The 68790-nt window shown below is 51.7% G+C and overlaps 2 protein-coding genes across 2 annotated transcripts; both read right to left on the reverse strand.

Moving 5' to 3' along the window:
* Positions 1 to 3561: 3561 nt before the first annotated feature.
* On the reverse strand, positions 3562 to 8503 carry GNAT1 (guanine nucleotide binding protein (G protein), alpha transducing activity polypeptide 1). The gene is made up of 8 exons (XM_006873581.1): positions 8276 to 8503; positions 5398 to 5440; positions 5151 to 5292; positions 4892 to 5049; positions 4679 to 4807; positions 4305 to 4434; positions 3879 to 4032; positions 3562 to 3754 (listed from the first exon to the last, which is right to left on the reverse strand). The coding sequence occupies exons 1-8, from the start codon at positions 8379 to 8381 to the stop codon at positions 3564 to 3566; spliced, it is 1053 nt and encodes a 350-aa protein (XP_006873643.1). The 5' UTR covers positions 8382 to 8503; the 3' UTR covers positions 3562 to 3563.
* A 2381-nt stretch (positions 8504 to 10884) lies between these two features.
* On the reverse strand, positions 10885 to 45281 carry SEMA3F (sema domain, immunoglobulin domain (Ig), short basic domain, secreted, (semaphorin) 3F). Its single transcript, XM_006873582.1, has 19 exons — positions 45126 to 45281; positions 41094 to 41264; positions 27044 to 27204; positions 26877 to 26939; positions 26641 to 26760; positions 25842 to 25934; positions 24067 to 24160; positions 17358 to 17477; positions 16992 to 17131; positions 16758 to 16872; positions 16525 to 16594; positions 16210 to 16354; positions 14895 to 15117; positions 14204 to 14292; positions 14076 to 14117; positions 13736 to 13893; positions 13452 to 13519; positions 13045 to 13178; positions 10885 to 12239 (listed from the first exon to the last, which is right to left on the reverse strand). The coding sequence occupies exons 2-19, from the start codon at positions 41203 to 41205 to the stop codon at positions 11829 to 11831; spliced, it is 2358 nt and encodes a 785-aa protein (XP_006873644.1). The 5' UTR covers positions 41206 to 41264; positions 45126 to 45281; the 3' UTR covers positions 10885 to 11828.
* Between the last annotated feature and the right edge of the window lie 23509 nt (positions 45282 to 68790).

A 68790-nucleotide genomic window follows, 5' to 3' on the forward strand; every position in this document is an offset into this window, starting at 1 on the left:
GGCTTACAAGTTTTCTCTAATCATGTTTCCCAACATTCCTTTCTATACCACTCAAGTGTCTATTTTACAATAGTAGGCAAGGGAAACTAATATTCATTAGGCAGTCAAGGATGTTCCCCTAAACTTTTGTGGCCTACAACTTTATGCTCCTGTTTTTTTTATTTTTTACACCCACTGCCCCCGCTGAATGAGCCTCCTCCTCAAAACTCTCCCTTGATTCAAGACTGTCTCTGTAAACATTTCCCGGTGTCTCCTCTCCTTCTATGAACCACTCTCAAGAAGAACAATTTGTTGCCTGAGGTGGGAAATTTTCACTGGAAAGGAAGAGTAGACCAGCCTGGAGCGGCTAGAAGAACAGAATATACTTTGTGAAGAAAGACCAGCAGGAAAAATCCAAAACAATAACGGCAGTCTGATTGATTACTACAAGAACAAGTAAGCTGTTCGCCTGGGAGCCATCAAGGCAAGTGGTCAGGTCCCCTCAGAGCAAACTGCCTTCCAAGACAAAGACTCAAGGGGAATACACGAGCAGGCATGTGGTCTGGCTGGTGACCACATTAGTCACCGATATGGGGAAGAGGGGGAAAAAACAGCATTCAAGTTGGGATTTAAGTGGGACCACATTCAATAGACTCCTGTGAACCCAGGCAGAGACCTGGATGGCCAGCAGTTATGGCATGACCTGGGAACTCCTGGGCCCAGAGGCAGTGGCATGGCCACAGAGGACTAGAGCAGAGAGTGAAATGTCCAGCTGATATGAAGTGAGGGAGATGCACAAAGCCACTTGACTTGGCTTTGATGGCTGGATGATCAGAACTCAACTAGAAGAAGAAACAAGAGGGAAGAAGAAAAAGAAGAGTAATCCACTACAATTTCATGAACTTTACCTATATGTAGTAGCTCAAAAAATGGAACAAATCTTTACAGCAAGGGAACACTCCCACACCCTTGGTACACAGGGTTGACAAGGATGGACAAGTTAGACATTGGCTACTCAAAATGTGGGGGAGGGCTATGAAGGCAAGAAGTGACTGGCTTACAAGCTTTCAAGAGGGAGCCTAGTTCCATACGGGCAGGGATAGGTAGAACCTCCACTGAATGATTTCCAATCTGCTGGGACTGGGCTGGCAAAAGGAAATGGGGATAAGACTCATGTGGTACAATAGTGAATAATTGCCAGCAGGACTGAATGTGAGGGTTGGAAATGTAGAGGTAGATGTTTTTTGACAAAAGGGAGTGATTGATTTTGCAGCCCAGGAGTGGAGGTCCCTGGAACCATCAAGTTATTAGAGCAGAGAGTGTGACGCTACCCAGAAAGGCAGTGATGCCAGGGATGGAGACAGAGACGATGACAATGACAATGATGATGATGACATGGACTGATGAAGCAGCTGGGGACACTGGACTTAGGGAGGGAGAGGGGCTGTGTGCTGATGGCCAGGGGGTAGGGGCAGGACTGTGGGGTGTATCCTTTGGTTATTTGATGATGGAGGGTATTGTGATCATTGCAATGAAATGAAACACAATAGGATGAATGTAAAACTGATGTTCTTCCATGTAAACCCACATAATTCACAATAAAAACTTAAAAAGAAAAAAAGAAGCACAATTTGGTCATATACCCTCTGGAGTGGCCCCCACCAAGTCAAGCCAGTTGCTTCTCCTTGGACTGAGCCACCTTTCTACCTCATGGTCAGTCCAGACTGGGCACTTAATAAATTCCGATGAATCCTGAGAATTAACTGCCTTCCCAGTGCCCTCAGGAAGGACAACTAGCACCTGATACACAAAGCTTTATTGCTAAGTCTGTGCATCTAGCTGAAGGGAGTGTGAATCATGGCTTGGTCTTGCCAGATAGAAGCTCTTTGTCTCCATTGAAGCACAGGCTCTAGTTCAAGTCCCAGCAAAGATTTGATGCTTGGTGAAGGAGGAGGGAGCAGGGATATGGGGGACATGGGCTGAAAGTCTCTAATGGTTCAGTATGGCTCTCAGTTTTCCCTGTCTGGGAATGGGACCTGAATGGAGGTGAAAGAAGTCACTGGCAAGCACTAGGGTTTACTCATGACCCCACCTAGGCACAGCCTGAGCCTCCATCCTGTCTGGAATGCTCAGCCTTACTCTGATCGATGACAGCCGGACTCTGCCCCAGCCACCCCTCAGGACGGCTTGACCATTGGTCACAGTTGGTGTCAACAGTACCCTCCCCAACAGACCTTCCGCTTGGCCGGTTGGGCCAGAGTACGGTGTGTGGGTAGGTGAGGTGGGCATGGATCTGGTGTCCAAGGACAGAATGGGCAGAGCCTGTGGGGGAAGGGGCTAGGGGAGATTCTGAGCCTGGTTTTGTAGGGAGGAGTCCAGTTTGAGCTCTCAGGCCTGCCCCTTACTCATGAATTCATTTACACAGGAACTGCATATGCCAGAGCAAGCCTGGACTTTGGGCCCCTGAAGTTGCTGGGACAGCTACTGACTCTGGGTTGACAGGTGTCAGGCTTGTCACATGGAGGTGGTTGGGCTAGAGTGGGCTGCCTGGAGGAGAGATCCCTACCTGCCCCCTGTCCTTCATGAAACTCTGGGAGGGAGGGAGGTTTGCTGAGCCCAGACCCCCAGGTGAGTCCTAGAGCCCCTGGGGATTGGTTAGTTGGGCCCTGCTGAGTCACTGTGAGCCCTGTTGCCTCCGTCTTGCCTGCTCCTAGCTGGGGCTGGTTGCTGTGGGTTCTGAAGGCCAGTGCAGCTGAGCTGTGAAGGGCAGGGCTGGGGTTGGAGTCACTGGACTCTAGGAGACCTGAGGGTTATAAGAAAGGGTCTGGACTTCAAGGTTGGTAGAAATCAGAGCTTTTAGTCTGTAGTTGGTGGACTATAGGCTGAGTTCCAGAAATCTTGGAGGAATGATGGGGTCCTGGGGGCTGGGACTACAAGGTAGCTAAATCTATAGAGACTTAGGGTAAGGGAAGTACATGAGTTCAGGCACCTGGGAAGAGAAAACAGAACAGAATCAGTATGTGAGCCTCAAGATACTTCAGCTCATACTGAGAGGCACTGTGGTGGTAGGGTGGAAGTTGTGACACTGGAGGCAGGGGGTGTCAAAATAAATTTAAATGGGTGGAACTTAGGAGTTGGGAATGAGCCACCAAGAGCCATGGTGGTACAGTGATTTAAGCATTGGGCTGTTAACTGCAAGACCCAGGATTCAAACCCACCAAACAACTCTGTGGTAAAAAGATGAGGTTGTTTGCTCTAGTAAAGACTTACAGCCTTGGAAACCCTACGGATTAATTCTATTCTGTCCTATAGGGTAGTTATGTGTCACAACCAACTCAGTACAGCAGTGGTTGGTTTGGGTTTTTGAGCCGGGGAAATATGCAGTCTGGAAGTTCATGGTGAGGCATCTGGAAGTAGAGTAGGGTCCTAGAGTTGGGGCAGGGCTTGTAGTCCTGGGCATGGCCTGATGGTCTGGGACTGTAACTCAGTAGCTGGGGGCGGGGCTTGGAATATTGAGACGAAGGGGCGGGACCCTGGATTACTACTTACTCCCTCTTCACTCCCCAGGCCCGGAAGACTCAACCTCAGAAGAGCCCACAGTCTTTGAGGTTCTCCTTGATAATGATGTCGGTAACAGCATCGAAGACGAACTTGACGTTCTGTGTGTCGGTGGCGCATGTCATGTGAGAGTAGATTTCCTTCACATCACGCCTCATATTGAGTTCGAGGAACTGCACCTTGATGTAGTTGCCAGCATCCTCATAGGTGTTGGGTCCTGGGTTGGGATTGGGAAGGGGGGTTCTTACTCCCTGCTGCAAATCATCTCCTACTCCATCGAACCCGGGTGAGGAGCACTGGCAGAGACTGTGATGCTGGGGCGTCGCCTGGCGGGGTCTCACCGTCATAGTCCGGAAAGCAAATGCTAAGGTGGGCCTTTTTGATTTTCTCGGAGAATACATCCTTCTTGTTGAGGAAGAGCACGATGGACGTAGTGGCGAAGTAGCGGTGATTGCAGATGCTGTTGAACAGGTGCAGGCTCTCGTGCATACGGTTCTGGGGAACAAGGGGGCTGTTGAACGCCCAAGAATACGACCGACCGCCGCCCCTACAGGGTCTTGTCCCAAGCGCCAAGTCTTCCTCCCCTAACTCCTGGGGCACGCGGGGTCTTCTCGCTTTGGCGGCTCCGAGAGCGCCTGCCCCAGCGTGAGTCTGTCCACCTTTGGCGGGGTTACTGGAGCTTTCTCTCTAAGACGCTCCCTTTTTTCTTCAAACGGGCAGCAGCCTTGTCTCCCTCCTGGAACCTTCAGGCCCCACTTAACACTCACTACTTCGTCGTCCTCCACCAGCACCATGTCGTAGGCGCTTAGTGCCGCAATGAAGATAATGCAAGTGACGCCCTCGAAGCAGTGGATCCACTTCTTGCGTTCAGAGCGCTGTCCACCCACGTCAAACATCCTGCAGAGGCCATAGGGGCCTGAACCTGAGCATACACCTGCTTGCACACGCCCACGGGCATGCCCTCGCCTACCTGTGATGCCTGAGGGCTCTCAAATTTCTGATGAAACAGTATCTGGAGGGACAGGGCCTGTGAGCAAGTGGGGTGGCTGAGAAGGGGCAGGGTCCCTTGTAGGGATGTGGCCTCCAGGACCTCAAGGCGGTGATTTCTGGGCAGGCCCTGAGCTAGAGTGCGGGGTCATACCGAAAGTTGAGCTCCTTGAAGGAGAACTGAGTCTCAATGATGCCGGTGGTTTTGACTCGCGAGCGCAGCACGTCCTGCTCGGTGGGTATGTAGCCCGGAGTTACCAGGCGCTCCAAATCCGAGAGGTAGCTGTGTGAAATCCCAGGGCGTGGGTGTGGTGAGTGGGGCGAGGTAGGGTCCCGCCCACTTCCCCATGCCCGGCTGTGCGCTCACTAGCCAGCTGAGTCGTTGAGCTGGTACTCCGAGGCACGATCAAAGCAGGCCTGAACACCTGAGTCCTTCCACAGCCGCTGGATGATGTCTGACATTTCTTTGGGCATCGTGCCCTCTTCGATAGTGTCGGCCATGTGCATCAACTTCCGAGCGTCGTCCTAGAGGTGGGGGTGGGATGAGGGGGTAATCATGGTGACCTGGGATCCTGTCCTGAGTTTTGCCTGCTCAAAGGCTATACCCAGCCCGTATCTCTGCGCACCTGGTGCACAGAGTCTCCGTATTGGATGTTGAGTGTGGTCATGGCGCGCACTATGGCCAGGATGGACTGCAGCGTATTACCATAGATGATGGCAATGAACTCTAGGCACTCTTCCAATGAGTACCCGTCCTGGTGAATAATCCTGCAGAAGAGGCAAACCAGTCAGCGCCTAATGGGCTGGTGGGAAGGGGCCGGCCCGGTGCTTGTACCAACCTCCAGGGACCTCTGGATGAGCAGGGTTACTCACTTCATCTGTTTGACGATGGTACTCTTCCCGGACTCACCCGCACCTGGAAGGGAAACTGTCTCAGAGTCACCTGACCACCCCTACCCTTCTCACGGGAAATGAGGCCCGGGAGATGCATTAAGCCTGGGTCTGATGGGGATAGACCTTCAGTAGAAGAGGCCAGGACATCAGTTCTAACCCTAGTCACACCTGCTCCAATCGCATGCAAAGTAGGTCTGACAGCCCTAGAGGGAAAACCTTTGTAAAGTGTCAGGAAAATGGCAGAAAGTGAACAATGAGGGGAATCAGCAACCTCACCTGTGTTGAGTCCCACACCCTGATGTAGCAGTGTGAGTTGCTGTCAAGTTAATTCTGACTTACGGTGATCCCAAGTGTGCCAGAGTAGAATTGTGCTCCATAGTGGTGGTGGTGGTGGTGTTCCCCCTCACCCCACCCCAGTGTTTTTGATGCCTAGATTTTATGAAGCAGATTGCCAGGTTTTTTTCCCTGGTGCTCTGCACTTCCAACTTTTCATCTGGCACCCAGGTACATTAATCATTTGCACCACTTAGGGACACCCTGGTATTATTGTTAGGTGCCACTGAGTTGATTTTGATTCATAGCAACTTCATCTAATGGAGTAGAATGGCCCCATAGAGTTTTCTAGGCTGTAATTTTTACAGGAGGAGCCCCGTTGATTCAGTGGTTAAGCACTGGACTGCTAAGCAAAAGGTTGTCGATTGAATCCACCAGCGGCTCTGCTGAAGAAAGTCTCCATAACAATTTACAGCCTAGGAACTCTATGAGGAAGTTCTACACTGCCCTCCTATACGACTGCTATGAGTCGGAATCAACTCAATGGCAAGAGGCTTTGTTTTATTTTAATATTTATAGATGCAGATCGCCAAGTTCCCTCAACTAACTTTATATTAGCGCCGAACGCAGAAGTGTTTACGCTTCCCAGGTTTCCACAGCCTTTAGTATGTGAAGCCAAAACAAATCCTGGAGCGCCTCCTTGTGGAGAACTCTGATATTGCCAGTTCGGTATTACTTTACTGGTGGGTGGTTGTGTGTAGTGGACTGGATTCTAATTCAGAATGACCCTGTATACGGTTTCTGAAGCAGTAAATCTTTACAGGAGAAGACAGCCTCATCTTTCTCCGGCAGAGTGGCTGGTAGATTAGAACTGTTTACCTAGAGGTTAGCAGCCCAATGCATAACAACTACGATTATTTTGTTGTTGTTAAGTGCCGTCGAGTCAGTTCTTACTCATAGTCACCCTGTATAGGATTTCCCAGGAGCGGCTGGTGAGTTTGAACCGCCGACCTGCTGTTCAACTGCCTTTTCGATACAGTGCTTGTCTTACAGCACCACACCAGGCCTCCACGAATATTTTAGCTGGATAAAATAAATAAATAAACCATAATGAAACGAAGTATGATTTGCTGAATGTAAAAGTGGTGATGTGCTCTTTAAACACGCACTCAATTCACAATAAAAAGTTAAAAAAAAAGAAATACCAAACCAAATCCATTGTCATGGAGTTGACTCTGATTCACAGAGATCCTGTAAGACAAAGTAGAACTGTTCCCTAGGATTTCCAAGTTTGAGAGTCCTGGTGTGATATTGTAGAATAAGCGCTGGACAAAAGGTTGGTTTGAACCATAAGGTCAGTGGTTCAAACTCACCAGCTGCTCATTAGAAACCCCATACAGGGTAGCTATGCGTCAAAACTGACTTGATGGCATTTAACAAAAATAACAACAAATCTTCACATCTTTCTCCCAAAGAGTAACTGGGTGGGTTGAATCACCAGTCTTTCTGTCAGCAATCAAGTACTTAACAAGCATACCACCTGGGCTCCTTGATCTGGATCAACCCTTGGTTTTCACCTGGAGGAGGACTGGTGTGTCTCCAAAACATTCAGAAAGAATTAATTAGCTCCTTTGGATGGGAGGAAGAACAGAGGTGACTGAATATCGCCACGCTTGCCCCTATGAGAGCACTGGGCACCCACCGTTAGTTAATGGGATTCCCAGCTTAATCTCTGACTTCCCTCTGCCTATGTCCACCTGTCTGACTAGACCTTGGAGAGCCTTGTGGCCCTCATAAAACAGCTTCTTCTTTCCTTTAGGGGTTGGACTGTGGCAGAAAGGCAGACCTGGGTCAGTGTTTACCTTTTCAAACTACCCATGGGACCGTGGCTTAGCTATTCATTGCTGGGCCTCATGCCTCTAACCTCCTTCAGCTGCTTTGAAATTCCCATCCCACCTACTCACTACCCTTGACTTGGTTCTGACTCCTAGTGATTCTAAAGGGCAGAGTAGAACTGCTCCTTTGGGTTTCTGAGATTGTAAATCTTTACAGAAACAGAGACCCTCATCTTTCTCCAATGGAGCACTTGATGGCTTTGAACAACTGACCTTGCAGTGAGCCGCCCAACAATGCTTAACCCACTGCACCATTAGGACTCCTTCTTTGGAGGTTGACCACCAATAAATCTCTGGCACTTGTCTAGGGGTCTGGATGATCCTAGAGACACCTTAACTCCTAGATTGCAACCTTCTTCACATTGTGGGACTCCTATGAAGTCCATGGTTTTTTAGTCTTTGCCTAGCAGGCCCATCAAGCCAAAGACTAGAGCTTGGAGAAACACAGACAAAAGTGTGCCTTATGCAAGCATACACACTTCTGCAAGGAGGTGGATGCCTGCAGACAGGCCCTCTGGAGAGTGGTGTTATGGGTCAAGCCTGGTCTAGCCTTATCCAGCCTGGACTCCCACTCTGTGCTCTGTCTGTCACAGGCTAACTCTGCTTCCCAAGGAATCCTAGCTTCACAGAAGGGCCACCTGCCTGCTGTGACCTAGTGGCCTTGACCCCACCTAGTCCCTCACCCCTACCCAGAAGCAGCAGTTTCACCGTTCGAGCATCCTTTTCAGCATCCTCTTTCAGCTTCTTTTCCAGCTCTCTGGAGTGCTTCTCCTCTGCACTGGCCCCAGCCCCCATAGTCCTAGAAGGAAGTGAAGGGGCAGGGTGAGCAGGTGACTCTTCTGGGTAGAGGGATCCCCAGAGTCAGGCTCTTGCCTCCTCAGATGCCCTTCTGCCCCAGGACTGTCAACCAACCAACTGGCACTTCACAGACCTGACCAGACCCTGTTTGGGGCTGCTTAGTGGGATTTGGGGGGGTGGGGTGTCCAAAAGCCAATCAGAGTCAAGGACAGGTGAAGCCAGCTTAGCCCCCAACCCTTCTAATCAGGCTGGCTTGACCCCAATCCCTCATCTGCTGACTGCATGCTCTGTGCCTGCTTCAACTCTCCAGGAAAGGCCCTGAAGGGTGTTCTGCCCTGCCCAGCGTCTGTAGACTTGTGCAGGCCTGAGAAAGGGGAGGAGTGGCCTTCAAGCCTGGAGGTGGAGGTGGAGCCAGAGAGGTGAAGAGGGAGAAGCATGGAGCATAGCTTGGGGCTCAGCCCTGCTCCTCCTCTTGATGTAACACCAGCTCTGGGGGAACAGGCGCCCATAACAACAGCTCCATTGTCCTGCTGAGAAAGTGGAGGTGCACAGCATGCATAGCATGAGGTAGCTGAGCTGGGCAGGGTGACTCTGAACCAGGATTCCATACACTGCTGGAGCTCAAGAGGGAAAAGGTGGGCACTGCATCTTCTCCATTAGGTAGGATCCAGCAGGGCCTCAAATGTTTCCTTGGAGGAAGGATGGTGGACATGCACATCCCCTATGCATCTGTTCTTCACTGGCAGTGACTAGACACATTTGTGGGTAATGCCTGCATGTACACCTATGACTATCCTCTGTGTGTGTGCATGCATGCATGTGTTCTTACATGAAGCTGTGTGCATGAGCTGGTGTATCCATGTTTATGCATATGTATTCTTACAAAAGCAGTTCTCTTCATAGATATTTGTGCATGCAAGCATACTTTGCACAGGCTGGTATGGGTTTATATTTATTGCATTTATGTGCACAAGCATGTGAATACATGTACATGTGCAATACATGTGTGTTCATGAGTGTGTAGTTGCACATGTGCACTTATGGGAATGTTTGTCCATACACATCTGCATGAATGTGCCTGAGTAAGCATGTTCCTGTGAGCATGGGTATTTGTTCATGTGTGTGTGCATACATGAAGGCTTACAAGTGTTTGTGCCTTTGTGTACACATGCACTTGGGTGCAACAAAACCCCTGATCTGTAGAGATGGCTGAGCTCTTTTAGAGAATGTTTTGTAGGTCCATTGTCAAATGCAGAAACTGAGTTGTAGAGCAAGTCTGGCATTCCTAGGGGCATGGAGGAGTGGGGCTAGCCTGCTCTGCTCCATCCTATGTGTCCTCTGGAGCCTACCTACTTCAACCAATGAGTCTGGCGTCCAGGTCCAGGTGTGTGCTCAAGTGGGCAGGGCACACTGCTATGCAGGAGTGAATTGGGTTGAGCATATAATGTTGAGCTTTCAAGACTCTCTTCTGGAGCCCTTGGAACTTTTGGCTGGACTCTCACCCCGAAACCTAGCTGCTATCATTCAACTTGGCTGCAGACCTGAGACCACAGGGTGTCAGGGCCCCAGACATGGGGTCCTGTGGGAAGTAGATGCTAGCTCCTACTGCTTGGGGAACGGAGATCTGGGAGACTTTTCCTTTTGTACCACTTTCAGTCTTTGATCTCCATTCACCTCATCTCACATTGAGTGGGCTGGGGTGTGCACAGCCGTTACACTAACCCAAACCTCATTTCTGCTTGCCGGGCTTGCTTCGAGTAGAGACCAATGCAGTCTTCTGCTGGTGGTGGAATACCTAGCTCTTGTGCGTTAGGTTTAGCCCTAAACCCGCTGGATCCATGGGCCTTCCATGAGCTCTCAACTTCTTCTGTAACTTGACTCCTTAAATTTGGCCTCAGCCCCACCTCCTCTTCAGCAGCTCCCACGTCTGAGGACTTGCTCATGCAAGGCCGTGTCCCTATGAGTCTAACTCAATTTGATGACAGTAGCTTTGGTTTGGTTTGGTTTTGGGGCCTCTATAAGGAGCCCCGATGCTGCTGTGGGTTAGGCATTGGGCTGCTAATCATAAGGTCAGTGGTTCAAATCCATCAGCTGCTCCATCAGAGAAAGATGAGGCTTTTACTCTTGTAAAGATTTAATCTCAGAAGCCCTATATAGGTTTGCTATGGTTGTATTTGATGGCTGTGGGGTTTTGTGGGAGGGGCCTTGTAGGAGAGTACTAGAAGATCAAGGAGGGGAATTTTGTCAGATTCCTCAGCTGGGGGCAGCTGGAGGACTGCCACTTCATCTTGTCAATTATTAGTAAGGCCGGGCACAAAGCTCAATGAAGAAGCAGTGACAGAAAAAAATGGATTAAACTGCTGAATGAGTCCAACAGAAGCCTAGGTAAAAAAGGTCTGGAAATTGGTTGTTGGTCAGGCCATACAGAACTAGAAGAGCAGAATCTGGGGCTTGGGCTGAGCCACTGCCTCCCTGCCCCCAAGAAGAGAAGCTGGAGTCCAGTCCCAGAGCCAGTGTTTATTAGCAAGATGGAATCCCAGGGCACCATGGCCTGGACAGCAGAGGGCTTCAATGAGTCCCCCACCTACCCAAACCCCCCCCCCCCAGAGCTATTTACACCCATTGCCTAGAGTGGTGGGCAGATGGAGAGCCCTGGAGAGGTCCTTGCAGGCTCCAGGCCTCTACCATGGTTCCCCTACCCTCAGGGTTGGGTACTTTCCTCAGCCCAGCCTGGGCCTGGCCCCTGTGCAATTCTCCCAGCCCCAAATCAAGGTAGCACAGGAAAAGTTAGGAGATGGGGCAGCCCTGTCCTGACCAGGCAGGAAAGGGAAAGAGGAGCTGGACTCCTTTCCTCCTGTCCCCAATAAATAGAGAATAAATACCCGGAAAGGGGCTGCCCTTGCTGAGGCTGAGTGCCCCCTTCCAGGCAGGGTCTTACATCCTGTGATGGCCCCTTGTTCCCTTCTTCTGAGCGCACCTGAGCCCACCCCTCCCACCCCCAGTCTCCAAAGTAGTCCTCGAATCCACGTCTGTGCCACAGCACAACTTGACAGCATGTCGTCGGCGCAGGGCTGCAGTCTGTGCCTCGTCCAGGCAGGGCTTCTTCCCTCCCCCTGTCCTGTAGATCCTAGTGGGGGCTGGTGAGCAGGCAGACTCCCACCCGAATCTGGGGATTTCATGGTCTTGGTCCGGTGTTCTCCACTGGCCGGGCCTGGTAAGGTGGGCTCTGTGTTGTGTTCTGCTGTCTCTGATCAGCACAGGTCCAGGTTCTGGACAATGCTGCCACTGAGGCTGTATACAACCCACCAATAAATACTGTCTTTGCAGGGGCAGGGTGTGTATAGAATATAGATATTTTATATATATATATCTATATATATATATCTTTTATATTAAAAGGGATGAGGTCTAGGCTGGCCCACTGCAGGGCTCGGGCAGCTGGCCTCATGTGTCCGGTGGGTGGTGGCGGCGGTTTCGGGGTTTTTTCTGGTCCTGGAGCTCAGGAGGCCTAGGTGCCCCTGGGGCCTCCCTGGGGCTGGGGGGTACATGGCGCCAGTAGCCCTGGCAGTATTGGTGGATGAGGCCCACTTCTGGTTGAGCCAAGAGCTGGGCCAGCTCTTGGTAGGGAGGTGTGGGGTGGCCGGAGCCTGGGGGTGGGGGGACACTGGCAGCTGGTGGTGGGAAGAGAGCAGCATGGACGGCATCCCGGCCCAGCACATGCAGCTGCACTCGCGTTACCACGTGCTTGAAGTTGTTCTCTGTGGCTGTGCAGGAGTAGAGGCCCTGGTCACCAAGCTGCAGAGCTCGAAGCAGCAAGCCCTGCTCCGTACGCAGGAGGCGGTCCTCTGTGCGGATCTATAGGGGTAGGCAGAAGTAGGTCAGGGGTCATGTGACCGCCCGCTGTCCCACCCACCAACTGACCATTCCACGCAAGGGTACTCCTGTGGAGTTTCTGAACCCACCTGAGGTTTCCATAAATGAGAGGCACCTGAATGAGGCATCCTTAAACATTCCCATGTCAGGAGGGATGCCCTTAGGAGGTTTTGTACAATTGGAGAAATTCCATATAACAGAGCATACAGGCATGGAATTTCCATTTAATGAGGATACCTATTTGAGGCACCCACATAGAATTTCCCCAGAAGGAAGAATGCCTATAAGGCATTTTCATAAAATGAGGGTTACCCTACAAAAATTCCACATGACATTTCTACACAATAAGGTATTCAGGAGTTGGGTTGTTGTTAAGTGCTGCTGAGTTTGTTCCTACCGATAGTGACCCTGTGTAGGGTTTCTGAGGAGCCAATGGTGAGCTTGAACTGCCAACCTTATGATTCAAACCAACTTTGCAGTCCAGTGTATTAACCCATAGTGCCACCCCCAGGACTCCAGCAGTGGGATACACATATGGAATTTTCATTCAAAGAGGCATGCCTATAAATGGTTTCCATATCATGAGGCCTGCTTCCAGGAGTTTCCACATAACAGGATTCACCCAAATAATTTGAATGAGATAATTTGAGAAAGCCTGGAAGGTGTTTCAAAGAATGAGGGTTGGCCCAGATTGCTCATTACTACATTTCAGCCACAAGGAGCTTCCATTGCATGAGGGATCCCCACATTTGCAGCCACCTCTCAGGACTGTGGGCAGGGGGCTTACCTCACGGCGCCGGTCTCCTGGATCTCGCTGGAACAGCCACTTAACAGTGGCCTGGGGTGAGCGAGGCTGGCACTCGAGGAAGGCTGCACTGCCCGCCACGCCATACTGCACAGACTGCACTGCATTCTTGTTGGCTGGGGATCAAGAAGGTGCTGAGTGAACGTAGCCTCACCTCTGGGCAGACTGAAGGCCAGCATGGGCAGACCCTGAAGGGTATGTATGTACAGGGGTTTCCCCCACCTCCCATAAAGGCAGCGTTGGGCTATTATTCTTGTCCTTGAGGGACAAGAATATGCTACTCCAAAACCCCAAGCCTCTTCCCACTGACCATCAGAGACTCCTTCAGTGGGGGCCCAGGGGGCCCTGTGGTATGAGGAGCACCCAATATGGAGGGGCTGCACACTCACCATTGGAGTTGAACCCACGGCACTGTCTGATGGGATTCCCGTGCCTGACATCCTGCCGCCGGCTGCGCCTAGATGAAGATAGATCTTAAAGGAGTGACCCCAGGATAGCTTGCCCCTCCCTGGTCCCTGTATCCCCAAAACTTTAGGGCAGGGCCTACTTCCCCAGGACAGAGTGATGTATATAACCTGTAGACTCCTCCAGGGTAATATTATATCTACTTCCAGACCCCAAAAGAGGGTCAAGGGTCTGGTGGCCGAAATCCCAGGGGCTTGGGGGCCCACACCTCTTGGACGATGCCGTGTAGCGAGAGCAGGACTGTCCATCCCAAGCACAGTAGGGGTCCCGGGCGAGGCAGCAGTCAGCACAGGCTGCTCCATATGCTTGGCAGCGGTGCAGGCTCAGGTGTGTGACACCCACAGCTGAGGCCACGTACAATTGTTGCTAAGGGTGAGGGCAAGGAATTGTTAGATCCCTCCACACAGCCAGCCCCTACCAGCAGTCAGTGCGGCCCAGGCTTCTTCCCATTCCTGTTGTGTGCTTTAGTTTCCCCACCTCAGTGTCAAGGCCATGACCTCAAGGGGATGGACCACCCGGACCTCTAGCCTACCGCTACAGAGACTCACCCGCTTAGAAGAGATGGTCATGGTTTTAACTGCTGCTGGTTCCTGGAAGAGGATAGGGATTAGCTTGGCACCCTGGGGTCCCTCCCTGTATTGCCCTGGAGGAAAATACTGGGTGGAACCACACCTACCTTGAAGACCTCTACCTCCTCCAGCATGAGCTCCTCCATCTCCTGGTCATCCTTGGGCAGTACAATGACCTTCTGCACTGTCCCTCGGTCTGGAACGGGCCGGGCAGGATCTCAGTGGGGCTGGGGGAGGGGCACTAGCCTCAGCCCCTTCCCCTACTAGGGCCCAAACCCCCTGAGGGTAGCAGAGAAAGGGTTCTGTGCCAAGGTTGAGGGATCTCCCCAGGATGAGAGGCCCAGACACAAGTCTGAGGGGACTAGCCCAGGACACGGAGAGTCCTAGTCAGGGTCTGCTCCCCTACCCCACACCCTTATTCTGATGTGAACAGGATCCATGAGGTACTTCCTTGTGCTGGGGGCTGCTGCATCTGGGTTGAGATGTGTGTGCATCTATACACACAGCAGTATGTGGACCTGTGTATCAGGCAGGTATCTAGCCTTTGCCTCCTCCATTTCCTGTCTACAGGTGGGTCCCTGCCACTGCTCTCCTGGCTTCCTGGAGATGGAAGTGGGGTCCACCCACCGTGGTCTCAACTACCTCAGCAATAGGGAAAAGGCTCCAGAGGACGAGGTGGCAGAGCTGAGCTGGATGAGTCTGTAGTACCCTCTAGCAGGGCAGCTTCCAGCCCTCATGGAGCATCACCCCCCTCCCAGTGGGCCCAGCGTGGGAGGGGCTGGGAACAGCAGCGGGTACCTGTGCCCAGGAAAAGCACCTCATAGCGCCCGTCAGCTGCATCCACCTGGTCTACGGCAACAGTGGTGAGCCGGTAGGGAACGCCTGTGCGGACCACCAGGGGCCGCCGCTGCAGCGGATACACGGCTTGGTACATGAGCGGGTGACCGCGCATGAAGTTGATCACTTCGTCAGGATAGTCCTTGGTGGACTTCATGGACGGCGTGAATGTTCCACCAGGGCACTGTGGACAGGTGGTGCAACAGTGGCAGTTCGCCTAGGTGGCACACTGAACCCATTCCAGACAGGCCTGCACTGTTCCTTCCCACTACTTCCACATGCCCCTTCCACAAAACCCCCAACCTTCCAACCACTCTGAAGGAATCATTCCAGCCAAGGTCCTAAGATCCCATGGTGGCCAAATTCCATGGCCATTTCCTTAGCCTCACGTTCCATGATCTTATGCAGTATTCAGTAGAGCTGACCACTCCCTTTTCATGCTCTCACACCCCACCCTGCTGCTGTCTCCTTCCTCTGGCTACTCTTTCAAGTCTCATCCTCTTCTTCCTGTTCAGTCACCTTGAGGTTCCCTTAATACACCTGGTATTCTCCTTCCCTCCTTCCAACCTAGCTCCAGGAAGAAGCCTGCTGAGATCAGCTCCCCAGTGCTGACCACAAGGAATGATGTTTGCTTGTGGTCTCTAACCAGATCATGTCACTCTCCTGCTTAGACCCCTGCACAACCCTTGTGACACCAAAACAAAATGTGTTCCTCACTTGGACTGACCCCAGCACACTGCCCATCTCCTTCCCAATTAGCTACAGTCTGCGTCCCAGCTATTCCCTCTGAGGACTCTCTGAGGAGTAGCCTGCCTTAGGTCCTGTGTAATCTGATGTTGTAGGTACATGTTGGACTTATTTATGTGTTATAGTCCATCTCTCCCACCAGTCTGGACTCAATGATAGTGGAGACCATGTCAGTAAAGCCTGATCTGGAGCAAGACTCTTAAAAGAAAAGGGTGGCTGGGGACTTTAGATCCAGAGAGGGAGAGGGGCTGAGTGTTGACAACTGGGGTGGGGCGGGGAGAGGTGGGCTTGCAGGATAATCCTTTGGTTGGTTGATGATGCATGGAGGGGATTGTAACCATGGCAATGAAATAATATACGATAGGATGAATGTAAAGCTCAAATTCTTCCATGTAAACTATCACATAACTCACAATAAAACATTTAAAAGAAAAAAGAAAAAGGAAAAAAGACAAGGTCCTTAACAAAAGGAATTAAAAATGAAGCTTTTAGAGAAAAAAAAAAGGGGGGGGGGAAGTGGGGTCCTCACCGTGCCAGGCCGTGGGTAGGGCATCTTCCCTGAGAAGGGCATCCATTGGTAGTTGGGGCCCTCCTTATGGGCAAAGGGCCCGTTGAAGACCATGCGAATATCAGCCATGGAGTAGACACACACAGCAGAGCCTCGGAACACAGAGCTGTGGGCAGGATAGGCTGCTGCTGGGAGCAGGACAGATCCTCGGGCCCAGGACCCTCCCCAGCTTGCCCTAACCCAGGCTCACCATACCACCAGGCTGGGGTCCTCCACAAGTCACAGCCCCCCCAGTCTGGTCACACCTGCCCCTGCTGGCCTGGGTTCTGAACTCACCCAGAGGAGATAAAGACAGCATAAATGATTGGGTTCCTCACGTCCTGGGTCTGCTGGACAAACACATCCTCTGGGGGCAGAGGGAGATAGTGCTGGGAGGGTACTTTACTCAGGAGCCCCAGAATCCTATCCACTCCTGCCCAGGGACCCAGTGAAGGCACCCCAATCCATCTGTCCAGCGCCAATTCTTCCTATAGTAACCACAGGCCTCTGGTCATCCATTAGGTACTCACGGAGCTCATCAAAGTGGGTTTCAATGCCATCCTCGCCCGGCACAGAGCAAACCAGTCGTGCCTTTAGGAATGTGCTCCACTTGTTGACTAGGCAGCAGTGACCACCATCATCGTTCTAAAGAGAAAGAAGCAGGGGTCAGGTCAGCTCACTCACCCCTAAACACTACTGGGAAGGGGTGCAGGAGTGAGAGCTGATCCCTCTGAGGTCCAGTATGGGGCCCCTCCCAAACATACCAGGCAGATGCGCCCAATGCGGGCGTACACGGCGGGGCTCTGAGGGGCCTCTGCTGACCGCTCCCGGAAGAAGAAGTAAAGCTTGTCGTCATTGCGCTCTGCGCTGTCAGGGATGAGCTCGGCATGGATGAATGAAGGGTCTGGTGGAAGGCAGGGCATCCGGTGGGCAAACCCCTCCTCCCACAGTGCCCCCTTCCCTAACATAAATCCCCAGCATAGGGACACCTTCAGTTCTTCCCTAAACATGAAACTCCCGCCATCCCCACCCCACCCCCAGCTACTTACAGGACTGAAGACTTCCCTATTAGTTGTCTTTATGATCTCCCAGACACACTGCCCATCTAAGCTTCTGCAGGCCAAGCTTACCATTGAGCCACCGAGAGTTGTACTGGTCTGTACGCATGGCCGTCTGTTTTCCAAGTGTGCGGAAGATGGCTGCATCAGTGCCCATGAAATCAATGTACACACCAGCATAGAGCTCCTCATCTGTGGGTGGGTCAGCCCATCAGTCAAGGGGCTTGCCCTTTCCTCAGGGATAGCCTGAATGATCCCAGAGCAGGGCCCTGTCCTCCCTCTTAGATTTCCCAGACAAGATGTCCAGCAGTGTGCAGGCCAATGGGAAGGTTGGGACTGGGCTAGGGAAGCCCAGATTGGTAACAATGGCCAATTCCTATGGTGTAGATTCCCATCATGGCCCATTTCAAGCTATTAACCGGAGGTCCCTGAACACTGAGACTAGCTACTAAGGCCATTATATACTATTTCCACCCCACAGATATAGTAGATGCAAATAGTCTCAAGGGCATAAACAGTAAAGTGTAGTAAAATACTTAGGAAGTAGTGTTTTGATCATTTGCTACCTTTGTTTTTAGCATAATTCATTTAGTCGTAAATTTATACAAATTAATTTTTAATATGATCTGTGTTTCACAGCAACCCTATGCACAACACTGCCCGATCCTGTGTCATCCTCACTATCATTGTTAGGTTTGGGCACACTGTTGTAGGAACTGTGTCAGTCCATTTTGTTGGGGGTCTTCCTCTTTTTCAAGGACCCTTTACCAAGCATGATGTTCTTCTCCAGAGATTGGTCCCTCCTGAAAACAAGTCTACACCAAATATTTGAGATGAAATCTAGCCATCATCCTTGCTCCGAAGGAACGTTTTGGCTGTACTTCTTCAACACAGATATGTTTGTTCTTTGGGCAGCCCATGATTCTTTCAATATTCTTCAACATCATAGTTCAAATGCATAAATTCTTCTCCAGTCCTCTTTATTCATTGTACAGCTTTGACATGCATATGATGCAATTGAAAATATCATGGTTTGGGTCAGGTGCACCTTAGTCCTCAAAGTGACATCTTTGTTCTTAACATTTTAAAGAGGTCTAGTGTAGCAGATTTGCCCAATGCAATACGTGGTTTGATTTCTTTTTTTTAACTTTATGTGGTTGTTATATTTTATTTTGATTGTATTACTAATTAAAAACATTTACACACCTACTTTTAAGCCCATAGTTTAGCATTATTATTTGTATGGCTTTAAAAATTATAGGACAAGATCTTTACATTAAGGGTCGGGGGAAAGATTCCATTTAAAACAAAGCCTGATATACACATATTTTTCTCTGTACTTCATTTAAAAATACATTAATTTTTTAAATGATGCTCATCTTTTTTTCATCTGGTGGGTAAAACCCTAGTGCAAACTTTTCATCAAAATAAAGTTTGCCCAAATACTTACAGCAAGGAACATTCCGACCCCCTCCACACACAGAGTAGACAGAGATGGGCAACTTGGACATTGGATACCCAAATGGGGGGGAGGGGGACTACAAAGGCAAGAAGTGACTGGCTTACAAGCTTTCAAGAGGGAACCTAGAGCTAGGGGGCATGGAGGAAGGCAGAATCTCCAGTGAGTACTATCTAATCTGTCTAGGCAGAGCTGATGAAATGAAATGCAGAAGGGTCACTTGTGATACAATAGTGAATGATTGTTATCAGGCCTGATTGTGAGGGTTGGAAATGTAAAGGTAGACGTTTTGTAGCATGGAAGGGAGTGATTAACTCTCCAGTCTAGGAGCAGAAGTCTCGAGGACCATCAACGGAGAAGAGCTGAGAGTGGGACCCTACCCAGAGAAGCAGCGAGGCCCGAGATGGAGGCAGAGACCGTGACGTGGAGTGATGAAGCCGCAGGGGACTTTGGATCCAGAAAGGGAGAGGGACTGTGTGCTGAAGAATGGGGGGGGGGGGGGGGGGGAGTGTAGGGGGCGGATTTATAGGGTATATACCCTTTGGTAGGTTGATGATGCATGGAGGGAATTGGAACCATGGCAATGAAACGATGTATGGTGGAATGCACGTAAAACTAAAGTTCTCCAATGTAACATATCATATAATCACAATAAAACATGAAAATAAATAAAATTTGCCACAGATGTAAATGAATTTTCCTAAATGAAAATGGCCCTTCAGCTGTCACCAAATGAAATTTCTCAACCTACTTGAAAAAAAAAAGGTGGTCAACATTTACAAGCAAAAATATAAAACTCTGTAACATCATCTGCATTGCTCCTTACCACATAGATTTTGAAAAGCCCAGAGATGCTCTATAGAAGCTTAGTTCGTTTTGAAAGACATATGGGTATTTTTGTTTTGTTTTTATGTTCTAGAAATTTTGCCCCACCCCACTCTGTTTTTGTTACAGAGATAGCATCTGTGAAATTGCAGTCCCAGGTCCCCAGCACATTTTTTGATTTCTTGACTGCCGTTTCCATGAACACTGATTGTAGATCCAAGTAAAAAAAAAAATCTTTGACTTCATTTTTTTTTCATTTATCATGAAGTAGCTTTTGTTCCAATTGTGAGAATTCTTGTTTTCTTTACATTGCTCAGCATATAGATTAAGTACAGTGAAAGGATACAACCTTGCCATATACTCTTCCTGGTTTTAAACCATACAGTATCCCTTGTTCTGTTATAGCAACTGCCTCTTGGTCTATGTACAGGTTCTGCATGAACACAATGAAGTATTCTGGGATTTCCATTTTTCACAATGTTATCTGTAGTATGTTATGATCCACATAGCCAAATACCTTTGCATAGTAAATAAAATACAAGTAACTATCTTTCTGGCATCCTCTGCTTTCAGATAAGGTCCATATGATGTCAGTAATGATATCACTAGTTCCACGTCCTCTCAATCCAGCTATCAATATGCTGCTGCAACCATTTTTGAATTATTTTCTGTAAAATTTTACTTGCATATGATATTAAAGATTGCTGTTGTTGTTAAGTGCCTTTGAGTTGGTTGACTCATAGTGACCCTGTATAGGGTTTCCAAGGAGCAAATTAGTGAATGATGCAGAAAGCATCAAGAGAAGATGGAAGGAATACACAGAGTCACTGTACCAAAAGGAAATGGTTAATGTTCAACCATTTCAAGAGGTAGCATATGATCAAAAGCCAATGATACAGAAGGAGGAAGTCCAAGGTGCATTGAAGGAATTGGCAAAGAACAAGGCACCAGGAATTGATGGAATAAAAATTGAAATCTTTCAAGAAAGTGAGGCAGCACAGGAGGCACTCACTCATCTCTGCCAAGAAATTTGCAAGACAACAATCTGGCCAACTGATTAGAAGAGATCTCTATTTGTACCCATTCCAAAGAGAAGTGACCCAACAGAATGCGGAAATCCTAAGACAATCTCTTTGATAGCCCATGCAAGTAAAGTTTTACTAAAGGTAATACAAAGCATACATTGACAGGGAGCTTCCAGAGGTTCAAGCCAGATTCTGAAGAGGCCATGGAACAAGGGATATCATTGCTGATGTCTGATTAACCTTGGTTGAAAGCAGAGAATATCGGAAAGATGTTTACCTGTGCTTTATTGACTACACAAAGGCTTTCGATTGTGTGGATCATGACAAGCTATGGACAACAATGAAAAGTATGAATATTCCAAAACACTTAACTGTGCTCACGAGGAATCTGTACCTGGACCAAGAGGCAGTTGTTCAAACAGAACATGGGAACACTGAATGGTTTAAAATTAAGAAAGGTGTGCAACAAGGTTGTATTCTTTCACTATACTTATTCCCTGCATGCTGAGCAAATAATCAGAAAAGCTGGGTTATATGAAGGAAAACATTGGAGGAAGACTCATTAACAACCTGCGATATGCAGCTGATACAACCTTGCTTGCTGAAAGTGAAGAGGACTTAAAATACTTATTAACGACAATCAAAGAGCACAGCCTTAGCTATGGATTACATCTCAATGTAAAGAAAACAAAAATCCTTACCACTGGACCAATAAACAACATTCTTATTAACAAAGACAGAAGTTGTCAAGGATTTCATTTTTCTTGGATCAACTACCAACACTCACAGAAGCAGCAGTCAAGAAAGCAAACAACGTATTGCATTAGGCAAATCTGCTGCACAAGACCTTTTTAAAGTGTTGAAGAGCAAAGAGGTCAGCTTGAGGACTAAGGTGCGCCTAACCCAGGCCATGGTATTTTCAATAATCTCTTATGCATGCGAAAACTGGACAGCGAATAAAGAAGACAGTAGAAGAATTGATGCTTTTGAGTTATGATGTTGGGAGGAGAATATTGAATGTGCCATGGGCTGCCAAAAGAACCAACAGATCCATTTTGGAAGAAGTGCAGCCAGAATGCTCCTTGGAGGCCAAGATGGCCAGACTTAGTCTCTTATATTTCAGACATATTGTCAGGAGGGACCAGTCGCTGGAGAAGGATATCATGTTAGGTAAGGTGGATGGTCAAAGAAAAAGAGGAAGACCCCCAATGAGATGGATTGACCAAGTGGCAGCATCGATGGACTCAAGCGTGACAATAGTAGTGAGGTTGGTCCAGGATCGGGCAGTGTTTCGTTCTGCTGTGCATAAGGTTGCTTTGGGTTGGTACCGACTCGATGGCACCTAACAACTGGTGAATTTAAACTGCTGAACCTGTGATTAATACCAACCTTGTAGTCTAGCGCTTTATTCCACAGAGCTACACCAGGACTCCAATATTAATTATGGTATTTGATAATTTACACATTCTGTTGGGTCACCTTTCTTTAAAATGGACACAAATATGGATCTCTTCCAATTGGTTGGCCAGATAGCCAAGTTTCTTGGCACAGCTTAGTGAGTACTTCCAGCACTTCTTCAGTTTGTTGAAACAATTCAATTGGTATTCTACCTATTCCTGGATCCTTGCTTTTCTCTAATGACTTCGGTGCAGCTTGGGTTTCTTCTTTAATACCATCAATTCTTGGTCATATGCTACATTCTGAGGTAACTGAACATGGACTAATTCTTTTTGGTACAATGAATGCATATTTCTTCCATCATTTTTTTTATGATTCCTGAGTCGTACAATATTTTGCTTACAGAATTCTTCAAAACTGCAAATTGAGCCTTGAATGTTTTCTTCAGTTCTTTCAGCTTGAGAAATACTGAGTGTGTTCTTGCCTTTTGGTTTTCTAACTCCAGGTTTTGTACATTTTAATACTTTACTTTGTCTCCTAGAGCTGCCATTTGAAAATTTCTATTCCGCTCTTTCACATGATAATTTCTTCCATTTGGTTTGGCTATTCTACATTGAAGAGCAAATTTCAGAGTCTCTTCCAACATCCACTTTGGTCTTTTCTTTCCTATATTTTTAAAGGCCTTTTGCTTTCTTCATATACATTATTTATGTCATCCCACAACATCTCTGATCTTCAGTCACTGGTGTTCAAGGCATCAAATCTGTTCTTCAGATACTCTGTAAATTCAGGTAGGATATATTTAACGTTGTATTTTAACTCTGGTGGACTTGTTTTAATTTTCTTCATATTGCATATGAGCAATTGATGGTCTGTTCCACAGTCGTTCCCTAGCCTTGTTTTGGCTGATGACACTGAGCTTCTCTGTTGCCTCCACCCACAGATGTAGTCAATTTGATTCCTGTGTAGTCTATCTGGTGAGGTTCAAGTGTCTAGCTCCCATTTATGTTGTTGGAAAAAGGTATTTACAATGAAGTTATTGGTCCTGCAAAATTCCATCATGCAATCTTCAGTGTCATTTATATCACCAAGGCCATATTTTCCAATTATTGCCTCCTCTTTGTTTCCACCTCTTTCATTTCAACAACCAGTAATTATTAATGCATCCTTATTGCAAGTTTGATAAATTTCAGATAGAAAAAAGTTTACAGAATTCTTCAGTCTCTTCATCATTGGTTTTGGTGGTTGGTGGGTAAATTTGGATAACAGTTGTATTAACTGGTCTTCCTTGTAAGCATATACATATTATTCTATGACAGACAGCATCGTATTTAAAGTAGATCTTAAAATATTCTTAACAACTGCCTCACAAAATTCCTGAAAATTTAAACCAGTGAGCTGGCTCCAGCTCACTGCTCCGTATCTTTCCTCTCAGGTTTTCCCAGGGCAGGGAAGGCCCTATCTCCACTATCAGACTCACTGAGCTGTGGCGGATTCTAGGCTTTGTCATCAAGCTAAAGCTGCCTCACCAGCTAAGAGGGGGAGGGTAACAGCCGCCCCTGCCTTGGGGCCTTTCCCAGGCTTAGAGGTGGCACAGTGCCTGGCAACTGTTTTGAGAGGCAGATTGGGTTGAGCAGGCAGAAAACAGGCGGAGTGCAGGGGCCAAGGTCACTGGGGGCCTGCCTGAGCCTCAGCCTGAGGCAAAACCTCTCCTCAGAGAAGAGTCCCCAACTTTCCTAGACACCTACACAGACCAGAAAAATGTTCTCCCCAGTTGGTCAGAGGACCAGAGTTTCCCATTGGTGTTTCCTTGTGAGTCTCTCTCACCTCCCAGACATACTAAGAGTATGCTTTGTGACACGCCCTCACACCTACCTGGACTCTGCCACTTAGTCCAATACCTGGGGTCTAGCCTACTGCTCTCTCCCACTGCCAAATGGGGGCCCCACAGGATGTCTGGTTCTCGTCCTTTGCCCTGGAATGAGCACTGGCACCACCCTCCCCACACCCACCACTTCAGAGACACAGATTGCATAGTCACCCTGTAGAACCAGGGTTGGGTGGGGGCACTCACTGATGAGGGCTGAGGTCGTGTCCAGCTTGGGGTCGTACGGACACTTGCCCTTCCCTGACTCGAGTCTTTCAGGCTCCAAGTAGAAGATGTAATCCTGCAGGAAGACAGGGGCTCAGCACTGTCCAAGTTGGAAAGGCTAAGGGTTGCCAGGTGCCCAGGGCAAGAGTGAGCCCGAAGGGATGTCCTGAAGGTTCCCACTGCATTCCCCAGATCTTGGGCTTGAGTTCCATCCAGCCAGGTCTCCAGGGGCAGGGCCATGCTCTTGGTTCCAAGGGAAGTTCTTCCAGCTCCCAGTTCTTAGGGAAGACCTAAGGATTGGGTCTTGGGGGCCCTACTTTAGGGTCATGGTGTGGGTTTATTGGGATTGAAGCCCCTCCATGCCAAATGGCTTGAGAGTACTCTATCCAAAGCCCTCTTGAGCCACAGAGGGCCAAGAAGGGCTGCAGACCTGACCAAGGCAGGGGGGCATAAAGGACCTGGGATTCTGTTCTTTGTCACCTCGTCCTATCAAGCCAGGGCACTTTGAGGTTACTGTGTCCCCAGGCTTTGTACAGTACCTGTGGTCCTTAAAAAGTACCAGTAGGTCATGAACTTTTCCCCCTGCTCACTGACAGAACCCTGAGCTCCACAGCTCTCCCCACGGAGTCAGGAATTGAGGATTCTAACTTGTTGCTGTTGTTAAGTACCGTGGAGTCGGTTCTGACTCATAGTGACCCTGCATAGGGTTTCTGAGGCTGTAAATCTTTACGGGAGCAGAACACCTCATCTTTCTCCCGCGGAACCGCTGGTAGTTTCGAACTGCCGACCTTGAGGTTAGCAGCCCGATTCGTAACCACTACGCTACCAGAGCTCCTTATACCACACAAAAATGACCTAGGCCCCTTGTGTCTCCTGGCTCAGCCCGGAAGATGCTAGGAGGGAGACTGGTGAAAGCAGTAGGACCAGGATGAGCTTATGGGCCATGAAGGAAAGATGAGAAGGGAGGAAAGGGGCAAGAAGAGAGGCACAGAGGCAGGAAGGAGGAGGTAGGAGGTGGCGGGAATGGTGAAATGAAGGTGCACACAGGCCTGCTTCCAGTTATACTCTGCACACATAGGGGCTGCACGCACAGCTCAGCACGCATCACGGCTAGCACTCGGGACCACTACTCACACCCAAGACACACATGCTGAGTCTGGGCTCCTCCTGATCCACAGCAATGCCCGCACAGACACATGCTCCAGTGACCACTTGCTCGTCATTCACTGGCAGCCCCTGTCCCCTGCCCGCCCCTGCCCAGCCCCAGCTCCTCCAGTTCAGTCCCAGGTCACAGCTAGTGAACAGAGAGTTCTCCCCCTCCCACCCAGGGGAAGAAAGCCTGTACCCAAGGCATGGCCATGAACACCTGAGAGCAATGTGTCCGGCTGCAGACACAAGCCATGGATTCACTTGGGGTACTCAGTAGGGTGTGCGCTTGCGAGCCCTTGTGTATGCTGGTATTGTGCTTCAGAATATCTATATACAAGTGTTCTGAATGGTGGAGGTTCAGCTGTCCCCACAGCCCCTATCCTCCTCACTTAATGACTTCTTGCCTATAAGGGTAACCCTGAGGTTGATATGGGTCCAGCAGAGAGTGCTTTCTGAGCCTGGGGCACTGTGGGGAAGTAAAGGGGCACTGAGGTCCTGGGAAGACTTTGGGGAGGTTGGCCTGGAGTCTATATTCTTGGCTAAAGGCCCAGGATGAGTTCAGCTCAAAGTTGTGCTGTCTGGTGAGGGCCTGGAGGGATGAAGCCCACCTGGCGTGGGGCTTTGGGCGTCGGATGAAAGGCACCATCGGTGGCTCTGCTGCCTCGGCCTCTCACCACCTGCATCTGGGTCCATGGCATGGCCTAAGGAAACGAGGAACAGGGTTAGAGCTGCAGGGGGCAGGGGCTGGGGGAGCGGGCTGGGGCTGCCAGTCTCTCACACCACACATGCCAGGCATACACATGAGCACATGGATTTCAGAGTCCAGTTATGCACATGCACACATACACACAGGCTTGGTGAACATCTGCACACACATGGGCCCCTTAGATCCAGTCACTCGCACACATGTCTGTCACAGTGGCTCACATATGTGCCCACATGGAAATGGAAAAGGGCAGAAGCAGGCAAGGAAGGGTAGAGCTGGGCAGCGGCAGCTCCCCCAACTTCCTGGACCTGGGGGAGGAAGGTAGCTATCCCTAGCCATGTGGTAGAAATTGACCCTGGTATCCAGCCTCCTGATGCTGATGCCCCACTAGACTCTGGCTTGGCCGGAGGGACACAGTCCATGGGCAGAGACATGTGTGCAGCGACTGAGTGCTCAATACATTATAGGTACAGCGCTAACATCTCATTGCCTCCTCCTCCTCACATCAACCTGTGAGAAAGGCAGTTATTAGCCCCATTTTCAGATGAGGGATCTGAGGCTCAGACAGGTGAACCAAGTCACCTGCCCAAGGTCACTGGGCTGGGAAGTGGCAGGGCTGGATTCAAGTCCCTCATCGCAGCAGGACCCCGGAACAGAACCACCAGTGGGAGCAGCACAGGGTCAGGATGGTCTCAGCTTACCTGGGCACGGCGGCCTCGGTTCACATAGGTGCACATAGGGTTGTAGGCGCCTGTCCCACACACGTACAGGTGTGTTCGGTTCCAGGGCTGGATGAGTCTGACGAAGTTCCCGCACTCACCCTGGAGGCCAGAGGAAGAGCCGTGGAGGTGCCCAGGTGCCTGCCTGGCTCCATTCCCTCCCTGGGGTTACCTGTCCCACCATCCCACCTCCCACCTATGGGACCCACAGCACTCACGTTGCCATCCTTGCCTGAGAGCACGCACTCCTCTATGCGCTGTGGGGAGGCTGCCCAGTGGATCTGCCGGAGATGAGGGCTCAGAGGGGACATCTGCTAGACAGGGCCCCAAGTCCCTGAGTCCCAGGCCCTCACCCCCAATGCCCTCTATCTGTGCCCGCCCTTACAATGAGGGGCTCGCGGTTGATGTCATGCAGGTCCAACGACAGCACATAGTCCTTGCTGCCGACGTACATGCGATCATGATCCTCATCCTTGAGCAAGATTCGGTAGTCAGTGGTGTTGAGCAGGAAATTAAAGAAGTGAGCGGTACCTGTGGCCTTAAGTTCTGTGGGTGGAAAACAGGGCAGCAGTTAGAACCCTCAGAGATCACCCAGTCATACTCCCTTTGACAGAGGACAAAGGCCTGAGATTTTCCTTAGGGTTCAGATTCCACTCTTGACCTAAGCCCCAGGTCCCCTCTCAGGGCCTACTGTGGTTCCTCTCCAATTGAAAGAGAGAAAGTGGGACAGGTGGGAAGGCCAGGGAAGGGGCCACACCCAAAGCTAAACCCCTGATTCAGTAGCAGCCCAGCCAGTCTCTGGGTCCCAGTGAAAAGGCAGTGGGTACGGGTCAGGGCACGTGATGGCATCAAAGACTCTTTAGGCTTAGGGGTGGGTTAATGTGCCCACGCTCAGGGTGGGGCCAGCTTCCCACAGGGGTTAAAAGGGTTAATGAACAGGTGGGGGTGGGGTGTGAGTGGGCAGGTGTGTCAGGGCATAGGGCCCTACTGGCTGCCCTGTCCTTACCCCACTGTCCCCCACCCCTGGCCGAGGGCAAAGTTGGCACAAAGCAGGCTCCCCAATACAGGACACTGGAAAGCCCTGATCGAGCCAGGCTCCCTCACAGACCTCCTACCTTCTCTAAGACTGGCGATGGTAGGAGGGGGCTCCCCATGACTCATAGGTCTGCAGTGCCTCTACCTAGACTGGTAGGACAATGCTGGTGCTACCAGGCTGCTCTGGTGGGTTTCTCAGGTAACAGTGGGCCATCCAGGGACAGTCATCCCTAGGACAGACGCATCGAGCTGCAGAGTCCCCAGAGCTGGGGCAGATACAGTTGGGTCCTCTGCTTTCTCTTTGGTGGTCTGTACCTGCCAGCAGCTTTGGCCCTCCCAACCCCAGGTTGTTAGCGAAAGCCCTCTTTCTTCCTTCAAGGAAATGGCAGACCCAGGACTCCAGGAAGCTTGGGGACCTGTCTCTGGTGGTGATGAGGGGGAACCCTGCAGAGGGTCTCCTTGGCAAGCTCCTCCTCCACCCCAGCTATATTTAGCTCAGCAAGAGAGTGGATTATAATGAAGGTGATGAATATTCACAAGCATAGGAGGCTCAGGATGGCAACACACAGAAGAGCGCATGTATGTATACACATGGTCCCGATATGTACATGTGCACACGTGTGTCCTGCATCAGAGGCAGTGCTCACAAAGGAGATCACACTATGCCTCCCCTCCTCACAGATGGGGACCCATTTCACAGATGGGACAATCAAGGGAGGCCTGAGCCAGGCTGCAAGGCTCCTGAAAGGGGAGAACAGCTGGGGTCTGATGCCCTGGAGCAGCAGGTAGCTCCATGCCATCCATCAAGGTCAACCTGCACTCAGGGTGGGCAGCTGTCCTTGACCCCTGCTGTTTGTAACTGGGGACCCTGGGGAGGGGCTGGAGTGGCTTTCCCTGAGAGCAGCTTTAGACAGAAATTCCAAGATCGGTGTGGCGTAATTGAGGTGGGATAGGGCCAGGAGGCTCCCACAGCAGCCCCAGAACCCATGTGTGGTACCAAGACCTCACTCAGAGGGCTTGGGGGCAGGAAAAGGTCTTGCCCTGTCCAGCCCTGACTAGTGGTGACAAGGAAATACAGGTGATGACCTTGGCCAACCACTGGGACGCAGGGACGCCAAGGATCAAAGGGCCGATCCCTGCCTGGCTTTGGACTCACCCGCCTGTCCGGCGGCGCCTCTGAAGTCCTGGGCAGGGCAGCCCAGGCACCTGTCCTGCATCTGTTGTTGGGCCACTCGGAGTCCCCTGCCTGGCCACCCAGCTATAGTGACAACAGGAAAGTAAACACTCCCTGACCGCCAGGGCCGGGAAGTAGCCAGAGAGGAAGTAGGGCTGCCAGCGGAGCCCCCCCAGGCTGGAACAGTCCGCCAGGGGTTATTTATACTCCGGATGGGGGCATGGCCTTGATGGTGCCCTGAACCCATCTAGCTAGGCTAGGGACACTTTGGGGGCAACGGGGGGCGGGAGGGCAGGAACTCATGAGGATACCTCTAGACAATGGCACCTGGGGTGGGTGATAGTTCCAGACATCTAGCCCTGAGAGATCCAACTAGCCATAACTGCTACCCTGCACCCCTACCCAGCCTGGGTCTTTACAATTTAGTCCTGTCCACTCTGCTGTTCTATGACTCCCCAAGTCGAGCACCCCACCCAAGCCACAAACCCAGCATTCCCGCTCTCCAGATCTTTCTGTGAGTAAGGCAGAGCAGGAATCATTCAATGTGAGGAAATTGACACTTAGATGGGGCAGGAGACTAGACTCAAGCAACATCCTGCCTCTCAACCTCTGCCCTTAGCGCCCTCCAATGTGTCCTTGATGGGGGGGGGGGCCTCCCACAGTCATCAAACAACGCTCTGTAGGAAGCCCTGTGTTCACAGTGTCCAATTTACAGATGACAATATGAAGGTGACATGCCAAGGGGCACTGATGTTGTGAGACTCCCACCTAGGTCACTGAAGGTGGGGAGACCCAGGGGAAGCTAATCCTGCTGGAGACAGTCCCTCAGGGAGGGCCATGGCCGGAAGGTGACTCTCCCTCCTGTCATGACGGGGCGCATGACTCAGGACCCTCGGGACCCCTCCCAGTGGCCACAGGATATGGCGTCAATGGCTCCCGTCACAGGACGTGATGCTTTGATCACTGTGGAAACTTGGGGGTGGGGTGGGGGGGAGAGATATGGTGGCAGGGAGCATTCAGGTGGGTGAGACCAAGAGTAGGAAACCTCAGTGATGATGGCTTAGGTGCTGGCCTGGGCTTCATGACCCTAGTCACAGAGCACTTTGCCTCTCTAAACCTCAGTTTCCAGTCTAGACTATCTTTTGGGACCTCTCTAGTATGAGTACTAACATTCAAAGCAATGCTAGGGTGGGAGTTCTGTTCTGAGCTTAAGGAGATGCTTATAGCTGGGCCCTCCTCCCACTCATGTTTCATGGTGGTCTCTGCCTTTGGTGAGGGAGAAGGGAAAGGGTTGGGATTCCCTAAGGAAGTAGCTCCCAGCTGTCACTCTCTTGTGAGAATGTCCCACCCACTCCATTGCCATCCCTGTATTCCAGCGTAGTGGTTATGAATCCGGCTGCGAACCACAAGGTCAGCAGTTCAAAACTACCAGCTGTTCGGCGGGAGAAAGATGAGGCTTTCTGCTCCCGTAAAGATTTACAGCCTCGGAAACCCTGTACAGGGTCGCTATGAGTCGGAACCAACTCCACGGCACATAACAACAACAATAACAATCCCATTTCTCAGGAACAGGAGAGAGAGAAATGGGGCAGGAAGGGGCTTCCTGCTGACTCATCTCAGCTCTCTCCACCTCAATTCCAACCTGTCTACACCATCCCGCAACCTATAGGAGGAGAGCTAAATCCCAAATTATTCCCCTTTACCCATCCTACAGGAGGGGAAACTGAGGCAGAGACAAGCAGGTGTTTTCCAGGATCACAAAGCAAACTTGGTGTAGGACTGATGACTGGAATGTTAACTTCATTCACGCCAAATTGTTGGAAGGAATTGAAACAAGGGCTCCAAGACAGCACTGCACCCCTAGCTCTAGGGAAGAAGACTGAGGCCCAGGAAAGCAGTGGTCACTGCAGGTCACAGGATGAGGGTTGCATTTGTATTCTGCCCAATCCCCACTCCACTGAATGTACTGGTGCTCTACATTCCTCTGGATGCCTGTCTCAGGGAAGGGAGTGAGTGATGAGTGGCATTGGCTGGCCATTGGTACTCTCCTTTAACACCTTCAGTGTCAGCAGGGGTCACAACCTACTGGCCCCAGATCCCCTAAAGGAACTTGGGCCAAGAGGACCCAGGGCCCAAAGAAGTATCAGTAAGGGAAAGTCAGGGCTGCGTGAACCCAGCTTGACCATGTCCTCAGGCCTGTCCTCATTTCTGCCCTACTTGTAGCAGGAGTGTTACCCTTTTCCAATCCCCATGGCAATATCAGAGGAGGGAGCTGGGCACAAGTGAGGGCTCTGTAGGTACCTGGATTTAGCCTGGATGAACTTTAACCTCTAGGCCCTTGGGTGGGAGATATGCCTGGGTGATGCCCCCTGGGAAGAGCCTCATACCTTCATTCACACTGGGCACAGCTGGGTGGAGAAGGCCTTTCCCCGTCATCAGGAAGGAAGAGCCTTTTCTGGCACCAGACACCTCATTTCCGCAGCAGTTCCCAGCCTCTAACACTCCCTCATAGCCTTTAGACTCTCAGGGTCCGGGCCCAGAACAATTTGGCAAAGGTCCAGAAGCAGGAACATTCTCAGTACATAGGGGCTTAGTCCTAGGGGGTCTCTATATTTTCATCTCTGGGAAGAAGCTGACAATGCCTTAGTCTGAAGGAGGTGGTGGGTGGGCATGGGCACTGAGGAGGCAGGTCCATAACCCTCACCCCCAGATCCCTGAGTGGGCAACCCCCTATCCCTTGCTGCCTGTCTCTAGGACACCAGGTCAGGTGTCAGTGAGACAGGAGCTGCTGAAGAAAGAGGGATCTTGGAGCAGAGATGGGCATCCGCCCCCTTACTTAAATTCCCACAAAAGCAGCAGGTCCTGACTGACAGCATCACCTCCCCCCAGCTGTGCTGGATACTTCGGGGGTGATGGACAGGCCCCTGCAGCCCAGTCCTGACCTCTGACTTGTGTGGGCTGGTGCAGCCCTAATCCCTGAGCTGAAGAGAAATGCATGGGGTGGGGAGTGCCTGGCCAGGGTCTTTATTAGTGTTGGAAAAGACAGACCTCCTGCCCTCTAAGGAGGGAATCTGAAGTGGAAACAGATATATATGGTGGCAGGGGCAGCAGCGACAAGGCCCAATCACTCCCTTCTAGACACCCTCACAGTTTTGGGGAAGGGTGGCCTCCCAACCTTTTATCACTTCCCCAAAGCTGTGAGGGGCCTCAGAGGAAGGCCCGGGGACTGGGCTGGCCCCCTGGCTCCTGGCCTAATCCCCTTTTAATGAGCGGCCAGCCGGAAGGCCTCAGCCCCTGACCACAACCCCATAGCCCAGGGAGCCCCAGCCAAGCTAAGTTGGGGGCAGGGCAGCCTGAAGCCTTTGGCATGGCAGCCCCATTCATGTTCCAATGCCCAAGACTCCAACCACAGTCAGGTCAACCCAGGGTCCCTTGCATCTGCAAGAAGATACATCAGGTTGACATCTGCCTTGTGCCCCTATGGACCCTTCTTTTGGACATTTGCCACTCAGTCAAGCCCAGGTCCCATTGGGACAGGGGAGGCTGTCACTGCTGACCCAGGGGCTGATACCCCCAGCCTCTTTTTCCAACTGGCTATTCTAGCTGAGGTCTTCTCCCTTCCCTAGCTCAGAAACCAGACACAGGGTTTTGCGGTGGACTTAAGCTGTTCCTGCCTGGGGATTAGGCTCCAGGTTCCTCTGGCCCCAAGTCTCTCAATATCTGCTCCCCATCTCAATATCTGGTTCTTCAAACTGGAGACTCAGAGGCCTCCCCAGGAGCCATCCAAGCCCCACTCTCTTCCCTATGGCAGGTGAGCCAGGTCTGTGCCAACAAAACCAATTACAGCCGCTCTCACCCAATTAGCAACTAATTATGGCCTCATAGCCCATTCAACATAATTAACATGTAAATGACTCTGCGTGTTTATATTCAATAACTGCTCTGATTGAATTTAATTTAAATGTCTGAACTGGGGACCCAGTTACCGTATTTCACCATTTAGAGTAGCCACTTCCTGAGACATGTCTACTCCTCCGTGGGAGAAGGAGTCAAGGCCAGAGTCAAGGGATATCCGTGGGGATGGGGTGAAGGCAGCAAAAAGACCCTGAGCTGGTCCTCGAGTGAGTGCAGGATCAGGTCCCACAGCGATGACTCAGCCCCAGTCCCAGCCTAGCTATGTTGACCAGCATTGAGCAGGGTTAAGCATGGCTACAGTTCCCACATCCCCACACTCACCTATCCAGAAGTATGGGGGCTGATGAGGTTGGAGGAGTTCCCAATAGGACCCTCAAAATGAGAAATCCTCTGGGATGAGGGGCCCCTTTTAAAAGCTACTGTAAACATTGCAGCTGTTCAGTAAACACCAAGTCCAAGCTGAGCAAGCCGGGCCGCCCACTGAGCTGAGCTTCCCAAGGACGCTACCCTCCTGCTTTGGGGGATGGGGACTGGGGGCTTGGGGCTGGCAGGATCAGGCATGCTGTTCCCACGCCCGTTCCGCCCCAGGGGTCACCTGCTCCGCCCAGGAGGGGACGGGAATGGGGGCACACTCATCACCAAGAGAAGCCAGAGGGCAGGAGCAGCAGGTCACTCATGACACAGCCACCAGCCCAGAACCAGAGGTTCCACATCCCCCCAAGGATGTCTATGGATTTAGGCCTTTCTGTCTTAGGTGGGGTCACTTCCCCCCTAAGCCTCCATTGACCCCTGCCCTCCATGCCCAGTGGCGCCATATCGTTCTGGGTCAGGGCTGGTGGCTTAAGAACCTGGGAGCTTCTCAAGTGAGCTTTAAAGGCACTTGTGCTTGGCTGAGAGAAGTGGTTGAGTATTCACTGGCAGGGCAGAGGTCAGTACTCCAGTCAGCTTAGAAGGGCAGTGTGACCAAGGACCCTGGCATGTGGAGGCAGGATGGACCAGTGCATTGGGAAGGGTGGTCTGGTCAGGCAAGCAGCTCATATAGGCATGTGCTCCCAAGGAAACCTGAAGGGGTGGGAAGAGGGGTTAGTCCTGAGGGGGAGGGTTGCAGGGATCCCATTTCTCAGGTGGGGAGAGGGAAATAGCCAGTCAGAGCCTCAGCTCCAGAGGCCCTTGGGGGCCCCACCCCTCTTCCCACATTCCAGACCTGGCCCGGAAACCCCTCACTCCTTCCTCTGCCCCCTCCTCCTCCCTGTGACTGCAAAAGACAACAAACTCTCCATGGCTCATTTACTCCGATAAATCACCCAGACAGACAGGCCAGGACCGAACTAACAGGCTGGTTGGTGTCAAAATCCTCCCCCTGCCCCTGGGCCCAGCCCCTGCCTCTGCTGCCCTCTTTGGACTCCTAGAGTCCCTGCAACCTCTGTATGGTACCCACTGTGAGAGTCTCAGGATGTCCCAGATAGGCTTAGTCCCCTCCCCAACATTCTGATGAGGAACCTGAGGCATACAGCAAAGGTGTGTGTTCAGGGTTAGCCTCAGAGGAGTCCAGACCTCAGTGGTCAAGGGAAAACAATAAGAAAATCACACAGGCCTGCTGCTAGGACTGGAAGGCATTGATCAAAACAATAGGCTCGTCAGTCCTGAGCAAAGGTCCCCTGGAATACCACCCACTCAACTTTGGGTGCTGCAGAGAGCCCATGAGGCCCCCAAGTTGTAGCCCCTGCTCTGTCCATTGTAAAGTGTGACCCACAGAAATCACCAGGAGCCAGTGCTAGCTGTCCAGTGGGCTTGGCCCATGGAGGGAAATGAGGGCATCTCATGTAGGAAGGAACAAGGCCCTTGGCTGAGGAATCTCAGAGGAAAGAGCATGTCCGGGTAGGAAGCCAAAAAGGGAACAGGGTGGTGATGGGGGGATGTTGGAGGTGGGGGGTGGGGGGAGACAGGGGAAGGAAGGAAAGAAAATGAATGGGGGAGGGGGCCTGGATGCTAGGCCAGCAACCCTAGCCCAGGCCCTATCCTTTGCTGGGATAGGACCAGTGATCAGGGTCCAGAGCCCAAGAGACCCTTGGTGACTCCAGCAGCCTCCACCCTCTCCCTGGGGTTGATCAACAGCCTGGGGGGTGGGGATGGCCTATAGGCCTGCCAAGCTCAGACACCCACGTGAGCAGGGCTTTGGATTCAGACTGAAGCCTTCTGGCGTCCAGGCCTCTGGCAAAGGCCCTCTTGCTATTTCTAAGAAAAATGCAGCAGGAATCCTCTCTGCTTCTCCAAGACTCCAGGGGCTCCCTGGAGGCAGGGCTCAGATTCCTGGGACAGCAGGTCTGCTCTCAGTCAGTCATGCAGATACCCCAGTGAAGGGCCCAGATCTTGTTGTCCTGCACAAGAGCCAGGACAGTATTCTCAGCAAGGACCTGGTGACCCAAGCAAGCTGGGACTTCTCTTGGGAGGTCACCCCCAAAGGCTTACATTCCTTACCCATGCATCTCTGTAGCTGGATTTCCCCCAATACATATATAGTACCTCTGCTATAAGGAGCTGTGGTAGCGTAGTGATTACAAATCAGGCTGCTAACCTCAAGGTTGGCAGTTCAACTACCAGCCGCTCCGCAGGAGAAAGATGAGGCTTTTTACTCCCGTAAAGATTTACAGCCTCGGAAACCCTGTGCAGGGTCACTATGAGTCAGAACCGACTCCACGGTACATAACAACAACAACCACCTCTGTTATGAGAAAAGATCTTAGAAACCATGAAGAGAAAGTTCAAATTCTACATCCTCGAACCAAAAGCAAGACCCCGCCTCTTACATGATCTTGCAGGCACTGTACCACTCACACCCTGCTTTTCTCCTCCCACAATCTCTCTTTCCTGCTGGAGATGCAGCTGCCTCCAGGAAGCCCACCTGGATGCCCTTGGTAAGAATCCACTTCCTGACCCCACTCCACACCACAGGCTCTGATACCTCCTGCAGCGCTTTCCAAATGTCATTCTTGCCAAATGTTAGAATTCTGTAGGGTTGTGGGGCTCCTTAGGGCATCCTCCCGGATCCCCAGATCTCTTGCTTTACCAAAGCAGTAGGCATATTCAAGCAGTCACTGTTCCTGACCCATGAGGTCAGTACTATTCTTATTCTCACTTTACAGACAAGGTAGAGAGAACACGAACATTATCCAATGTCTACACACAGCTAGAGTCCGTTCTTGTTGTTAAGTGCTGCTGAGTTGGTTCCGACCCATAGCAATCCTGTAAAGGGTTTCCAAGGAGCAGCTGGTGAACTTGAACCACCAACCTTGTGGTTCAAACAAACTTTGCAGCCCAGCTCATTAACCCAAAGCGCCACAACAGGACTCCAGAAAGAGTCTCTAAGAGGAGCATATGGTTAACATCCTTGGCTGCTAACCAAGTCCACACAGGGGTCCTCAGAAGAAAGCCCTGACAATCTAGTTCTGAAAAATCAACCACTGAAAACCCTATGGAGCCCAGTCCTACTCTGACCTTACACACAGGGTCACCAAGAATCAGAGTCAATTCAACAGAGACAAAAAAAAAAAAAAAAAAAGGCCAGCCAGAATACACACAAGGCAACCCAAGTTATCAAGATACTACTTCCTCCACAGGGCCACTGACATCACTGCTTCACACAGGGGAGACCAGAGCTAGGAGAGGCAAAGTTACTTTTCTGAGTTCACACAGCTCACAAGGGTAGAATCAGGGTTTGTCTACCTTCAGGGCCAGTGCCCTCAACCACCATCACCACCTCTATTTGACCAAATATAAGTGTGCCACTCCCTGCCCTGGTGAGATCTCTTGGCAGTCAGGGGCCAGGCCCCCTTGGGCTGTCACCACCTCAGGAGGAATCATAGGGTCAGAGGGTGCACACAAACAGGTGCAGACAGCCAAGAGCCCACTCAGAGGCATGCTGCCTCCAAGCCACAGGGTGAAAGATGCCCTTTATGGGCTGGGATGAGATTTTTATCTTGGCAGTTTCTCTTTAAATTCTTTACGATTACGAAGCAGTGGGGGCTGCCAAGGAACATGATTTACTCCTTGAGCATGCACCAGCTCCTTGCTCAGTGCCAAGGGAAGCTGGAGCCAGGGAAGGAGGGACGGGCATCATGCCAGGGAACCAGAGACAAGGCCTGTACTGCTGAGGCCCCACGGGTGGCAGTCTCATCTGAAGCTTGGCTGTACCTGGAAGGACCACAGTTGAAAGCCCCATGCCCTGCCCTGGCTGACACAGGCTGAGCCTCAGGCAGGTTCTTGGGCAAGCCCAAGGACCCTGTCCCCACTTTCCCCAAGGGTTGGTTCTTGCTGGGGGAGGGCAGCCTCTAGGACCCCCCAGTGTCTGAAGTGGCCACTTTCTGAGGTCTCCTTTCAGGAGTGAGGTGGCTTTCATTTCCTGGAAAACTAAGATTCCAAATGCATGGATCTGGATGTAAGCTCATGTTTGGATCTTCCTTCCTTCTTCATCATGGCTCATCTGGGAACACTTGCCCCACCCAGGCTGGCCAGTTTCAAACCCCAATGTAGCTGTCAAAGTCACTTGACCCCTGCCCAGCTCTAAATGCCTGATTCCTGGTTTCCAAGTTCCTGGGTCTCTCCACCCCCACTCTCCCACCCTCTGCAATCTAAGGTTTGATGGCTGGTTTGGCTGGTCTGGGAGTCCCAGGGGCCAGGGTCCTGAGTTAGGATCGGGCCAATGGTCCACCAAGGCTTGCTGAATGTACTTCCATTTCTCTTCATAGTCACCCTTTCTTTCTATGGGATTGAGAAAGCAGGCTATGACCCCTCCCAACTTCTCATCTCATTTCCAAACATGGAGATCTGGTAACTTCAGTCCTTTGCTGTCACAAGCAAATGATATGCTAGATAGCACTGTTCTGGGCCATTAGCCCCAGAGGCCAGGATGAGGTAGGTAGGAAGGCAATGATGGGCACTCATCCATTTATCCCCCACTTGCAGACATCCTTTCCCACTGAGTAAGCCAGTTCTGCTTGGGCTGCCCTGGTCATAGAAGCCCTTTTCTCTCTTGGGCTCTGGTTTTCTCATTTCTGAAGTGATGGGGCTTCCTAGGGAAGCTGCTGAGTGGACGGCTGGGATGTTCAAGAGCTGGATTTACAGCCTGGAAATACACAAACCCAAGTGCTGCTGCTTCAGCACACAGGACATGTGGCCCTTGCCCAGTGTGAGCCCTGCCTCTTCCTTGGGAAATGAGGCTAAGAGGACAGGCAAATCTCATCCTGCTCCTGAATGACTTGGAAAGCCCCTGAAGGCCTCTAAGCCAGAGGTGTTGAGAGGACTACTGCTGCCTGGGATCATAAGGCAGAAGGGAAGAGGAGTGTGTCCTGCCTTGGAATGTGACTCTGAGCGGAGAGAATCCCAGGTCCAGGCATAAGTGGGAAGAGGAAAGAAGTTCCCATTGATTAGGCTCTCCAGCCCCAAACATCCACAAGCTCTCAGGAGCTGGGGATCCAAGAAGACCTTGCTTGCACCTGGATATCTTCCTCATTTGATGTTTTACTCTACTTTTTATAGATCTTGGCTGTGCTGCTGATGGAAGCTTAGGAGATGGGCCATTGGAGCCCCCCAAGATATGACTGAACCCTGCACCCCTCCTCCCTCAGATTTTCCCAGCTCTAGACCTGGCCAGGGTGCCCTGGTGGATGGGAGGGCAGCAAGCCCAAGCCTGGCTCGCTTCCTGCCTTTGTTCCTTTATCTGCCTAGGCAAAAAGGTCCCTCATGCCAGAACCTCCGGCTTAGAGGGTCTGGCCCAACACAGGCCGGAACTGGCACCTCCCAGATAGCAGGGGGAGGGGTGTGCCTAGTCTGTGCCTAATCAGGGGAGGTCCTGAGGTCTGGTGTGCTAGCTACTGTATCCATCTGAGGTATAGATGGAGAAACTGAGGCAGGGCCAGACAGAGCACCAGTGCTTCTGCAAGCAGCTCTCTCTGTCCTCCTTGTGATCAGCCTCAAGAAAGAGGCTCTCCTTCCCAGCATCTGGCTTGGCTGTGGGTGCCAGTTTCTCCAGACGCTGGTCTCTATTCTTAATCCACAAACTCTTAGTGAGGGACTACAACTTGCTAAGCGTCACTTTGTGCACATGACCCAGCTAAGATCATCTAGCATGGGAGTGAGGCACAGGGCCTATGCACAGTAGGTGCTGGACTCCCAAATGACACTGACCGATGGAGTGCCTACTGTCCTTTCAGCTAGTTTGACTGTGAACTCCCCATCTTGTTCACTGCTGTTGTTATTGTTGTGTGCTGTGGGTCAGTTGTGACTCATAGCAACCCTGTACAGAGTTTCTGAGGCTGTTACTCTTTACGGGAGCAGAATGGAGACCCTGATACCCAACACAGGGTCTGGCACATAGTAAGTACTCAAGTCCCTGCTGAAATGGCGTGACATCTACAGAGAAAACTAGGACACAAAGTTTTATCTCCTAATGGGGAGCAGGGGTAGGGGTCACTCTGGGCAGAGGAATAGAACACCGTGTGTGCAGAAGCAAAAGGCCCCTGGGTTGGGGTGGCCCCAGGCATCCTATAGCCCCACCCTAGGCTTCATCAGCCGCAGGCTGGCTGCCAGCTGGAGAGATGAGTTGGGCTTTTAGTCACTGCTGGTGTCGGCTTCAGAGCTAATTGAGAGAGAATCGACCCGAAGCACCGTGGGCGCCGGCAAGGCCAGGAAGCTGGGGTTTTATTTCTGGCCTCACCTCTGCCTCCTGCCTGACCTTGGCCCTGCCCTTGCCTAAGCCTCAGTTTCCCTCTCTGGAAAACAGGAACAAAAGTCTTTACCCTTTGCCCCTGGAGGTTTGGGAAGGTTTAAAAGGAGCACACAGAGAACTTCGCTATGTCTTGTGCTTCCTGCTTCTTCTCACAGGTCTCTGGGATGATGACAAAAATAACAACTTGAGTGAAAGCCTGGGCTCCAGAGGTCCCAGGGGGGAGGAGACTGAGCCACCCTTCACTTCTACAGCAGGGAAAGGGGACACTCCACTCTTCCTGGGCTGTGAACAGGGCGAGGAAACTGGTAGGGAGTTATCAGCTGAATAAATATCTTACCTTTACAAGTCTGGGAGATTTGTGTGTGTGTGTGTGTGTGTGTGTGTGTGGGGAGATGGTATTTAACAACCCAAACTGATAAACTCTTATCGCACATTTCTCAGGTCCTCCACAGAACCCCTCTGAGCACATCCTCAGAAATCCCCAGAAGTTGGTGACTGGGCAGAACCTACAATAGGCAGCTCATTCACCCTCCACCCACTGAAGGGGTGGGATGTGGCAGGGGGACTTGGTGTGGTGAGGGCTGGGCCTTGGCTGAGTCTGAGGAAGGAAAGTGCAGTCCAGCCTTTCACCCCAATGTTACTGCCTGGAAAACTGGCCAGCCCAGGATTGAGTTGCCCCACCCAGGGCAGGCAACTGAACAAAGTGACCTCGGGCTAGAGAAGGGCCAAGGCTGAGGACTCAGCACTGATCCCAGGTGCCCTGGGTTTGGGTGCTAAGTTGATTCTTCTGACCACATTCTCAAGGTAGTGACCTTGGGAAATATTCCAGGTAAGTCACTTGTATACTTGAAGGTGTGCAAAGCACCACCTGTGTTTGCCTGCCCAGTGGGGGGAGTGCAGAGGTGACAGAGTAGAGGGATCAACTCATTCTGCAGACCCCAACCCATCATCAAAACCTTCCATGACTCCAAGGCACTGGAAGTCTTAGTAGATGGCCCACGCCCACCTTCTAGCCACTCAGCTAGCACCCTCCCTGATTCCTGTGAATCCTTTCCGCCTGGGACCCATAAGGAAATTTCATCAAGCACCCATAGCAGAGCAAACTTACTGAGGCTCCAGGGTCTGCCTAATTGTCTGTCCCTCTGGCCTGAGCGATCCAGGGTAAGACCAGGCACATAGCAGTGGGAAAGAAGGGGCTTAGAAAACAGATTTGGAATAACTGCATACAGAGAGATGATTTACAGACCCTAGGTGACTCTGCCCAGGACCCCCGAGTCTGACCTTGGAAAGTACCCAGACTCAAGAAATGCTCCTAACTCCAGGCTTTCCAGTATCCCCCTCCCTACACATATACACAACCAGGGTAAACCATGTAGCCATACAACTTATCTTTTTTTGCTAGTTTACTATTATGAAGTATTTCACATATGAAAGAAGATTTAGACCAACACTGGGAATACCATCTAGCTTAAGAAACAATGTGTTATTTTTTGCCCTGATTTATCCTCTAAGTGGGGACTACAGTGGGGTCAAGTGCTATAAGCAGAGGATAGTGCTTGTGGAAGAGCAGGCGAGGCAACCTCTTACCTTTGAATGAGAGCCGGACCCTGGGTGTGGCCTGGATGAGGTCCTGGGTGGGGGCAGCTGGCCAGGCCCCAGTCAGTAGGGAAGCCCAGAGGAGGAGACCAGCGACAGGCATTGTGGGAGGGGCCTAGAGCCCAGGAAGAAGAAAGCAGACTCCGCTCTCTCTCCAGACACCTGGAAAGAGGTAACCAAGAATGGAATGGAATGCAGATAAGGAAATCCCAACCTACCAATCTCTCCCTATGCCCAAGGTGCCTCAGTTTCCCCACGTGAACAAAAAGGCACACCAAGCATGGAGCTATGAGGGCCCCATACAGTGTAAACTTTATATATGGTGCCTTCGTATGTAAGGGGAGGTATCAACAACAGGCCTGAAGAACAGACTAGGGTGGGCAGTCTGGGGTCACCAGTGTGATGAGGGCCACTGGAGAACCAAACTTCCCCCTACCTCCCCAGCACCTGAATTCTAGTCACAGGACCCAGCCCTAGCAGGGAACCTCAGAGTCCTCTCCTGATCTTTCTCCGTTGAACCCCACAAAGGGGCTGCTCCTTCTCTTCCCCACCCAGAGGAATGGGGTCTGTCCCTGCCTGCTCCAGCCAAACCTTTCCTCCCAGTGCAGAGAAATCTGAACCTGTTAGGATGGAGAGGGACATGGCAGAGAGGGGGATGATAGGCAAGAGACCCAGAGAAAGCCCAAAGTGATAGCAAGAAAACACTAGGCAGAGAGGAGAGGCAGAGTCACAGGGTTTAACATCTACTGAAATCACAACATGAGGGATCCAGGTTAGATAGGTGGAGGGACTTCCTGTCAGGGAAAAGTTTCAGCACTTCTCAGAGACGCAATGAAGGGAAGCTAGCCTGGGGTAGTGCCTGAGCCAGTCTCAGTCACCCCTGCAAAGTCCCCAATCCTCAACAGGTCCAAGTTTTGATTCTGTGTTTTTCAAATATTGTCTCCCCAGGCAGGCTGGCTGTTGAGTAAACGCAGCCCAGCACCAGTTGTCAGAACATATTGCTCCCTCCCGGCACAAATCAGCGCCAACTCCTATCCCACCCCCCAAACCTGGATGTGGTGGGGGTAGGGATACCAACAAGTATAATAATTCATTCAAGCCCCATCTCCCAGATCTGCTCAGTTTGTTTCCTTCTTCTATGGGAGACAGGACCCAAGCCTACTATCCCCAGGACTCTGGGATGGGGAGTAGGAGTTTTATGGCTTGTAAATCCTCTGTTCAGAACCCTGCCCAATTCTGAGGCCAGGCCCAGACTCCATATCTGATTCTTAGGTCCTGATGTTCCCCAGACCCACCTCCCCCAAGACCTCTCCTGCCAAGGCAAACCACTCATGGTTCCTCAGACAGGAAGTGCAACTTCAAACCTCCTGGCCCATTCGCCATGTGATGCCCTTTGCTGGGAACACCCTCTCTTGAGTGCCTGGCACACTCTCATATTCCTTCAAGATCTCCATCACTGATGTTGTCTTGGGGGTGGGGGTGGGGAATGCTGGAAGAGGGATGGTAGAATTAGAACCAGCTCTTTTCCTAGTCTGCTGAGGCACAAAGCTAGTGTAGATTGCATGGTAGGCTCTGATGAGGCAGCAGGTGGGAGAAAGTGTTGCATAGCCACCATCACCCTCGGGTGCACTTGGGAGGCCCCCACTAACAGATGTGGATATACACACGTCCACACATGCATGCCCACACACGTCCTCAAAAGCATGTGTTTACTCAAGAACTTGACCTGCTAGTGGGGTGTGGCTCAGAGGAGCTGAGAGACAAGGTCCTGGTTGGAAAGGAGGCAATGAAGCATGAGCCCCTTTGAGAGCTTTGGTCCTCTCTACTGGGGAGCTCAGGTCCACTGCCCTATCCTATGACCTCATTTCTCCTGCATCCACTTTCATGGTGACAGGGTCAGAGCCAGTCACCAAGAATATGGTTGGAGTCTTCCAAGGTGTCCAGGAAGGTGGGGGGACTTGCCCCACTGGAATCTCCCACAATGCTCTGGCCCTTTAAGGGAGTGAATGAGGGACACTCAAGTCTTCTGGGTCCTCAGGCCCAAATCTCAGCTCCCTCCGGGCAGCCTGGGAGGTGGTGGAGAGGAGAGGGAAGGAAGGAGAGGGGGAGGGGGCAGGCATTGTCTACAGTCAATTAAATCTGTCAGCCCCTCGATGTCTTCCACTAGCCCAATCCCAGAGGTGCCCCCAAGTCTGGAAAAGTCCTGGTGGGTGGACAGAGGAGAAACAGCCACCGCCACCTGGGAGCCCACCAGGAAGAGAATCTGGAAGGAGGGAAGGAAGGCTGGCGGGAGGGAGCGAGGGAGGCAGGCAGGAGGGAGGGAGGAGGAGAGAGGGAGGAGAGAGGGAGGGACAGAGGAAAGACGCTCGAACAAAGAAACGAGGAGCTGGGGCTGACAAGGGGTGCAGGGGAGGGGCAGCCAGAGAAGGGGGGTCTGCAGGCACCTGGGGGCGGGGCAGAGGGCCAGGTGGTCGAACTGTCCAGCCCAATCCAGACCTCTTAGCCTTGGAAGGGGGATGGGGAACAGCCTGCCTCAGGAAAGGGAGGTTGGCTCCAATGAGCTACGAACTGCCTGGATGGTGGGGAGGCAGGAATTGGGGCTGTGGGGGAACACAGGGAGGGAAATTGTTAACGGCTTTCCCCACTCCCTATCCAGTCCCTTAGATAACTCCTTCAGGCCAGAGCTCTTTGCTGGCTCTTTGGCCAGCCCCTCCCCCAACACCCCATGGACCAGGAAGAGGCACCCTAGGAAGGCTGGGAATGAAACCCCCCTTACGTGGCCAGAGTTTTCCAGTCAAGGTCACAAGCTCCATCCTCCCCCAACTAAGGTATGCAGAGCAGGGGGAGCTGAGGCTGGGCTGTTGGCTTTCCCCATTTCCCGCCTGCCACTTCCGGGCCTGGCTTCTTCAGAGAAGAGGGGTAGCAGCAGGGGTGTGTCCTCACCTAGCCCTAGCCCCTGTGCACCCAGGAGGTCCAGACACACCCCCTGGGCAGCTGGGAAAGAGGTCCTAGATCAATTCAACCTCCAGAGCTGGAACCAAGCACTGGGTGCAGTTTCAGTTTCCCTTCTCTGCAACTAGGATAGGGGTTGCTGGGAGGTAATCTGGGTGAATTCAGGACAGGAACCCCCAACCTGGCCCAACTCTAGGGCAAAACACAGATGCCTTCATTCTGCCTCTCATCTTAGGCATTAAAGGGTTGTGGCAACAACAAAGCTATCTCAAGAATTAGGAGTTATTTACCTGGCCAAGCTCTCAGCACTGGCTCCAACCTCTCCTGCCAGCCCTGCTTCATTCCTGGTCCACCTCAACACCGCCAGTCCCACCTGCTGGGGTCAGCTCAACAAGCCTCAAGTGCCACCTGCCTACTTTACCACAATGTCCCCAGCTTGCACTGACTGCAGTTTGGAGACCACAGGTTTCCTAGCTCTCCTACACCTCACACATAGCTGGCCCCCAATCCGACAGAACTCCCTGCTGGAAAAGCAAACCCAAGCTGGCAGTTCGGGGTCAAGAGGATGTCACAACATAGGAAGAAGTGCTTTGGGGCTGGCGTTCCTCCTGTTCAGCGGATCTGAGAGCCCCCACTCTTAGGTGGGGGCTTCCTGCATTATGCCTCTCTACAGGTTGACGCTGTCCTCAATGGGGATACTGAGGCAGAGCAGTGGAGGAGGGGCTGCCTGAGACACTGGTGAGAGAGAACGCTAAGCAAGAAGGGAGTTCTGGTGAGGGATATCCCGGCGCTCACCCACTCAGGACCTGGCGGAAAAAGTTGTTTCGTACAATGGTGACCACGCAGGTCGCATCACCCACGCCAACCCCAGAGATAAGCGGTCTGGGCCGCCAGAACAGGAACGACGCCCATTCCAGTCCTGTCGCCCCTGCGTCTTCTAGCAGTCACTTGGCCCGCGGAGGAGCTGTGCGCCCCGGACACTTCCGCGGAGTTGCAGCACTGCGAGTCCCAAAGGGGTCGAGGGGTGGCCAGGTCGCCTGCTCGCTCCCTCCCTGTTCCCGTCACACTCACCTCTCCCGCAGCAGCGGGGCCTGGGCGCCCGGGAGGCGGCGACGGCAGCGGTAGCGGAGCGGCTTCCAGTTGGGCCAACCCGCACTAGCGGCCCCCCGGGGCCATGTCCCTGCCCGCTCCCTCTGCCGCTGCGCTTTAGCCGGGGTCGGCGCCGCGCCTGCAGCTAGGTGGGTTGCACGGGCTACTGGCGCGTCAGCAGCCGAGGCCCCGGGTCCCAGCCCGGGCCATTGGAAGGCTTAGGGGCGCTCGGGACCGCCTCCCCCGGGGCGGGCTGCGGGCGCCCCCTGGCCGGCGCGCCGAGGGAGCATGCCCCAGTGCGGGGTGCAGGCGGTGGCAAGCGTTCGGCTTTGGGGCGACGCGCTCGGCTCGGCCGGGTGGCGCTGCGCTCTCCTGGCTGCTGGACCCGGGCAGGGCGGCCGCGCTGAGCTGCGCTGTTCCTCGCCTCGCGCCGTGGCCCTGCGCTCGAGGCTCCTCGGATCACGGCCGCTCGCTCCCTCGCTCGCTCTCGTCTCGCGGCCGCTGGCGGGACAGGGAGCACGGAGCCGCGCGGGGAGCTCCGGCAATTGGCCGCCCGTGGGCAGCATTTGCATAGCGCGGCCCCGCCCCGCCCGGTCTGCCCAGCCCCACCCCCGGGGCGGGACCCGCCCGGCCACCGTCCCGCCCTCGCTCCACCTGTCCGCGGGTTGCGGACTAGGATTTGGGCTCCCACGCGCAGGAACCTCGCTAGCCCAGAAGGCTTCGCACCCCGCGCCCGCGCCCTCGCCCCCGCCTTTCAGGCGGCGCCCCCGCCCTGCCTCGGCTTTGTCTCTCAGTGGATACACCGCGCACACAGCGCCTGGTGTTTACCCGGGCACTCAACTCCCTGGAGGGAAGGACGGGTGCGCCAGGGAGCAACAAGCCTGCGCTCACCTGCGCACCCCCTGCCGCGTCCCTCCTCCCCCTCAGGATGGCCGCGCCCTTGACCCCAGTGCGCGAGCCCCGTGGTGCGAGGCCGGGATCTGCCCAGGACGTTCAGCAGGTGGCGGTGCAGCCCCTGCGACGGCTGCCATCGATGGACCTGACGAGTGGGCCATCTCCTCCAGCCCAGGCCAGGCGCTAACAACTTAGCCACACAGTTCTGACCAGCCACCCAATGGCGGATCCTCCTCAAGACGCCACCAACTGCCAGTCCTATTTGAAGCTAGCACCCCGACAGACCTAGCAAATAGTATGCCTTTCGTTCCAAATCCCAGAGAAGTCAGATGGGCTGTCTCTCCTAAAAGGTCACTTGCTTTCAAATGATCTGGTGATAACCCCAGGGCCCAGCAACTGAGAATGGGTCTACCTTTACTCCAGGAAGGGACCTTCACCCCACACCCACTCCCAAGGCCATGACGTCACCAGTCAGGACCATAGTCTCAACCCTGCCCCATGGACTCTCCTGAGGTCTCCAGGGACTTTAGCCGTCTTTGTCCTCTCCTCTTTGCTCCTTTTCTTCCTCTGTATTAGCCAAACCTCATTTCTGATTCTCTTTCCTCTCTCCCTACCACCCCTTATTCTCTCTCTGTGTCCTGGGCCTAATCTGTGTCTTGGTGGAGCTCCATGGACAGGTTAATTGTGTTTCTTTTGTTCCCAGCCCAGTAACCTGATGTCTTTGGTGAGTCCTAATGCTTCTTCCTTAGTGACTGGAGACCACCACGGAGGCTGTGGGGATATGGAAAGGATGTTGATGGTGGTACAATGATGGTGGCTTCAGGGGTGGCCCTCCTCCATCTGCTCTCCACCTCCTGCTTTTCCCTTGGAATCTTTCTTCTTGTCCCCCTCTGCTCCTTTCCCATCTTCTCTCTCTTCCTCCTCGTTTTCCCTTATCCTCCACATCTCCTCTTCTCTCCACTTCTCTCCTTCTCCTCCCTCCCTTTTTCTTCTCAATCCTACTCCCCCCACCCTCTCTTTCTAACAAGATCCCCAGGAGACATCTCTCCTCTGACCATTGAGTAGTTGACTGCAAGTATAGGGTGTGGGTGGGGCTAGGGATCCTGAGGAAGTCTCCTTACCTAGACTGGGAGTGCCAGCCCACATGCTCCAAGCACAGACTGTGCTTTGGAGCTGAGGAAACATCAGACTGGAGTGATGGTAGCTGCAGTGACACTGCCTTCAGCTCTCCTCCCTGAGGGGAGCACAGGGAGAGGGAAGAGAACTAGAGCTGAGCCATGGCCTATGCAGAGGAATGCCAGCAATTAGAGGGGGCTGAATAATCAATATCAATTAAAATGATTATTAAAGTAGTAAACTCACACTGTATCCTTGTTCTGGGTCAATACTGGGCTGGGCATTATATAGATATATATGTGTATATATAGCCCACCAGCCACTTTGCAAGATAAAGAGGAGGCTTTCTTCTCCCAGATATAATTTTATACATGATGATGGTGGTGGTTATGTGCTGTGGAGTTGGTTCCAACTCATAGTGACCCTGTACAGGGTTTCTGAGGCTGTTGGGAGAAAACTGAAGCTGTCTATTCCTGTAAAGATTTAGTCTTGGAAACTCTACACTGAGTACTATTAGCAGGAATCAACTCAATGGCAGTGGGTTTGGTTATTGGTTACGTATGATACATATGATTGAGAAGAATATATAATACAGCCTCCCATGATTTTGTAATTTTCCTTCAATTTCACAGGGTCCATAGACCCCTTGAAACCACCTCTGGGCACCAGGTTGGGAGGTTCCTTATGACAGCAGGGTTTATTGTAGCTCTCTCCAGGTACTCAATCATGCAGAGAAGTAAACCCATTGTCCTCAATGTACAGTTGAAAAGGTGGAGACTGGGAGAAGTAGGATAAGGCCTGAAACCACCAGGCAGTGGTGCCTAGAGGAGGCATTTTCAGGAGTTATGAGAATAGTCTGAACCAACTCCACAGCACTTAGTAACAACAATGAGAAGACTCTAGGAAGGAAGGGAGGAGTTGTGGGTCCTCATGGGGCCAGGACCTGTTAGCCAGTTAGGCAGCAGGAAGGGCTGGCAATGAGCACTAGAGTCCATGTTGCACTTATGGAGTTGAGTAATTTTTATTGAATGAGCCAAGAGACCAGAGAGCTAACTTTCTTCCTTACTATCTAGTTCTGCTACCACCCATAGGCTTGCCCTCCCATGCAAAAGCCACTGAGTTGCTGGAAAAGCTGGACAGTGAATAAGGAAGACCATAGAAGAATTGATGCCTTTGAGTTGTGGTGTTGGAGGAGAATACTAAAAGTTTCATGGACTGCCAAAAGAACCAATAGATCTATTTTGGAAGAAGTGCAGCCAGAGTGCTCCTTGGAGGCCAGGATGGCTAAGCTTCATCTCTCATACTTTGGACATATTGTCAGGAGAGAACAGTCGCTGGAGAAGGATGTCATGCTGGGTAAGATGGAGGGTCAGAGAAAAAGAGGAAGACCCCCAATGAGATGGATCAGCCAGGTGGCATCATTGATGGTGTCAAGTGTGGCAGCAGTAGTGAGGTTGGCTCAGGATCGGACATTGTTTCATTCTGCTGTGCATGGGGTCACTATGAGTCAGTTCCGACTCGATGGCACTTGACAACAACAACAACAGTTCCACCTGAGCGCTCCTCAGGGCTCCCTGTGGGATGGTTTGAGGAGAGACAGACAGCCTGACTTCCCACTGGCCAGACTCCTCTCCCTTTTCTGTAGGACACCAGCTCCCAGCCACCTCCTTGGCATGATTCTTTTTTGCCTCTCCAATGGCCCACCCTGGTATCAATCTACATGTATAAGCCAGAAATGGTTAGACCAGGAATGGTTTCTTCACTGACCCAGTTTCTGGGGTCCCTTTCTGGAGAAGTCCCCTCCCCTCTTCTCAGCTGGGCTCAGTGACTACAAGATGGGCATTTAGAGTAGCATCCTTGCTGTCTGGCTTATAGTCACACAGACTCTTTCAAGCCCAGCAGTGGAGGTTGCATGGGGAAGGTGTTGATCCCCTCCAGCCAGCCCTGACTCTCTATGATGGAAAGAACTTGAAAACTCCCTTTCGTAAACCCCTCATTCATTTGGTCTGAGCCCAGCTTTTGTTTCTGGCAGAGCATCTCTTCCTCCTAACTCTTTCTGGCTATGTTGTGGGGGGCTGAATAGCAGCAACCTTTTGGTCTCATGCCGCCTGTCCATCCCTAGTCTGTCTTGGTGAAGGGGAAAGTCTCCATGGGTGACCTCAGGGAGACCCTTGTTCCTCTGGCTTCTGCACATGGATGGCTGTATGTACCTTGAAGGCCTTGACCTCAAAGACACCCCCACCCCCCAACCCATGCCCCTGGATAGAAGTGGCAACTAGACCATGAAGCACTCCTCCTGTGGCCTAGTCTCAGGGAACCTGTTTCCCTAGGCCTAGCAGGCTGAGCAGGCCCTGGCCCGCCCAGCCCCAGCGTTGCTGGCTCAGGTTTCCCCACTTTCTGGTTTTCTCATCTCCCCTGCCCCAGGCGCCGCTGGCTCTCTGCCCTGCCCCCACCGGCCCGGAACTGGATCCCAGAGAGGGGGAGTGTTAGAAAGGGGGCCGGGTAGAGGGTGTAGGTCTGCCAGTTCATCAGCACCAGGAGGGGCAGGCAGTAAGGAGTCACTTCACCGGTGGCCTAAACCCAGTATGGGTTTCTGTTCAGCATTTTCCTGCCTAGCCTGTTCCAGGGGCTGGCTCTGAGCCCATCAAATGCTGAAATGAACCAACTCCCTGGCTGTTCCCAAAAGCTGCCTCCAGGTCTTTTCTGCTGTTGTGCCCTCAATCAGGAATGCTCTTCCCAGACTTTAGACCACTAGTGTAAACTCTGTCTTTCCTTGAGGAGCCTTTGGCCTCCTCCCTATCCACATGCTGCCCAGCTTCCTTTCTTGAGCTACCTCATCCTCTCCTCCCTTACTTGGGCCCCTCAAGCATCCCAAGTCTCTTCAAGGAGCTCTGTGCTCTCTCATCTCTGGGCCTTTGCACATGATGTTCCTCTATGCCTAGAATGCTTTTCCTGTTGTCTTCTATATCCTTTAAACCTCTGAGTAGGTATCACCTCCCAGGAAGTCAATCCTAAGATCTGGAGCAGGAGCTTCCATGGACCTGTACAGGTCCTGAACCATCCTCCAGACACTAAAAGATTCTGGCCAGCCCCCAGGCCCAAATGGATCTGTCAACAACTGCTTCTCACAAGAGTTCAGAGTAAATAATAGAGAAGTCACATAGAGCTGCAAGACCCTCATGTGTGACCCCAAACCCTCTCTTCCAGTGTGTGTGTGTGGTGGACAGTGAGAGAGGTGAAAGTCAGGCAGGCTGAAGCGTGGCTGACTTTGCAGTGACCCATGACCGTCGGCCAGCCTGTGAACATCCTGTTTAGACAGAAGCCAGACATACAGCCATCCCTCACCCCTCAGGCCCGCCCAGCCCCTGCCAGAGAGCCCAGGTCCTCCCTAGACCTGGAGCTCAATCCTTATCTGGCCTTGTGAGAGGCCTCCTGAGGAACAAATAGGGATAGGAATTCTGGGATTGCTTTGCCCACATGGCAAAGGCCCTGCCTCTGAGTGCCTAGGGCCCTGGGGTGGTAATGATTGGGCAGGCCTGGCCACAGTGGGAATGGAGAAAGCTGAGGAGATCAGGCCTGTGTGGATAAGACCTTGGATCTGGAGCCCAACCTGAGAGCCCCCCTCAAGAGCTATTCCTTGGCCTAACTCAGTTCTGGTGGGGCAGTTCCATCCTCCTAGCTGCTCAGGTCAAAAAGCCTTGGAGTCAGCCCAGTTTTGCTCTTTCTCTCACATCCACAGCCAATCCATTGGCAAATTCTTTCAGTTCACCTTCAAAATATGCAAAATATGAGGTGACTATTTCTTATCTTCTCTGAGGCAACCAGCTATAGCCAATGACCATCACTTCCACTGCCACTCTTGTCTCTTGCCTGATGAGTACAGGAAACTCCTCACTTGGGTCAACTTCTGCCCTTGCCTCCTAAATCCAGTCAATAAGGATCCAGAGGGACCGGGTTAAAGTGGGAGGTAGGCCATATCTCTCCCCATGGCTTCTACTTGTCTGAGAGTCGAAGCCAAGTCTATATAGTAGCCTTCAAGGCCTATTACGCCCCCACCCTGTTACATCTCTGATTCATCTCTTTCTACTCCACGCTATAACCTTCTCACCCTGTAGTCACCACACCAGCACATTCTGGCCTCAGGGCCCCTACGTGAGTGTTCTCTTTGCTTGGATGCCCTAGATCACTCCTCTCTCCACTCTTTAAAGCCTTTGTTCAGACACTATCTGACCACCCCCCCACCCCCACCCCACCATTTTTTATGTCCTCGTTCCTTCCTCTATTTTTCTTCTCCTAAATCCTGGTGTTACGGTTGTTCTGAGTTGGAACCAACTCCACAGCACACAACCACCACCAAATCCTGGTGTGGCACTGTAGGATGAGTGCTGAACTGCGAACCGCAAGGTCGGCAATTCAAATCTGCCAACTGCTCCTTGAAAACCCTATACAGGGTCAATGTGAGTCAGAACCAACTTGACAGTGCTTAATAACAACAGCAACCACCAGGGTCGCTATGAGTTGGAATGACTCTATGGCACTTAACAACACCAACGTACTATACCATTGACTACTGTTGGTATTTGATGAGTGTCCAGTCCCCATTTCTGCTACACTGTCAGCTCCAAGCAAGCAGGAGTTTTTGTCTGTTTGGTCTATTGCTGCATCCCCAATACCCAGAATGGAGACTGGTGGCATACAGTAAGTAGGTGCTGAATGAATAACTGAATGGGGCTGATGGAGAGGGAGCGCACCCCAGGACTCTATACTCTGAGCAGGGATTGTGAGTTAGTTTCCACCCTTACCTACGGGCTTACTGCTCACACCTGGAGCTGAGGCTGGGGTCAGGTTTGAACTCCCCTTTGCTTAGTTTTCTGTGTACATTGAGTGGCCTGATGAGAGAGTGTTCCAAATTGCAGCAACAGGGACTCAGGGTAGACTCTGTCTTAATTTAGAAGGCAGAGGCATACCTCAAGGCCAGGGGAGACCTGGACCGCCCCTTACCCTCTCACACACATACAAAACTGACAAGGACAGGCTCTGCTCCTATGGGATTTCTGGCTGCCTCCCAGGCCTACATCTGCTGCACATACCCCCTCCATGCGTCTGTGTGGCCATGGTCCTGTGGGGGAGGGCAATGGGGTCCTGCACCAGGCCTGCAAACTGGGATCTGGACTTACTTAGTTCCAAATGACTGGGGAATGTCCCTTCCGTGACAGCCATAGCATGGCCTCCTCTGGTCCCTGACTCCCAGCAAGGGAGTGGGGCCCAGATGAATGCAATCTCCCTGGAAAGGGGGAGGAGCTGGTAGGCAGAGCTGGGTACCCTGCCAACCTGGCCCTCCTTCCCACCCAGGCCTAGCCTCTGTTTTCCCCAAGCCCAGCTCCAAGTCAGTCCTGAGATGGGATGTAATATGAGGCCACCACCCCTACCCTTAGATGAGAGATCTGAGGCTGGAGCACCCATTTAGGCACCCAACTCTGTTGAGCCAGGAAACTGGGGGTCCTGGATAACACTGGTACCTCAGTAACCCAGTGTTGGAACTGGCCAATGAGAAATGCTCCTTCCAGAGAATTCTTCCTTCATAGCCATGGTGGTTTTGGTGCCTTGGAGCAAGGGTTGAGATGGCAGAGTTGATGCCAGATGGGTGGGAAGTTAGTACTGCCCTGGCCCCTGGTGCTTACTGAGCTGTCCACCCAGCCTGATAGCTCTCTTTGCTCTCTGTGCTGTAACTAGCAGGGCACTAAGGTCATACCTGTCCTGTTAGGGTTTAATTTTCAAACTTAACTGGGCAGAGCAGGAACCTTAGCCAAACATGGCCTCTGTCCTGCACCATATATATCGGAGACTCTAGAGACCTGGTATGGCACTGAAAGTTAATGCACTGGAATGAGAGTTCAGTTTGAGCCTCAAGGTTGGTGGTTCAAACCTACCAGCTGCTCCTCAGAAACACTATACAGGAATTGGAACCGACTGGATGGCACTAACAACAACAAGAGACCTGGTGGAACAGTGGGTTAAGCATCAGTCTGCTAACCATTAGTCCAGCAGTTCAAATTCACTAGTTGCTCCTCAGGAGAAAGATGAGGCTATCTGCTTCCATAAAGATTTACAACCTCGGAAACCCTAGGGAGCAATTCCCTGTTCCACAGGGTTGCTATGGGTTGGAATCAACTCAATGGCAGCAGGTTTAGGTTTGGTTTGTTAAGAAGGATCAAGTCTCTGACTCACCTTGGCCAGAATACCACTGTGTACCAGTTTATTAGAGGAGAACGCTGAGAACTTGAAGAGCAGGGATTTGGGCAGTCTCCTCTGGAGATTCTAAACTAGGAACCCTGACACATTTTGGGGTGAAGCCTCTGAGGGACAAATGGCAAGGACTGGCCTAAGGGTGACAAGGCACAATATAGTCTGATTAAGATTTTAAAGGATCCTGCTGGCTGTTTGGGGGAAGCTGTGAGCATCCAGGAGAGAAAGAAGAGGGGCCTGACGACATCAGTGGGGGTGCCAGGATCCCTTCATCCATTCCCCAGAGCTCATCCATCACGCCTGACCTGGAACTCTGGGATGGGGAGAGAGGACTCCTCCCTGTGTGCACCCTGCATGTGGTCTGCTTGGCTGGCCTCCCTGCCCCCCTCTCCTGAGACAGCAGTTTAAGCTTCAATCCCAGGACAAGTTTCTGCAAAGCTCATGTTCACTGCCGGAAGGAACAGGGACCAGCCTAGATGGAGGGATAAGAGTCAGGGGGAGGGAGAGAAGTCCAGATTCCTCTCCTGCTCTGCTGGCTCCAGCACCCCCAGACAAACCTGGAGGATGCTTGTTCCTGCTGCCTAGAGGAATCTCTTCACGTGCCCACAGCCTGCCTGAGCACTTAGTGTGTGCAACCTCAATGTCAGTCATGGTCACTCAGCCCACACGGGGAACAACAGGGTGTCTGACTGGTTAGCGGGAGTACCCTCAATCCACCCATCCTGAACAGGCCCTAACACCCCAGCACATTGGTAGACGGTGCATTGCTTGCCCCAAAAGAGACAGCTTATTCCCACATTAACTATAGGGCTCTTCATAACCTCTGAAGGGAAACTGAGGCCTGCAATGAGTCTCCATCCTGTGTCCTGGAGAGCTGACTGGCTAAAACCAGAAAGAAACTCCTTTTTTTTATAGCTCTGCTTTCCCTACCTCAGTGCACCTATGCTGGGGGTGGATCTAGGTATGGGAAGCTGGTCTGTTAATTCCCAATCTAGTCTGTGCCTAATTCACCTGAAGGATATGTCTCATAGACCATCCTTCTCAGCCTTCCGTTTCCTCCCTGAGAAATGGACTCTCAAGCATCTCCCTGTTGCAATGTGACTGCCTCACCAGCTGAGCACCCCTGACAACCAGCATCTCCCAGTCAAGGACATCTCCAGTCCAGCTTGAGAGGGGTTTTAGCTCTCTGGAGTGTCCCAAAGGTGGTATCTTCAGCAGCAAGCCAAAGCCTATGTAGACACACAGCCTCAGGAATCACGCATTTCCCAAGCAAGGGTCTGGGTCTGGCTCCTAGCTGGACCGTGGGGGCCCAGCTCCCTGGGAAGGGGCTGGCGTGTGCAGACTGGAGCACATTCTCTGAATTGCACTAGCATTTCTTACTGGGGTGTAGTCACCCAGTGAAGGGACCCAGCCCAGGACAGTTGGCTTGCCCAGATTTCTGGCTCTGTGACTTTGGGGGACACAAGGTACTCCAGGCTGGGCCCCATCATTCTAAAACCTTCAGGTGGGGAAGGAGCCCCAAAAGAGGAGTTGCTGGATTAAGGGTGGAACACAAAACATGAGAGCTTCTACTCTGGCTGGGATTTGGAAGAAATCCTGACAGTGACCTTTGAGCCACCTATCCTGATCCAGACCCCAGTTGCTCCTCTGACCCTGACGTTTGCTCATGTTGCGGTTTATTGGGCAAGTACCTTGGGGGTCCCAGCTGCATAGGCAGGTGCTAACTCCTGTCCTTTCTGTAGTCTGTTGATTAAGGACCACTCCCCTTAGGGCAGAGGGGACTTCATGCCTAATGAGTCCTGCTGGAAGAACCCAACCCTTTGCTTTCCCCACAGGACTCTGTACCTTTGCATACCAGGGATGCAGAGGCTCTCATCTGGTACCCTTCAGCCTCTATTCTGACAGACCTCAGACCATGGTGCCACTTGACAGGTGGCGAATCAGGGTCCTAAACGAGTCCCACAGAGAGTCTGAATCAGAACAAGCAGAGCCATTTGCCTGCTCTGTGGTCCCAGCAGAATCAGTCAGATATGCCTCTTTTGGGGCAGTCAGTGCCTAGAGGCCAAGTCACCATGGTCTGGCTGGATACTTCCTCAAGCCATTTCAGGGTTCCTGGAGCTACCTAGACTTTTGCTGACCCTCTAGGGAGGTTCTCCTTGTCCTTCTGGCCTGACTCAAATGCTGTTCTCCTGGGCTTCCAGTTGGGGGGACCTCTCACTCTGTCCTGTGTCTTGGTCAAATATCATTGGTTTCACAGACATCTACCTGAACCATGGGATCTCCTGGGTCTGTTTGAGTTTCAACACTAGCTAGATGTGCACAGCTGGCTTTGGAGGATAAGCAAAATGTTCTAGCCTACCCTTGAGCTCCTGAGGACAGTGGTCAAGGGAGCCACAAAATTCTAACCTAGTTCTAGGTGAACCCATATGTCCCATGCCACCTCCACTGCTGAATCTCCTCCAGAGTTTGGCTTAAATTTCTACAAAATTGGCTTTGAGGAGTGGTAGTCCAGGTTTATAGGCCTAGAACTGGGGTGTGGGGGCTTTGATGGCACAGGTTTGGGAGTATACATATTCTTTCTCTTGAGAGCTGGAAAGACCTGGGATCTAGAGAAGTGTGGAGACCAGTATGCAGCCTGAGCAGAGGTGGAAGCCCTGCAGAACTAGTCTCAGTGTCCTCAGATCTACTATAGCTTCTATGGGAGGGGGAACATGGACAGATACAGGCAAGGCCATCAACTGACTGAGAGGCTTGGGTACTCTTTGCCTACCCAAATGAGGCTTGGCCATAGGTGCATGAGTTGGGGACGTTCTTCTGCCATCAAAAGGCCCCATTAGCCTCATCAAGGACCTCCAACTTGGAGCCTGGCTGTATGAGGCTCTTACCTCTTCCCTCCCCATGTACATTCTCTAGGCACAGTTTCCTCATCTGTAAAATGAGAAGAACAAGCCCCTCCCTCACTGGGTACTGACAGGATTAAACAAGCCACCAGAACAGATTGTTGAGAGCAGTACCTGGCACGTAGGTCACACTCTATCTATGTCACTTTTTGTGACTCACTGTCTCTCCCTAGTGGGTGACAGGGAAATCTAGACCCATTGCTGGGAACACAGTCCCTTCCTGAAATTGCCCTGCCTGAGGCTGGGCCCTAGGAGAGAGGATGAGCACTTGTCTTCTCATCCAACAGAAAGCTCTGCTCAGGCCAGGGCAGCCCCAATCACACAACCTTGATTCCACCTCTGCTGTCAGATCCAGACCCCACACAGCACAGTGCCTTGGTGCCTCACAGGCAAAGGCATCCTCACCTTACTTCCCCTCCTTGGAAAAGGGCCTGCATTTGGGTTGCCATGGAAACACAGTGTCAGCAAATCAGGCCACCTGGGACTCCAGGGCCCCACACCTGACTCTCTCCTTAAGCAATCCCCACTCTGGTTGTGACCCCAACATCCCACCCACAATTTCTCTAAACATTTCTAAAACTGGAGCTGTGGGAGTTGGCAAGGTTATGAGGCCACACCTAAGAAGGGTTTCCAGGTTAGCAGGGAGGTGTCTTGGCAGGTATACGGACAGAGGAAAGAGTAACAGGGGTGGAGTGGGTGACTCAGTCAGGGAGGACTGCCTAGAGGATATGATACTGGCATTGGGCCCTAAAGGACCAATCAGAGATCTCTCATCTTGGAGGGCGCAGTTTGGGTAAAGGGCTGGAGGCGTGACCCGTGTGGTGTGTCCTGGAAGCCAGGGCACTGCCTTAATAAGGACACAGTACAGGCATGCTCCACTAGTCATGGGCATGGAGCAGTGACCAGGAGGGGCCAGGGCTGAGTTCAGGAAACAGGTGGTGTGAAGGTAGGTAGATGTGGGTCCTGGAGTGGTCCTTGGAGAGGCCCTGGTAGAGGCTGAGTCCCAATGATGAGATAGCAGCAGGACCAGGGACACTGGTGGGGCTAGTCACAAGCAGATATAGTGATATAAAGAGCAAGGTCAACCCTGCACATGGGGCTGGGGTGGACGGCTCCTGGAGACCTCCCAGTCTGTCAGGTCTTTGTGTCTCAGAACAGAATTTACTAGTCTAGTTGACTAGGGGATAAGAAGCTCCCTCCACAGAACATTTCTTTCATGATGGACTAGGGTGTCCCAGTTATACCTGTTACCAACCCAGGCTCCTTAGTGTTCTCCTCTATGCATTTGACTGCCACTGAAGAACACACCTAGGGGTGACCCTTGCACTAGGGCTGGTTCCACCTGTTTCCAAAGGGGCTTAGGTTACTCTGCAGAGACTCTACTCTAACATTTTTGTTCAAAAAATGGGGAAACTGAGGCCCTCCCTGGTCTCAACCCTCCATAGCCTCTACCATCAACCCCATTACCCAGGCCCCATAAATAAGGAAGAATAGGTTCTGGCTGCAAGCTGAATTTGAGGCATCCCTGACATCAACCCTGCCTTCCAGAGCCCTTAAACCCTGCTCTACCTCCTTGCTGTGTCCCCTCCCCAGAGCTTCCTCACCCAGGGCCCTGCTTTGGAAGGATCCTCCACTCTTCTGTAGGCTGGGAGAGGTCTCTGGCCAGTCCCTGACTACCTCTCTCTGCCAGCCCTGTCTGGGGAGTATCCTATAGCCCTGTCTCATGGGCTATATCTCCTCCAAAGGCTTCTCAGGAAGTGGGGGCCTGCTGAGCCAGGTCTAGGGAGATATGAATAGGGGTGCTGACAGAGGGCTAAGTGGAGTTGCAGAGGGGGTGGCCCTTAGGAGGACATAGCCCAGCCTGTGTCCCCCAGGGGTTGTTTGTACTCTGGGTGTCAGGTGGGGCTCCTGGCTGCTCCACCCCTACCAGGTGTGGGGCTTCCCGGCAGTTCAGAGGCCCCTTTGTCCCTTATCTTCTCCACCTCCTTGGTGGCAGCATCCAGATAAGCATCCCATTTGGGGCTGAAATTCCAGCCAGGCTGCCCACTCACGCCCACCAAATCAGGAGCCTGGGACCCATCAGCTGCATGCTCTCCCCAGACCCCCTCCCTCAGTTGTGTACTCACCCAGAGATCTACCCAGAATCACTCCTGCTACACACATTTTCCCTGGGATGCTCTCATATGTATACTTGAACCTATACTCCTGATTCCCTTGGTGAATGAATATACGTGAACATACACACACTAAGATCTCATTACCCCTCAGCCCCATCATCTCCCCTATTTTGTTAACACTTTGAGGCCCCTCCCTGCACCCCCATTTCTTTCCCACATAGCTGGAGGTGAGGAGGTATGCAGATGACCCCGGTCTACCAGTGGGAGGCAAAGCTAAAGATCTGACCTCTACCTGATCCCCCAGGCAACCCTCAGATGTAAATATCTCTGAGGTTTCTGAGACCATCCCTCTCAGGGACTCTTGCTCTGTCTCCATCTCCCAGCCCCATCTCAGTTTTTCTTCTTCCCAGTCTCCCTCCCTCCCCCCTCATTAAGCCTCCCAAACCCGCCAGCTCCCTGAAGCAGGAAATTGCATTCTGCCAAGATTAAATGGACTTGAACGCCCTGCCTCTGCCCTAGAGGGAAGGGAACTGAAAGGAGCCAAGTTTGCTAGTAGTGGGGGCCCAGGGACACTGAACCCTGGGTTGGGGAGGTTGGAACCCAGAGGGTGAGGTATTTCAGGACTGGGTGAGGGCTTCCTGAAGGGCAGAGGTAATAGAACAAGGTCTGCAGGGAGGCAGGGGGCTGGCTGTGATGGCCTCTCAGAATCCTCTTCTCTCTCTCTCTGTGGGAATAGGAAGCATTGAGAGGAAGCCACTCCGTGGGGGTGGGGGCCAGGTTCTGATTACTTGTGGAGAGTGAAGGGGGAGTGTGGAGGGAGAAAGGGTTGGGAGGAAATGATGATTGGAAGGTGAGAGGGGATTGCCTGTCAGGTTGAGACCAAACCAAGGGGAAATGAACCTTGGGGATGCAAGGTGACAGGAGGGGGTGACTCACTGCTTTTTGAAGTATCCAGAGGGAGGGGCTGGAATAACTCAAACTGCCCCTGGCCCAAGGTCTCAGAGACAAGGCACAGTCAGTGCTTGGGGAGGTGTGCTCAATCCTTTAGATACCCCTGGAGACCTAGAGCACAGACTCATCACCTAAGGAGAACAGGTCCCCTCCCTGCTCCTGCCCCCAAGCAGCATGTGGAAGGCTGAAGGTACCTTCTAAGAGGTGGCCAGGCAAGGAGAACGCAGATCCTATTGTCCACATCAGCCCCATACTCCTATAGGTTAAAACTATCATCCTCATTTCCCAGATAAGAATTCTGACACTCAGAAAAGCAGCCCCAGGCCAGGTCACAAGGCTAAATTCCAGGGAAGGGTAGTGAGGAAGGGGGTCATAAGCAGCTTCCTCCTAGGGGACAAGCCCAGCTCTGAGTCCCTGTCAGACATCCAGGGCCAGTAAAGCCACATGGGCTAGAGTCAGGGCTGGAGGAGCAGATTTAAATCTGTTGGGCCTCATCCCAGGAACACCCACCACAGTATTATGACCAGAAGTGACTGCCCTAGCTCTCAGTTTACTCACCAATGCTTACTGAACACCCACTGTGCACCAGCCTGTTCTTGGGGCTAGTGGTAGGCACTAGGACATTGGCAAGGAGAGTCCAACATAGTTAATAAGGTGTCAGGGCATGGAGGGCCATGGGAAGAATCTTCCTGGAGAGAAGCAGAGGCCATTTATGTACATGTTGTGTGGAAAGGGCCTGGCCCCTGGGTCACAGAGAGAATGTCACAAGGCTGAGGGGTTGGATGTCTATGTAGTCATTGGACAAGATCAGAGTAATAGAGCCTATTGGGAATTTGTGTGCACTCCTGAACAGGGCTGTAGGATTGCCTCCCCTGGTCACTCCAGCCCCGCCTCATTGGGACCCCATCCCAACTAGACTCCAGAGCTCTGTTTGTTCAGATGCTGATGCCCATTTCATGCAACCTGAGCTGGGCAGACATTCTCTGGGAAGGAAGCTGACTTCATCTGGTGACTGGTGAAAAATGGATTTCACCTGTCCAGATGTGGGAGAATAGATTCTTGGGTCCCTGGAAGGGTGAGCAAGCTGTGGAGCACACGTACATCTGGCTAGAGCATTGGGGATCACCCTGGAAGTCTCCAGGGAAAGACAGACCAGTCTCTGAGAAGAGAGTTATTGCTGAAGCAGTAGATGTGTTGTACCTGCTGAGAAGGGAAACAGCAGAGTACAGCCCAAAAGACTGGGGTGGCCTGTATTCCCCACAGTCGGCCCAGCCAACACCTGGGCCTGAATATTTCCTGGTCACTCCCTGGTTACATCCTTAGTCTTCAGTTGGATCAGCAGAATCAGCCACTGGAGATTTGAGCAGACCTGTTCGTTTATGTCACTGCTTAGAGGCCTTGCCATCACCCTGGCCTGGCTCCATGCCCCTAGGCTATTCAACCTTGACATCCCTTCCCACTACCCTTCCCTGAGATTTGATCTCAGGGAAAGCCTGCTGTTATGGATTGGACAGTATCCCCCAAAATATGTGTTATAAATCCTCACCTCTATGCCTGTGGTTATAATCCTATTTGGGAATGGGTTGTCTTTGTTATGCTAATGAGACGGGATTAGTGTAGGGTGTGTTTTGAGTCAATCTCTTACAAAATACAAAATGAGCAGATTAAGCAAGCAGAGATGGGGGAGATGGATGCCAAACCACATGTAGATCTCCAAGGAACCAGGAAGCAAAAGCTGAAGAGATAAGAACCTTTGTCCATAGTTGACAGAGAAAGAAAATCTTCCCCTAGAACTGGTGCTCCGATTTTGGACTACCTAAACTGTGAGAAAATTAGTTTCTGTTTGTTAAAGCCATCCTCTTGTGGGATTTCTGTTATAGAAGCATTAGATAACTAAGGCATCTGCTAAAACAACTCTAGCCATGGGGACTCTGCCCAGGTCCAAACACACCTTTCCCCTCTGGACTACAGCTTGGAGACTCCTGGGCCTGGCTAGCTCAGCTCAGGAATTTCTCCTGGAGGAAGCCTCCTTGGCCTGAGGCTGGGACAGTCTTCTCAGGGTCTCCTGGCTTTAATGGCCCCCATCACAGATCAGACTGCTCTGTGTTACCTTTCTTTGCCTGCCTCTCCCATAGGACTGTGAGCTCTGCAAGGGTAGAGGCTGCATCTGTCACACCTGGTCCCTAGATCCTGACAATACCGGATAATGCTTCAGTCAACATTTGTCAGCATTTATTAACTGAGGAATTAACCACAGGTACATGTACATTTCCAAGGCCTTAGGGTAAATTCATTCACTGCCCCAAAACAGGACTAGTTTGTGTGTTGCTCTATTTTCAGGCATCAGATGGAGAGATGTGGTTTCTGCCTGTAGAGAGCTTAGTATCTTCCAGGAGAACAGACAGGCTTGGGACTGAGGGAAGGGGTACCATCGCTTTGGACCCTGGAGAGGTCTGGGAGGGCCAGTCTGGCAAACATGGGGAGACAGAATGGGTTGTTGAGGTCAGGATAAGCCTCAGTGACTACCAGTGCTCCTGCCTCAGGTCTGATCAGCTCCCTGCCCCTTTGGCTCAGTTCTCCACTCCTCAAAAATCTCCCTACACAGGATGCTGCAACATGGCTTAGCTTCATGTGGGGGGGAGGGGGAGGGGAATGACCCCTTCACTCCCCTACCAGGGAGCCCATTCAACCACTCTTCCCTGTTGAGCTGGCCACTCACCCTGTCCTGGGATTGAGAGCCCTGCCTAGCAGTCTGAGTCTATTGGCCATCCCAGTGTCCCACTCCACATACAGTGCCCTGCGTTACGCAGTATCCCTGGCCCCACTGCCCAGTTCCCTATGCCGTCCTGATTGTGAGATGTGGGATTACCATCTCTTCAAAGTTTCCCAGCTCGGGAGCAGGGATGCTCATCCCTTGGTGGGCAGGTGGCCACCAGTACAAAGACACATGACCTAGGTGTGGGCTGAGTCATCTCACAGCTATAAATTATTGCTGGCATTTCCTCAGCTTCTTTTTTAAATACCCCCTGGGGAGGTAGGTCTCTCATTCAGGATTTCTGCTGTCTCTGTCCCAGAGACCCTTCACTGAGCAGAGCAACTTGCGGTTTTTTGATGCTCAGGGGTCAGGCCAATTCAGTGATGTCCCTAGTGGAGGTGGAGACCTGCTCCCTGAGAGATGTGTGTGCATAGGGTGTGTGGAGATAGGATGCTGGCTCTGACCCAAAGTCTAAGCCATCAGGTGCACCATACTGAATGGCCTCCATTTCCATCCTGTTTGTCCTGTCCAAAGGGTTCAGGTGGGGGTTTGCCACTGGACAAGCCTGCCAGGACCAGCATGCCTTCTGGGAGGGTCTGTCCAACCAGATGTTGCTCTAGTTTCTAGTAAACCCTCATACACAGGTCCCATTGAACAGGTCTCCTCAGACACCTGCCTACTGTATGGGAAGCCTCCCTCAGCCCTGCCCCTCAGAATGTCATCCACAGTCTCAAGTGTAGAAGTCCTGGGGGAACCACTTTCCTGACACTGAGGGTCTCCTCGGGGAGCCCAGGAACTACAGGATGCTGATGGAGAAAGGGTGCCTGGCTCTCCTTGGTTTGATAATCCTGGGTAGAGGTAGGGGGCTGCAGAGAACAGGTGCCTGGGGATAAGCATCCTGTTTGCTCCTAAGGTGCCTTCCAGTTGACTGTGGAGGGAAGACTGAGACCAGAGTGTCCCTATTTAGGAGATTCCCACGCTTGCCTAGGACTGGGTTTATACTTTGTCTTAGTTATCTAGTGTTGCTATGACAGAAATACCAAAATGGATGGCTTTAACAAACAAAAATTTGCTTCTAACAGTTTAGGAGACTAGAAGTCCACATTCGGTGTATCTGCTCTGGTAGTTTTTAATCTCTGGAGGTAGGTCCTTACCTCTTCAGCTTTTTTCTGATTCCTTGGACACCTCCATGTGACTTCACATCTATCTCCCCCATCTCTGCTTACTTAATCTGCTCATTTTATATTTTGTAAGAGATTGACTCAAGACATACCCTACATTAATCCTGTCTCATTAACATAACAAACAGAAGCCATTCCCAAAAGGGAAATAACCCCAAGTATAGCGGTAAGGATTTACAACACATATTTTGGGGGGACACAGTTCAATCTATAACAGCCTCCCTCATGAAGATTCTCTGGCCTGGCAGCCAGGCCAAAGCAGGGGGCAGTGTGCAGATAATAGGTGAGTGGGTTCTGACACTCATCCATCCCTGTTCCCCACTAGATGTCTTTGGCTTACCCTCCCCTTACCTTCCCCTCTTACCAACCTGCAGGAGGGCAGGAGAACCATGTAGCTTTGTCTGGGCTTGTGGAACCTATAGGCCTGGTAGGAATAATAACTTATGAACAGTATTAAACATAGACTTTATTATCCTGCACATGGGTGAGGATGTCTGGACCCACGTGTTCAGACATTCGTGGACCCTATAAGGGCCTTGGGGGCCCTCATTGGGCAGGCAGCAGGGAGTCCATCTTTCAGATGGGGACTTTGGGACTGGGGTTGCTTTCAAATAAAGGAGACTGGGGAGAACATCTACAATCTGGCATTGCCCTGTCTTGGCTGAGAAAAGAATGAGAGTGGACAGGGCCTCAGACAGCCTAGGCTTCAAGCTGGGGCTTCTCTGTAGAACCCCAAGTTCTGCCAGCCCACCTGAATCCCTAAAAGGACTATTGCTGTATATAAGCTTTTGGCTTGGGCTGAAAGGCCAGGGAAGCTGGAAGCTATTTCCCTTTGGTCTTGGCATTGATAGTCTTAAAGCCCTAGACTTTGGGAAACCAGGCCTGGGCTGCTAGAGATATACTAATGCCCACACCCAGTTGACTGATGGGATGGGAGAAGAGGCATAGGTCAGAGCTGATTGGGGAGGACCCTACCTAACCTCTCCCTCCTCAAAGCCTCTATTCTGGGGGTGGCCCAGCTGAGAAAGCAGCAGCCTACAGTAGGACCAAGGTGAGGTGTAAAAGAGTTGCAGGCAGACCACGCAGGTCAGGCAGAAATGGTGCTTAGAGTTAGGAGAGGGCCCCATCATCCCTCAGATCATGTCCATTCTGTTCAGGGCACATCCACCTGTCTGTCCCCAGCTGGTAGCTCCTCTTCTCTCAATCAAAAGGCAGGTGAAGTGGATGTTGGTCCTCATGAATTTACAATGACCAGACTTTCTGAAGTAGGTGCTATGGGAGAGAGGAGTCTAGTGAGGAGGGGGAGGGGCAGGGACTGGACAGTGTCTGCATCCCTCTTTCCTCCATCCTTCTCCTCAGACACCCTTTGCCTAAATCTAGCCAGCACAGGGTTCCAGTAAGCTCCTTAGCACCAGGCCACAGCACAAGCGACATCTGTCCCCTATTGCTCTGGAGTCTGGGTGTCAGCATCCTGAGATGAGCCCTTGGGGACATGGAGGAGTGCAGAACTTGAAGGATCCCTGTTGTCCCTCCTGCCCCTGTATAGGCTTACAGCCACCAAGCCTGCACCATCAACCAGGCCTCCCAGGGTTCTGGCCTCTTCTTGTCTAGCCATGAGAACCCCGCATCTTCTAACCGTGCACCTCTGGCTAGGGAGGAAATGGGAAGGAGGCTGTTCTAGTCTGGTCTGAGTGGAGGAGTCAGGGAGGAATGGGGGTTGAGTTTTCTCACTAGCCCCTTTGACCTTTCACCTCTGGCCAGTGGCTGAGGACATCCCCTCCCCCCCAACCTTCTGAGATTCAGAAAAGAAAAGAGAAGAAAGAGGTGTCAGAGGATGAGGATTGAGGGGTGGAAATTACCTCAACTGAATTTTAAAAACCCCTGGCTGGTTGCCACGGTAACAGAAAGGTGCATCCCATCACCATGGCAACAGGCAAACACCCGAGGTTTGCTGCTGGGATTGGGAATTTGGGATATGGCCGGAGGGGGTGGGAGAAGGAGGTTGGGCTTGGACTAGAGCAATGGAGGTTGGAGGGGGGAGGCTAACCAAGCTGGGTATGGGGCTAGAGGTTCAGGCTGAGTACATTTTTTTCCTGGCAATGGGGTCAGAAGAGAAAGGATTGTCAGAACTAACCCTCTCATTCCCCACCCCCCACTACTGTCTCACAGGAGCTCTGGGAGTCCAGGGCAGGACCTTGAACCTGCATAGCTCAGCTCCTAGCCTAGAGTAGCCTGGGAACTTGGAGACAATCCAGCCCAGCTCTGGACCCCAGAAGTCTCCATCTAAGAGTCATGATCACCTATCACTGGTCCTGCAAAGAAGGAGTGCATGCCTAGGAACCAGTTCCATGATGCCAGGAGGACAACTCTATAAAAGCTTGATGACAGCTATGTGGGGGAGGTTGTGCGACACCTAGAGGACTGTTACATACACCTGGAGGTGGTGGTCATCACTACATCGGAGGAGACCAATCACCAGGAGAGGCCAGTGAGGGTCACATCTGACAGGTCCTTGTGCAGGCTCACAAATGACCTGTGTAGCCACACAGTCCTAACTGATCCTCTCACATCTACAGGCTTCACACTGGGGACTGGACATCCAGGCTTACTGGCCCCATGGCCTGACAGTCCACCATCAGAGTCAGTCTCTTGGGTTACACAGTGACGCCGTAAGACACTTGACAGACACACCTGGGAGTATTGTGGCTCCTGGAGTCTCAGACTTTTCCATTAATGCATTAGTGTAGCTGAGGTTCAGAGAGTAGACAGCCTATGGCCTTGGTGGTGGTGGTGGTGGTGGTGGTGGTGGTGCATATGCGTTTGTGTATGTATGTGTGTGGGAAGACAGTCAGCAAAGAAGATGGGTTGTTGATCCTTCCAGCCTGCCAGTATCAGGAGCCCAAGCAGACTTGTTAAAATTCAGATTCCAAGATCTATCCCCAGACTTGGTTTCAGCAGAGGGCATGGCCTGGGAACCAGGATTTTAAGGAAACACTAGAGCAGCAGGCTGGCTGCCACCTCCTAGGCTCCTTAGGCAAGCTGTATAACACTTGGTCCTACCTTGAGGGGAGTTTGTCAGGGTCAAGAGGAAAAATAGCATTCAGGCAGGAAAATCCCTGTGTTACAGGCTGTGTACCAACAGGTGAAAGGGAGTCAGAGGAGTCTTTGGAAACGCTACTACAGCTTCAGTACAAATCAATGCCTCAGTAAATACTGCTGTACACACACACAATCCTACAATAACAGTGAACTATAGGTAGATACATGGATAGACAGATGTGCTGGCTGAATGGGTGTAGGAGGGAGAATGGGAGTATACTCACAAATATATGTAGGTTTGACATGATATTTGCTCATGGGTATTTACTTTTGCTGCAAATATATCCACAAATATGATGGAGCATATGGAGAACAAAACTATGAAAACTTCTTAAAGATAACCAAGCACCAGGTCGCTGGACCTGGGAGTTCAGGACCGTAGTCTTGGGGGACAACATGGTCAATTGGCATAAGAGTCCACAAAGACAACCTACTTACTGATCAGGGTCTTAAAAATGTTTGCAAGCAACCATTTAAGGTATAATTATTGGTTTCTCCCTGTCTGGAGGAAAGAAGAGTGATGAAAATGCATGAAAACCATAGTCCAATGAACTAATGGACCACAGGAACATCGACCTCCATGACCCTGAGACCAAAATAACTAGGAGGTACCCAGCTACCACTACCAACTTCTCTGAAAGGGATCACATTAGAAGGTCATGGATAGAATAGAAGAAATTGTGGAATAAATCTCAAAATCATAAAAAAGACCAGGTTTACTGGTCAGAGACTGGTAGAACCCTAAGACTATGATCCTTGGTCACCCTTCTAGTGTGGAACTAAACTCAAGCTCATGGGGGTTCAATTTTGAGTCAAGCAAAAGACATAGGGGGGAAAACAACACTAGCGAGGGCCCACATCATACAATAGCCAATGATTTCAGATCAAAAGGGTAGTATTTACCCAAGAATGAAGTTCATAAGGTTTGGGAAAGAAGGAGGAATGGAAACAAGAAACACAGGTAGGAAGTGGAATAAGTGATGTTACATTGAGGAGACTGCAATCAGTGAGATGAAGTGTGTATGATTTGTTGAATGTAAAATTGATGATCTACTCTGTAAATCTTCATCCAACTCACAGTAAGAAAAATCAGTGTCTCTAGTAGGCCTCCCTCTTAGATGGACCCATCCTCAGGTATACCAAAGGAAGCTTCCCCCAGTATCCCCTCTCACAGGTAGGAAGACTGAGATAAGAGGAGTCAACATCTGCCTCAGTGCCTCTGGCCCAGCCCTGGAAGACAGAGATAGATGGATGGGACTCAGGGCTGCCCCTTCAGGATGCTGCCTTCCCACTAACTCAGGGCTAAGGAATCCTGGAGGTCCCTATGACCTGCCTGCAGCCGCAGGGAATCTGCTAAATACAAAAAAACCACCTGAGCATCAGATAGACCCATCCCTCTCTGCCCTCTGAGGTCCACATTTATCCTGGCTTGATCTGGTCACTGGGAGCAGGCACCTGATTGGGGTCAGATGGGGCATTTATCACCCAGCTGTGGGCGGCTCTATCATCCCTGGAAGGTGGCTTAGAGTCCTGCACTGGGGTCACACTGGCTAAGATGGGGGGCTGACCCTAACCACACCGTGCACCTGGCCACACCTCTCCCTTAATCCTGGGCTTGCACAGAGGGGCCACAGACCCTTGAGTGCTCCACAGTAGAGCCACAGTACTGCAACCCCCAACCCTTGCCCTGGGCTGAGTGTACAAGTTGTACCCTGCCATACCCCAGGGTTGGTGTCTGAAGCAGGGGAGTACATGAGAGAAATACAAGAGGCCAGCCTCATTCTGTATCAAAAGGAGCTTGATGGAGAGAACAAACAAGATGGCAGATCGGGTGGAAGTGCAGTAAGCTCTGTCAGCAACAACACAGAATACCCGACCAAGTAGGCTCAGAGGATGGTCCCAGAACTCTGAACCACATATAAAGGAATATTTAGAAAGTTGGAAGACTTACAGCTGGGGGAATTTGTGTCAGAAGCAAGAAATCCATTGCTTTCTAGTTCAGGCTGCTCAGCTGCTCCAAGGGCCGCCATCTTGGGTGAGACCAAGCAGGGGGAAGGATCGGAACAGCCACAGACACCTGGCAGAACCGTGGAGATAAAGGTGTGGACATTCTTTTCTTTTGGTATCTGTTCATTGGTCCCATGTTGTCTGAACACCTCCATTCTGGTTACTGTAGGGGTGCCTGAACTAGTGGACATCCCAGCCCCACCCTTGGAGGGTTCTACTACGCATGCGCACAGATCTCCTTGAAATTTAAAGAGACAGTTTCCAATTAAAACCAAACGGCCACAGCCGACCCTGAACTGTTTCCAACTAGAAAAAGGGCCTGAACGGAGATTGTGAAGTGGGACAAGCAGACAAAAAAGGAAATAAGCCGAAAATTAAATC

This window comes from Chrysochloris asiatica, unplaced genomic scaffold, assembly GCF_000296735.1.
Source record: "Chrysochloris asiatica unplaced genomic scaffold, ChrAsi1.0 scaffold00246, whole genome shotgun sequence".
NCBI lineage: Eukaryota > Metazoa > Chordata > Mammalia > Afrosoricida > Chrysochloridae > Chrysochloris > Chrysochloris asiatica.

Excerpts from the sequence above, each read along its gene's own strand:
- GNAT1 (XM_006873581.1), bottom strand. The coding sequence starts at position 8,381 with ATGGGGGCTGGGGCCAGTGCAGAGGAGAAGCACTCCAGAGAGCTGGAA. Across the intron at positions 4,808-4,891 it reads CTCAACGACTCAGCTGGCTA|CTACCTCTCGGATTTGGAGC; the intron begins GTGAGCGCACAG and ends GATTTCACACAG. Across the intron at positions 4,435-4,678 it reads TTCAAGGAGCTCAACTTTCG|GATGTTTGACGTGGGTGGAC; the intron begins GTATGACCCCGC and ends TGGCCTCTGCAG.
- SEMA3F (XM_006873582.1), bottom strand. The coding sequence starts at position 41,205 with ATGCCTGTCGCTGGTCTCCTCCTCTGGGCTTCCCTACTGACTGGGGCC. Across the intron at positions 27,205-41,093 it reads GGTCCGGCTCTCATTCAAAG|AACTTAAGGCCACAGGTACC; the intron begins GTAAGAGGTTGC and ends TTCCACCCACAG. Across the intron at positions 14,293-14,894 it reads GGTGCTTTTCCTGGGCACAG|ACCGAGGGACAGTGCAGAAG; the intron begins GTACCCGCTGCT and ends GGCCCGTTCCAG.